General features: G+C 35.7%; 1 protein-coding gene and 1 long non-coding RNA gene across 2 annotated transcripts; both read left to right on the forward strand.

The window, feature by feature from the left end:
- Window positions 1–15,803: 15,803 nt before the first annotated feature.
- LOC111921410 (uncharacterized) lies at window positions 15,804–17,388 on the forward strand. The gene is made up of 2 exons (XR_002860169.2): window positions 15,804–16,179; window positions 17,198–17,388. It is a non-coding gene; the product is annotated as an uncharacterized LOC111921410 (long non-coding RNA).
- Window positions 17,389–33,236: 15,848 nt separating this feature from the next.
- Window positions 33,237–36,830, forward strand: LOC111921409 (ras-related protein RABH1b). The gene is made up of 6 exons (XM_023916990.3): window positions 33,237–33,573; window positions 34,716–34,786; window positions 34,903–34,991; window positions 35,205–35,316; window positions 35,710–35,800; window positions 36,419–36,830. The coding sequence occupies exons 1-6, from the start codon at window positions 33,457–33,459 to the stop codon at window positions 36,560–36,562; spliced, it is 624 nt and encodes a 207-aa protein (XP_023772758.1). The 5' UTR covers window positions 33,237–33,456; the 3' UTR covers window positions 36,563–36,830.
- The last annotated feature ends 35,259 nt before the right edge of the window (window positions 36,831–72,089 follow it).

Consider the following 72,089-nt stretch of genomic DNA (forward strand, 5'->3'; position numbering starts at 1 on the left):
TGTGTCGCTCACACTTAGCAAGTGATTCTTTAGAGCTTCGGGGGAGCTAGATTGCCCACTTGATGTAGAGATAGCGGATGATAGGATCGTTCGGATTGTGAGGGTACATTGAGGATGTACACTACAGTTGTTCGACGAGCAGTTCTCCGTGGATTTGGTCCCCATTCCCTTGTGAGGGAATAAGGTTATAGTGGGTATGGACTGGTTAATCCCCAATGGGGCAGTGATCGACTGCGAGTAGCAGCTAGTGAGAGTTCGGACTCCTAGTGGGCGAGGGTTAGTGATTCAGTGCGAGAGGCCGCAGCGTGGACTAACTTTATGTTCAACAGTGAGGGCGAGGCTCTACCTTCAGTAGAGTTGCGCATGGTATGTCGCCTATGTTATGGATACCCGGGACAAGGGTAAGATGATAATGAATGATGTACCGATCGTGCGAGAGTACCCGGATGTATACCCAGAGGATTTTCCTGGGATACCTCCGGAAAGGCAGGTTGAGTTCAGGATTGACCTAGTCCCTGGTGCGGCTCCAATAGCCAAGGCACCATATCGGTTGGCTCCTCCCGAGATGCAGGAGTTGTCTACGCTGCTGCAAGAACTGCTGGACAACGGATTTATCAGGCTAAGTAGTTCGCCATGGGGAGCCCCGATCCTGTTTGTGAAGAAGAAGAACGGGTCACATTGGATGTGCATAGACTACCGACAGCTGAATAAGGTAACGGTGAAGAACTGTTATCCCCTCCCGAGGATTGATTATTTGTTTAAACAACTATAGGGTGCATCTTGGTTCTCCAAGATTGATCTATGATCAGGTTATCACCAGATGCAAGTCAGAGACGAGGATGTGCAGAAGACATCTTTTAGGACTCGCTATGGTCACTATGAGTTTGCGGTGATGCCATTTGGGCTCACCAATGCTCCAACCGCGTTCATGGACCTCATGAACCACGTGTGCAGACCAATGTTGGACCAGTCTGTGTTAGTCTTCATTGATGACATATTGGTTTACTCCAAGATTCAGGAGCAGCATGAGGAGCACATGAGGGAGGTGTTGGAGACACTGAGGAGGGAGAGACTTTTCACAAAGTTCTTCAAGTGTGAGTTCTGGTTGTGTGAGGTGTAGTTTCTGGGGCACCTTATCAACCAGAAGGGTATTCTGGTCGACCCGGCCTGGATAGAGGTCATGATTTAGTGGGAGGTTCCGAGGTCTCCAACTGAGATTCGTAGTTTTCTTGGTCTAGCGGGTTATTACCAGAGATTCTTCTAGGATTTCTCAAAAATCGTTTTTCCTTTGACCCGACTGACCAATAAGTCAGTGAAATTCTGTTGGGGGCTTGAGCAACAGGCAGCCTTCGAGACTCTCAGATAGCGGTTATGCGAGCCATCGATTTTGACTTTGTCGGAGGGAGTCGATGACTTCATGGTTTACTGTGACGCTTCGAACACAGGCCAGTTGGCCTCGTTTGATTATGCGAGCCATCGATTTTGACTTTGTCGGATCATAGGCCAGGTGGCCTCGTTTCATTATGATAGTCGTGGGTCGTTGACCCTGCATGGAAGGGTGTGGTTTTCGTACTTGAGTGGGGTACGACAGGTTCTAATGGATGAGGCCCACAGTCGAGGTTCTCTATCCATCCCGAGGTGACGGAGATGTATTGGGATCTTCGTCGTGATTACTGGTGGCCCTGCAGGAAGGTCAAGGTTGAGTACCAGCGACCACACGACAAGATGCAGTCGTTAAATATTCATGTGTGGAAATGGGAAAATATCACTATGGATTTCATCACCAAACTTCCAAGGACCGCACATGGAGTAGATTTGATATGGGTCATCGTGGATTGGTTGACCAAGAGTGCTCATTTCATCCCGATCCAGGAGATTATATCGGCTGGGAAGCTAGTCGAGATCTACGTTCGTGAGGTGGTGGAACATAATGGAGTGCTCGTTTTGGTGGTGTCAGACCGAGATGTACGTTTCACTTCCAGATTTTGGAAGCGGTTTCATGACGAGATGATTACACGTCTCCACTTCAGCACCACTTTCCACCCTCAGATGGATACGCAGAGCGAGAGGACGATTCAAACTCTTGAGGACAAGTTGCGTGCATGTGTTTTGGATTTTGGTGGCAGTTGGGATACGTATCTTCCGTTAGTGGAATTTTCATATAACAACAGTTACCACGCCAGCATAGACCGACCTCCCTTCGAGATGCTCTATGGGAGGAAGTGTAGGACCCCAATCTGTTAGGGTGAGGTCGGTCAGAGGGTCATAGGGAGTATGGAGATAGTACACAAGACCACTGAGAGGATCCAGCAGGTTCGGAGTAGGCTCCAGACAGCTCAGAGTCGTCAGAAAAGCTATGTCGACAAGCATTGTTCAGACTTAGAGTTTCATGTGGGCGACATGGTTCTCCTAAAGGTGTCATCTGTTACAGGAAGCGGGGCAAGCTGGCCCCAGATACATCGGTCCGTTCAAGGTGTTGGCTTAGGTAGGCTGGGTTGCTTACCATTTGGATCTTCCAACAGAGCTTAGCCAGATCCACAACACTTTCCATGTTTCTCAGCTACGGAAGTGCTTAGTGGATGACTCATCGATTGTGCCTCTAGAGGATATTCAGGTTGATAACAGCCTGAACTATATCGAGAGACGAGTAGCTATTATTGACAAGAAGACGAAGGAGATAAGGAATAAAAGGGATGACTTGGTGAAGGTGCAGTTGCAATTGCAGCACCACAAGGGTTCAGAGTGGACTTGAGAGCCCGTGGAGGAAACGAGGGAGCACTACCCGGAGTTGTTTCCCGATGAAGCAGACTTCGAGGACGAACTCTAAGACAATTGGGGAAGAATTGTAATGTCTAGCTCCTGGTACGCATTTAATTATAATTTAGTCACTTTTATAGATCTACTCGACGAGTTGGGAGCCCCAAACTCGTTAAGTAGAAACCCAAATGGACGCTGGATTTTAAGTCACCTACTCGACGAGTTGAGAGCCTTGACTCGATGAGTAGGGATACCAAGATGAAACCCTAATTTTGGGGTTTTGCACCCTATTTAAGCATCCTAATCCCCACTTGCTGGCCTCATTTTCAGCCTCTAAGTCCCAAACTCTAGTTCATAAACCCTAATGTATTTGTGAGCTTGTGAGCCATTTTTGAGTGATCTTTGTGTGTCTTGAAGCTTATAGAAGAAGAAGAAGAAGTTTTTAGATAAGGTGTCTAAGTCCATAACTTATTTGGTATATACTTGACCCGACCCGGCATGGTCCATTTGGGTTGCACTTCACCCGAACTATTTATGGATAATTTTATGAGAGTTATACACATATGTTTATTAATATATTGTAAGTTATAATATATTAATATGAAGTTATTTAATTAGTCTTAGTCTTAAATTAATTATGAATTAATTTAGAGATTAAAAGGAAGACTAATTAAATTGTGGGCTATTGTTTTTATATGGTGTGGGCTAACACTCATTTGTTAATGGGTTAGGCTTATATAGAAGTCCATGGATGATCCATGGAGCTTTTAATCCATGGATCCTTGGAAAAGGAAAGGTCATGGGTTATTAGGGTTTCACCCTAACCATGCACACTATATAAGCATGCTTATGTTGCATGAAATAGGCCACTAGGTGTGTGTTTGTGTGTGGGCCGAATTTCTAAGTGTGTATACACTCTCTCGAAGTTTTCCAAGTGTTTGTGGTGATTTGTGATTTCCATTTGAGGCATTCACACTATTGGTGCTTGGCTCTCAAACTCCAAGGAATCAAACTCATCAAAAGGTATGTAATCTTATCTAATTCTTTTATGTTTAAAAGTACCCCATGCCATGTTAGATAGGTTAAGAACCTTGGAAAATTATTATTTTGCATGTATTTAGACAAACATAGATCCAAGGTTTATTAGGGTTGCATGCACACTTAGGAAGTGTTAGATTGCTCAAAACCCAACAGAAGCTAGAGGATTCAAGGAGAATATAGTAGATCCAGAGACTTCCTTTCATCCTCATCATTTCTGGTAATCAAGTCTCTAACTTGCTTAGTAGTTTCTTAGATCTCCTTATTTTCACTTTATTGGGTTGTGGTCCAAGGAGCTTGATATTTGGTATATGGACATCCCAAGTGAGTGAACCATTCGATTTGGAATCATTAAGGGTTGTTATGCTATAAAGGTGCAAACTTTATGCCATTGGAGCCCCCATGCAAGCTCTAAGATGTCATCTTGGCCTTTTGAGCCCCAAAAGGCCATGCATGGACGAAAAGGTAGAAGCTTTACGGGTTCAAATGATATCTAAGGCCTAGATGTCTGTTTGTATGCTTTAGTTTGGAGTATGGATGACTTGTGGACCAAGATCTAAGTTCTAGAGAGTTAGGGTTTGAGCCAAACCCGTCAAATGAGGGTATTAATGGGTAAAGTTCGAAACTTTACCCTCAAAAGGATGTTTCCAGTGTGTATGATAAACAAGAAGCTTAGATCTGAAGTGTAGGGGCTTAATCCGTTAGATGGCCCAAACAGACAGAGGAACTCGACGATTTGAGTCGGGTTGTCCCGATTCTGAATATGGTAGAACTCGACGAGTCTGAGGATGACTCGAAGAGTTGACTCGCTCAATCACGACTATGACTCGACGAGTCAGGGGGATGACTCAATGAGTTGGATGGCAATTTCAGGGTTTTTGAGTTATAGAACTGAGCGAGTTGATAGGTCAACTTGGCGAGTTGAGTCAACCAGAACGTTGACATTGACCAGAATGTTGACTTTGACCAGGGGTAAAATGGTCACTTTACCCTAAGAAGGATTTTAAGATTTTGACTAAGTGTTATTGTGATAATGATAGCCGGGGAGTCACTGGAGCAGCCGTCAGAGATTCCTCACATGAGATTTCACAGTTAGCTTACGAGGTGAGTTTTCCTCTAGTAGGAACGGGTCGAAGGCACCAAATTCGGCCCGTTTATGTATGTTAGTATGTTCTGGATTATGGTCCATTATCGAGCGGGGCCCGATGTAGGTTTATATGTGAAAAAAGTTGAAATTGTTGTTGTCTGGCTGATGAACTCGCTGAGTCCATGGGGGGACTCGCCGAGTTCATGTGTAAGTTCATCCTAGTCGGCGAGTAGGAGCCTCAGAATGCAGAATTTCGACTTTTGCTGCTGGAAATGGAGTAGAAACATTACCCTAAACTGTTTTGGTGTTTTAAAACTTGTTTTAGTTGGTGTAGTGGTTGTTCTAATCCATTTACAATAGCATATATCAAAACTTCATGCTTTGTATGTGTTCATATAATTCTTGAAACTTTGATAATCATGTTCATGTTCTTATGAATTTAGAAGATGATAGCAATTATTTGCGGAATTGTTTAGGATTAATTCTTGATCATTTATGTGTTCTAATTGAGTCCATAATTTGCCCTCAAGTTATGGATATCCAAAGGCCACTTTTTTTAAACACACATTTACAACACATAAGTTACATGAAAATGAAGAGTCTTCATTTTATGAACCTTTAATTCATAAGTTATGAAATGAAAAGTTTTGGATAGTTACAAAACTTGCCCTCAAGTTTTGGAATTTGTAAAGTTTCACACACTTTAATAAACTTTAATTCCATACCCTAGAAGTTTTAAAAGTTAAAATTCTACCCTTATACTATTATAAGATTAACGGTTAATAATTATATATATGTATAAGATTAAGTCGTTTTACCGTTAGTAGGCCTCATTCACGAAGCCGATCTATAAGGGGGGGATAAGGTTGTTGCCTATAAAATGGCAGCTTAATGGGTGTCCACTCTCACCCACTGCTTCCTTGATCGGTGGAGGGTCGTTAGCCGAACGGGTAGGACAATGACTTTAAATCCTTCATTAAAAGTATAATGATTATTATAAAGTAACTAAATATTTTTAATTCCCAATCTTAGTTACTTTAGGAAAAATGTGAACATGGTGCTAGCCCATGGAATTCACACTTTGTACCTTACCAAGTCGTTGGTGGAACGTGTGTGGTTAACCGGCACATTGATTAGGTGATAATATTAAGGGTACCAAGTGAATTAGAATGGTTATTCACACCTTGTTTTGTGATCCTCGGCATCCCAGTCACAAAATTTGAGAGGGCACACTCGAGATTGAAACATGCCATTGAAAAGTTCAATGAATCTCAAAAGATCTAGGAGTTTCAAATCCAATTAAAACCTAATAAATTTTTCATTTTTCATGGTGGAAATTGGTGAATCGTCATTCGCCTACCTTCAAATATTCTATAGCTTGGATTACAGCATCCCTCTTCCAAGTTATAAAATATTGTGTTGGATCCTAGCCTTAATATTTCATATTGGGTGTTATATTAATGATTTTGAATCAACTAACTTGTTTTTCTCCCATTGAAGATGTCTGGTTCAGATAACTATGATCTTCCCAAATCGCTTGGAACAAGCTTTTCTCTTAAAGATGATGTCCCTAAACATCATGCTTCTCTTCCTCCACCTCCTATATTTATTTTCCCTAACCCACAAGTTTAAGGTCACTTAAGCCCTATTGGCAAGCATAGTCTATGTGTGCTTACATCTTGGAGATAAAGTCACATATTGACAAGCCGGGAGAGTTGGGTGTCAAAGTCTTGTGAAAGTTGGATATTCAATCACTTTCTTAGTAACATAGTGAGTCCCTTTGGGACTACTATGAGATAGACTATGACATGACCCTTAATGATCTTATCTATTTGCTTGGTGCTGCGGAATCAGCAATGATTTGGAACACTAGTAAAGCAAATTTTGTTAGAAGATCAACTTCCCAAACTTTAAATGGACATTGACAATGGTAGCACTGGATATCTAGAAAAGGATTTGTCTTCCCAATGGAAAGGGATCGGCCATAGTCACCTCGGTTGACCAAATGGTAAAGAGAAAGGCTAAGTCTGAGATAGTCTCATGTGCCATTACCAAAGGGTCCATATGTTTTATTACCAAAGGGGGGGGACACTAATTGCAAAGCTGCCATATTTACCTGAAAGATCATAAGATTGATCAAGTCAAGAAGTTTGACTCTACTTCAGTTAAACTCCACTGACTAACCCTATTAAGTTCCTATTTGGAGATTCTTATTACATAATGTGAATGGGTCACATGTTGATGTTTCTAAGAATCAAAGAAAAGATAGGAAGCTTAAAGGAAGTATATGTTGATTCTGATTGCGAAGATGGGTTTCGATCGCATGGTTCGGTGATCAGAATTTTGAGCTGTTGCTTGAGAGTTATGATATATTACTTAGGAATAGATAACAACAAGGTTTTCATATGGATTGTAAGGATAAGTTTTTCCGCAAAGTTTAAAAAAAAAAGGATTTTAATTTTATTTATTTTAAAAATATCCTTACAATGGCATTTGTGAAAAATTGTTGCTTTATGTTTCCAGTAATAGCAATATTGGAAAGTGGATTTGATTCTTTCATTTGTGGTAGTGTCTGAATTTACCAAATGAGGAAAGGTTCTCATCACCCAAGTTTCAATTGGACCGAAACTTGGAATCATACAAGCTGTATCGTATGATGGATGAGAATTTTCATCTTTGGAAAATTAAGACTAATTCATTATGTGAACAAGGATAGGACTAAAGGGATCGAGTACACATGCTTGTGCACTGGTCAAGTCCGCCACAATGATTGATAAGACTATTCGTCATGATTTGCTAAAGCTTAGTAAATATGGTTATACTTACAAGTTTAAGTATAATTCTGAAGCATTGAAAAGTTTTCAATGTGTGACAGAACGAATGGGAAAGAATCAAATTAGGCAGAAAGATAAAAGTTTCTCAAATCTGAAAAGATGGGAGAGTACTTTAGTATCATGTTTTATGATCATCTTAATGATTAAGATACCATATCACAAATTCATACTCTAAGGACATCTTAGTGCATTGTTATGACTAAGAAGAGGGGTCATGAATTGTTGGAATGGTTAAAATCAAGAAGATGAATCATACTTCATTCCAAAACAACTCTTAGAGTCATACTCCAAGATTGTAACATTGAGTGACATAAAGTAAGGTTTAAAACACTTATCAAATGTAGTGTAAAATGTTTTCTACTCTTGTACATTTGAAATTGGTAAGTTGTGATGTCTTGGATGAGACAAAGACCAACTAAGACCAATTGTGTGAAGTGTTAGTCTTGATAAAGAATCCGCACTATCCCTTGAATATTTGTTTTGTCAAGGAATGGTCCTTGACTAGGGAAACTTATATGTCAAGAGGATAGTGGGAGTCTTAAAGATCCTGAAAGGATTTCAAGATTTAATCAAGAGTAAAACCTATAGTTCATCACTAGCACACGACTTAAGGTTTGCAACCTATCGTGTTGACATAATTCTTATTTCTGTGCCTACTTCAAATAAGTTGAATATGCATGTGAGTTATCAGAGTTCAACTTGGAAGCAATGGTGGGCTTTTGTGCTACCAAGTGGCAAGAAATTAAGATTGAACAAGTTCAATCCATATGAGTTTGAATTTGTCTCTAACCTTGTGATTATGGTTTTGACAAATTCACATGGATAGGAACTCATACACCATAAAATCTAAGTGTCATAATGTTTCTCTCCGATTCATGAGAATGATGATGAGGAAACGCTTTCACTAAGTAGATTTTAAGTAGATAGCAATTGTGATATTTGCATTTTCAAAAGTCGTTAGTGGAGCGTGTGTGGTTAACCGGCACACTAACATGGACTTGTGAGAAATGGCAAAGGACTAATCAATTGAGACTATGATTACGGCATCCCTTTTCATAGTTCTAGAAATTGTTTAGACACACAAGTGAGCTATCTACGGAAAGGTGTATGAATCTAAATTTTAGAAGTCCAACCGATTTCTGAATACATGTCAAAGCTAGTGGGAGCATAAGTGTTATGCTAATAATCATCATGTTAGTGGGAGCATGATAATTGTGATTACTATTATTGCAAGCTAGCAATGTTAATTATAGAAAAACAAAAGTTTCAATTCGTGAAGTTGCAAGGGTTGAAAAAGTCGTTTTGCTATAATTAAGGGAGAGGAAATTATACTTCATTTCAATTCTAGAAGCTTAGATTGAGATTTTAATCATCTTTAGTCAAGGACATATATATGAATTTTATGTCTGAATGGTTCGACTTAAGGAAATTTATATATGTATTGTGTTCTCAAAATTCAATTATGACTACGGCATCCCTCTTCATAATTAAATTTGAGAACATGGCAAATAAAAAATATTGTAGCAAGAGACTGGTCTAGTATCATGTCTTTATGTGAGACATCATGAATCGTGTCCCATATGCTTCGGATATAGGATCGATTTCAGGTGCTATAATATTCATCCTTTCTAAATTTTCCAAATGCTCAGGGCATTTAGAAGGGAAAAGTCTAGAACCGGATATGACTAAAGTGATTAAGCAATTGTTGAGGACAATCTGAGGTTTGCCAAAGATTGGTTGCTCAGGGACATTTGGAAGTATAGTGTTAATTTTGGCAGGACCATATTGACATTTTCTGAAAAGAGGCAACTCTTGTTCAGAAGTGATAGTCAAAATGGGACTATGGAAATGTCTCCATAGATGGAAGTTATTCAATCTGTGTAAGATTAGAAAACCTTAATGCAAGAAGGATGTTCAAAGCAATGTACTTTGAATATGAGACTTCGTTTCCATAGAACTGATCTTCTTTGGAATACTCTGTAATGACTGATGACAAGGTTTTGGTGACCTTGTGCATAATCATTATGAGAGGATCAGTGCATATAAGTTTAAAATCTAACAAATTTTTGGTAAATGGTAGGAATTAGGAATTCATACATTTACAATAAGAATTTGGGATTGTGAAATGAGTATCATTGGAATCATGTTCAATTGATCTATTTCACAAAGTAAAGATCATAGACAAACATAGTGTGCATACTAGGAGTATGGCATAACTATTGCTTAGAAAAAGAAAGTGTACATGCTAGGAGCATGGGATAACTATTGTTTTATTCAAGTATTAAGTTGATTATTTGAAACATTATACAATGAATAATGTGTAATCAATATGGTGATAAATAAAAGGTGGTTTTATTTATATTCAAAACGGTTCTGAGACCATATTGGATTCGATTATTATTGTGTTTCACTTTGCATGTTTTGACTTCCATAATAGCTAGGTTATTCTTTCGAATGACTAAGTTATTTAAACACTCCACAGTCGTTCATATGTTGGAAGTAGGTATGAATTAAGACTGTCATGAATCGAGGTTGTAGATGGCTAAATGGGTTTAGACATAGCAATGCTTGCTACAACATTCATGAGTGCTCATAAGTTATGAGTATTGGAATAAACCCACGCTCACTTGTATCACTTCATGGAATTTATCTTGAGTGATCGTGAGACGATAATATCATATAAGTCTTCAAACCTCGAGATATGAGTTGTTACCTATGAGTTGGTTGTGCATTGATTGCACGTAAACGTATCAGTAACTTGATGTTATAAAACGTGCCTTTGTGTACAATTCAACAAGTAGTAGAACAAGCATATGAGTCGAAGTTTATCTGTTCCTTCTAGAAATAGAAGCGATATATGGGCCCCTCGATGATTTTGTGTTGACCCATGTACCGGGCCCGGTCAGAACTAAATTGATGTGTTTAGTTAAGTTCTTTGTCAAACAAATCGGAAATCGAGAAACAACTGCCAGACAATAAGCAAGACATAGTTCCATGTGTTTGTCCGGCTGATATCATGAGAACAGAGGATTATATGATCACTTATCTAAAATGGCGCTTCATAGTTCAACAGAGTTTTCGAGAGCTACGATTGCTGGTTGGTTCCTGAAGTAATATAGGCAAATACAGTTATTAGACTTATCCAAGTGGGAGTCTGTTGGATAAGGTGTCTAAGTCCATAATTATTTGGTATATACTTGACCCGACCCGGCATGGTCCATTTGGGTTGCACTTCACCCGAACTATTTATGGATAATTTTATGAGAGTTATACACATATGTTTATTAATATATTGTAAGTTATAATATATTAATATGAAGTTATTTAATTAGTCTTAGTCTTAAATTAATTATGAATTAATTTAGAGATTAAAAGGAAGACTAATTAAATTGTGGGCTATTGTTTTTATATGGTGTGGGCTAACACTCATTTGTTAATGGGCTAGGCTTATATGGAAGTCCATGGATGATCCATGGAGCTTTTAATCCATGGATCCTTGGAAAAGGAAAGGTCATGGGTTATTAGGGTTTCACCCTAACCATGCACACTATATTAGCATGCTTATGTTGCATGAAATAGGCCACTAGGTGTGTGTTTGTGTGTGGGCCGAATTTCTAAGTGTGTATACACTCTCTCGAAGTTTTCCAAGTGTTTGTGGTGATTTGTGATTTCCATTTGAGGCATTCACACTATTGGTGCTTGGCTCTCAAACTCCAAGGAATCAAACTCATCAAAAGGTATGTAATCTTATCTAATTCTTTTATGTTTAAAAGTACCCCATGCCATGTTAGATAGGTTATGAACCTTGGAAAATTATTATTTTGCATGTATTTAGACAAACATAGATCCAAGGTTTATTAGGGTTGCATGCACACTTAGGAAGTGTTAGATTGCTCAAAACCCAACAGAAGCTAGAGGATTCAAGGAGAATATAGTAGATCCAGAGACTTCCTTTCATCCTCATCATTTCTGGTAATCAAGTCTCTAACTTGCTTAGTAGTTTCTTAGATCTCCTTATTTTCACTTTATTGGGTTTTGGTCCAAGGAGCTTGATATTTGGTATATGGACATCCCAAATGAGTGAACCATTCGATCTGGAATCATTAAGGGTTGTTATGCTATAAAGGTGCAAACTTTATGCCATTGGAGCCCCCATGCAAGCTCTAAGATGTCATCTTGGCCTTTTGAGCCCCAAAAGGTCATGCATGGACGAAAAGGCAGAAGCTTTACGGGTTCAAATGATATCTAAGGCCTAGATGTCTGTTTGTATGCTTTAGTTTGGAGTATGGATGACTTGTGGACCAAGATCTAAGTTCTAGAGAGTTAGGGTTTGAGCCAAACCCGTCAAATGAGGGTATTAATGGGTAAAGTTCGAAACATTACCCTCAAAAGGATGTTTCCAGTGTGTATGATAAACAAGAAGCTTAGATCTGAAGTGTAGGGGCTTAATCCGTTAAGATGGCCCAAACAGACAGAGGAACTTGACGAGTTGAGTCGGGTTGTCCCGATTCTGAATATGGTAGAACTCGACGAGTCTGAGGATGACTCGAAGAGTTGACTCGCTCAATCACGACTATGAGTAACCAGGGAACTCGACGAGTCAGGGGGATGACTCAATGAGTTGGATGGCAATTTCAGGGTTTTTGAGTTATAGAACTGAGCGAGTTGATAGGTCAACTTGGCGAGTTGAGTCAACCAGAACGTTGACATTGACCAGAATGTTGACTTTGACCAGGGGTAAAATGGTCACTTTACCCTAAGAAGGATTTTAAGATTTTGACTAAGTGTTATTGTGATAATGATAGCCGGGGAGTCACTGGAGCAGCCGTCAGAGATTCCTCACATGATATTTCACAGTTAGCTTACGAGGTGAGTTTTCCTCTAGTAGGAACGGGTCGAAGGCACCAAATTCGGCCCGTTTATGTATGTTAGTATGTTCTGGATTATGGTCCATTATCGACCGGGGCCCGATGTAGGTTTATATGTTTTCTAGGTTTCAATCCGATGTCGGGGCGGTACCCGAAGAATGTTAGTATTCTTGGTGTCTTTGTGATTCTTGCATGTGTTTGTATTTGTATGATTTCGGACTATGGTCCGATGCCGAGGCAGTTCCCACGGAATATATGTATGCTTTCAGATTTCGGTCTGATGCCAAGCGGGGCTCGAGGAAGGCTTATATGCCTATAGTTAAGTGATTATGCTCATCTTATATTGTTATGTGTATTAGTAGTTATGCTCGTATATATACCGAGATTTGCTCGATGTCGGACGAGGCCCGATGCCGGGCGGGGCCTGATGTCGGACAAGGCCGATGTCAGGCAGTGCCAGATGTAGCAGGGCGGAGCCTAATGTATGTTATATGTGTTTATGTGTATGGTATGATGTGGAGTTGGGGACACTCACTAAGCTTCATGCTTACAGTTTTCAGTTTTGGTTTCAGGTACTTCCGCTAGTAAGGGGAAGAGCTCAGGATAACTGCATTGCACACACCATAGCTTTTAGCCTGGGAGGATTCACTCTGATGTTTTGACATATGATTTTGATATACTGACAGATGTTATGATATTTTTGAGATACACGATTTATGACTTTCATATGATGAATGATACTTATGGTTTTTATTAATGATTTAAAATGAAATTTTTGGACTGTATTTTTGGGATGTTTCAGACTCCTCTTGAGTCAAATATTGTTTTTGATAATAACAATGATGTTTTATTAGAAAATATAATTGGTTTTCAGAAACTTGTTAGAAAACTTATTTACCTTAAATCGGTATATGCATAAACCCACTAAAGCTCATCTACAAGTTGCAATGAGGTTGTTAAGGTATCTAACACTCAGTCCTGGTAAAATGTATTAGTTATTTGAAGTCTTAATCTGATTCTCTTTTGTTAAAAGGCTATTCAAATGTTGATTAGGCTAAGGGACTTTTCTCTAGAAAGTTTGTTAGTGGTTATGTGGTTTATTTTGGTGATTCTCTTATTTTCTTGGAGAAGCAAGAAGTAGTCTACTGTATCTCCTTCGACCATAAAATCTGAATATCGGGCTTTGGGTTCATTGTCATGTGAACTAATTTGGGTTTTGAAAATTTTATATGATATTGGTTTTAAGAGTGCTGTTCCAGTAAATATATTTTGTGACAATGATTATGCCATTAAATTGGCTATGAATCTTGTTTTTCATGATAAACCAAACATTTTGAAATTGATCATAAGAGAAAAAATTGTTAAAGGAGTTGCTAAATTGATTAAGATTGGTTCTTCTAATCAGGTTGCAGATATGTTCACTAAGTCTCTTGTGTCTTCACAACATAAGATTCTTAGTGATAAACTGTGTTTGATTGATCATTTTTCTTCTAAATAATTGTTTTCAAAATGGTTAGCTTGAGGGGGACTGTTAAAATAAATAACATTTTACACTAACATTTTGGTATCTTTTAATATTTGGATATATTTTGTAGTACTTGTGGTTAAAAGGTGTTGCAGGTTTATTTATGAAGTGTTGAGTGGGTTGGATGTATATATCACAAGTTCACCCAGGTTTACACACGGATCTTAGGATCGGGTGTGACCCTGGTACTTAAGGCTTGGACGACTGAAGGTGGAGTCATAATTCACTCGATCAGTTTACCTTCACTCTCGTTCTCTCTCAGTTCACGTATACAGATTAGGGTTTGTTCTAGGGTTTGAAACAAGCTTTTGTTTGTTCTTATATATATATATATATATATATATATATATATATATGTTAGATTAGGTTAAGGGATTCATTTTGAGAGTAGTTTAGGATTGTTGTAGTGAGGTTTCTATGTAAATACGTAAAAACCACCTATCTATTAATCCTAAATTGATATAATAGATCGTGATGTTGGGAAATTGTGTTTTTACAAGTTTTTACAATCTCTTAGCTCATATGTAGTTTAGAAAGATTAAAACAACTTAGAAAAAAAAATCAATTTCATGAAAATAACTTCAAATATGGATTTCCACCCGTTTTAGGCTTTGGAAACTCTAAAATTACATTTATTTTCCCAATCAATTTATGAATGAAACTATAGAAGCAAACTAGCAACTTGAGAAGTAAGACTAAGCATAAAACATCAATCAAACACATATAATATGGTTTGATTTTTGGATTGGATGTCTTTAACTTTAATTCTAAGAGAAAATGGAGATGAATTATACCTCTTTAAGTTTCTAGCTGTGCTTTATACCAAAGCTTCAAATGTTACTTCAATTCTTCGTCTAGATTATGAAATCTACATTGATTCTCTCTCCTTTTCCAAATATCGTTTTGAACAAATGGGGATGAAAAGAGAGATGTCTAGCTTTTATCTTTTGCTACTTATCAACAATTACCCATAACTTCCTTTATTCTTAATTTAACAACAAATAAAAACATAAACAACTAGTTCTCCTTATATATACCTTTCTAATCCTTTCTCACAATATTTCTACCCATTTGGTTCATAATATGCTAGTTTCTCAAATACTACGTTTTTTCACAATTTACCAAATTAATCCTTAATTTATATATTTCTTAAATTAATTATGTAAATCTTATAAATTATAGATTTTCCATTCAAACTAGTAAATAAAATACATTGTTATTATTTATGTGTTTATTTCATCATTTGATTTGTTAGTTTATTTATTTATTTACTTAACAAAATTTAATTTTATCCCTAAAAAAAGATGTTACTATTTTAAGGTTAAAACAGATAGGATTATATTTTTAATAACTAAGGTTTCCTTGTTTATATGTTTTTTAAAATATTTTTTTATTTTTAATATAATTATTATTTTAATTTATAAGAATTATTATATAAGCAGTTATTTTTTATTTGTCACTTGTAATAGAAATGTAAAATATTCATTTATTTATATTCAATACAATTAATTTAGAGATAAAATAAAGATACATAAACCTTTTATATCCCCTGTTATAATAAAAGTGACTTTTTATTCTTACGTGGCGTCTTCTCCATCTATCAAAATTTCAAAGTAAAATACCTGATTTACCCTTCAGTTTTAAAAACAGTTTTACGTTATCTACTCATCTGTTTATTCCTTAAATCACACCTCTGTTTGCTCCAATTTTACATTCTTGATTTTGGAAACTAGATACCTATTCAAATTAAAATAAACATTCGATTCCTATCTACTTTTGTCCAAAAATCGCTGCTCATCGTTAGATGGTTTAAGCATCGGTTTTGATTTTCGGATTTTGGAACTCAACCGCTTCATTCCAAAAAGGTCTCTCCATACTTTTCTCTCGACAAGATTTTAGGGTTTTGGATGTTATTCATGGTTTCCATCAATCTCATCTTCTATTACTGGCGACATAACTCCCATCCATCAACAAAACCTTTTCATCTTTGTGGAGTTTTGGGTTCATCTTCTTTAAGATCCACTTAATGGTGGTTTGAGGGTATTTATTTGAAGTTGGGGCAGATATGAGGTATGAATCTGGATCTTCGACTCGATTTTGATTTTTATTTGTATGAATCATGATTTTTATTTGTATCTTTTACTGTTTAGAAACTATGTAATTGTATATATGCATTTTCAAGGTCTAAATGATAATAATGATTGAGATGGGAGCTTATCAGACTCGGAATTGGTTCAATTGATTTGTAGGGTTCTAGCTTGTCTAACAACTATTTTGGTGATCAAGAATACAGGGATGATTGGAGTGAGAAAGTGTATAAGATCAATTGAATTTTTAGAGAAGTCTTTCCTAGGATAAAGTATATGAGGGATTTTTTATGTTTATTAAAAAACTTACTAACAGATAGGCTCTTACTTGATGTTGATTATTTGACTTCTGTGACCAAAGGACCAATGGCCTAGCGGTATGGAGTGACCATCTCATATGAGAAGTCAGGGATTCAAGTCTCGATGGAGACATAGGTGGTTATTTAGGACTAGATCGATTAGTTAGTTTGCCATTTCAAAAAAAAATTGACTTCTGTGAGTTTGCATTTTACTCTTTGCAGTTGAGACTGCTTTGAAGAAGAGAAGATGAAAGAGATGTTTGTTAAATTGTTGTTTGGTGAAGTCATCTCTTAGAAGGACAAAGGGGGTGAATGTGTAACCATGTCTAGGTCTTCCCACAAATTTGACTCAGAATTGGGTCATATTCACTTTTATAATATCTTATTCCATCTATTATTAGTGACCAACACTTTTATTTTTCTTACTTTTTGTCATAAGTAGACAATTTTAATTTAAAGTTTGGTTATGTATACTATCATGCAGTTACTATTGAGTGTAGGTAGAGGAGTAGTGATGGAAACTCAATAAATACCTTATGTATCGATTTGGATTTTTCGTTATGTGACTCCTGTCAAGTATAGCAATGAGATTTTAGTGTTAATGAGTTCAAAAAATTTATGATTTTTGTTTTTATTTTGTTTTTCTTGTGGATGATGGGCTTGGTCATTATAATATTGACATGTCTTTGTTCTCATGTGCAGGTGAGTAGTGTGTAGTTCTTAGGTGGTTGGGGATTTGGGAAAAGAATGTGTAATTGGGAAGGATAAAAGTGCACAAAACTTGAGGTTTAATTGAAACATGTTTTATCTATTAAACATGTGATCTACTGTGTATTTCTTCAACACTATTAATGTGTTTAAACTTATATTATAAATTTGGATTTTCACTTTCATATTCAATTTTATATTTATTATACTATATTGTACAAAACATTGTAATTTTCATGATTTACTGCCTTTTTTATTTTTGCTATAAAGTTTTATAGTTCATTCTACAAAGTAAAACAATTTAATCATTAATCTATATATAAAAATGTCATTCATATCTTCTAATAATTTTACATAATAATTTAAATTAAGGGTTATACACTACCGGTCAAAACATATAGCTTTGTACAAAAATAAATGTTTGCGAATCTATAATTAATGATTATGTTTTTTAAAATTTTATTGTTGTTTTCCATTATTACCCGTATCTTCTCCCTCTGTCATCCCAAGGTGAAATGAAAGTCTTATAGGGTTTTTTTAACATCTCGGCATATTATGACTAAAGTTTCAGGATGAAAAAATAACGACAAAATTGCAAAAATGGTCCCTGTGGTATGCATTTTTTTGGGGTTTTGGTCCAAACCACGAGTTTTTGGGTTGGTGGTCCTTTTGACTATGTTTGCTTGTAGTTTTGGTCCATCGGAAAATTGAAAAGACTAAAATGCCCTTTCTGATATATTTTTTATATTTTTTCTATTTAATTTAAAGGAAAAAGAAAATAAATAACTAATTTGGGCCCACATCTCTCTCTCTCTCTCTCTCTCTCTCTCTCTCTCTCTCTTTGAAAGTCAATGAATAAAAAAAAGAAACTGCAAAATTTCTTTTCCCTCCTGATCAAACTTCCTAAACCCATTCACCATCTTCACCTCCATGTTTAGACCCACAAAAAAAAATTCCCACTACATTCTCATCATTAACACCACTACAACATCATCACCCTACACCACCATTACCCCGCCATAGACCCATCACAGGTGACCTTTGACCACCGTGAACCACCCTCAATCACCCACACTTCACGTTCTTTTTTTTCTTCTTCTATTCCTTTCCTTCTTACACTGTCAAGCACAACCACCACCAAGAAGGGGTGGTGATGTTGTTGTAGTTGTGCCATCGAGAACCACCATGAGCCACCAACAGCCTCCACAATTTGTTTTTCCCTTGGGCTGTCAACGCAAACCACCACCACCCACTACAATCGTTGCTGTCGGAAACACCTTCCCCGAACTCCCTCTCATCCACAACTCATAGTTTCTATAGAGCAGGAGCAAGAACGAAACGACAGGAGGTCGTCGGAGCTCCATTACCCGCCTGCAACGCTAGCCCACTCTACTGTCACCACCCGCTCCCACCTTGGTCGCTGCCACTATGAGGACTCCAACCACTGATACGATTCACAAAACAAAATCATAAAAGAATGGTGGTGCAAGGGAATTTACGGTGAAATGAGAGGCAGTAGGAGGTGGTCGGGCTCAACAACAACAAGGCGACAATGGTTGGTGCTGTGATGAATGATAATGGAAGGAGGCCGACAGCCTCCTCCTGTCGGTTTCTGTTGCTTTATGATGAAGACGAAGACAGAGGGGGATGGAGGGACCTCATAAGTAGCAGCATAACAACAATGGAGGGTGGTGGAGGGGCTGTTTTTGGTGGTGGCAATGGATGGCGACAAGGTGGCAGAGGGGTTCCGAGGGTGGCTTTTCCTTCGGTTCTTCTTCCTGATTTCAGTATGGAATCAAAGAGGGAGGGTTGGGCTGGTGGTAGTGTGTTGTGTGTGTGTTAGTGAGAGAGAGAGATAGAGAGAGAGAGAGAGAAGGGCCTGCTTTTATATTTATTATTAATAACAATTTTAAAAAGTAAAAGAAAAATGAAAACTAAATTCATTAAGGGTATAATAGTCATTTTAGTTTGGACAGGGACCAGAACTGCAAGCAAACTAGCTCAAAAGGACCACCAACCCAAAAAAACTCGTGGTTTGGACCAAAACCCCAAAAAATACATACCACAGGGACCATTTTTGTAATTTTGTCAAAAATAACTATCTAAAAATTGTATTTTATTTTTAGTATATGAAAATATTAAGATAATTAATTAGAAAAAAAATAGTATTTTTATGAAATAGCTCTTTATGTACCATAATTAACACAATTCCTAAAAGTCATTCTCAAAAGATATCCCAAACACCCAATAATTAACAAAATTTTATAAATATTTGATTTTTCAATATACTTTTAATTATCAATATTATTTTCTTTTTTTACCCGTAGTTTCTACGAATTGTAACCTAATTTTATTAATAAAAACATCATTATCAATTCATGCAATTTACCAATAGAGGATTTAGGGAGATTTATTTATTTATTTTGGGGGTTCCAATCACGTTAACAAGTGCACTATATGTTATTTTAAGGATTTTGAAAGCAAAATCCTACCAAATTCTCAATAACTATTAAAATAATAATAAAAATTAAAGTGAACATAAAATTTTGATTTTGATATTGGATTTTGTTATTTTAATTTTACATAAAATTTGATTTTGATATTGTGTTTTGCTTTTTTTTTTACCAATAAGTCACTAAGTTTATAATGTTATAGTAAGTTTAACCAATCGATCATTTTGTTTCATATGTTTTATATTTCTTACTTGTTGATTAGACAAAAAGTTGATGTAATTTCTACATATGATCATAATTGGCAAACATATAGGTTAAATTGAATCATTTCGTAGATCAGTACTCAATTTCTCTTATTTCTTTTTCTTTTCTTCTCTCAGAGCATCACGGTTTTGTGCACCGGCTTCCTAATGTCGGTCAATTGGTTCATCATCATAAAGTAAAGTAAGGCAAGGAAGATTTCCTTTAGGAGACGTTATTGTGGATAATTTTCATTGTCTTGCTTACACTACTTTGAGATGATAAATCATTTAGGCGATCTTGAAAAACCATTATACAAAATCGTGATGCTTTGAGAGAAGAAAAAAAAAATAATAAAGGACAATAAGTACAAATATATGTAAGGGTTTACACTAAGTTAAATATTTGTCAACTAAGATCATATATGGAAGCTACATAACTTTTTGTTTAGTCGGTAAATAAAAAACATAAACACATGAAACAAATCAATCGATTGGTTAAATTTGCAACAAAATTGTAAATTTAAGAATTTAATTGAGAAAAAACAAAACACAAATGTCAAAATTAAAAATTTTAATGTCTTTTATGTTTTTTCCCTGGTAATAATAATAAGAGGTGTTTCAAATTGCTTATTTAAATCAAATTATGCTTTTTCTTCTTGTAAGTATGTTCATTTGTTATTCTATCCAACCAAATGTTAGCTTATGTGATACCAAAACGCAATAAAAAAAAAATATTTTTTTAGTGTTTTGAAAATTATTTTTATAAATTGAAAAATAAAAGAAAAAGACAGACAAAATGGTGATTTGTATTCATGTTACTAGTGGTGGAAAAGAAAAACAAGAAAACGATCCATCTGGTATTTTAGGATTAAAATATGAAAAATATAAATTGTTTTTCATCTATAATAAACACTTTTAAATTCATTCGAATTAAACAATTTATTCAAAAAATTAGTTATTTAACTCAATAAATCTTTTTATTTTATTTAGTCAAACACCCTAAAACATATTTATCAAGTTGCATCAATTTATTAAATCACATTTAAACTAATAAGTATTTCAAATATACAACCCCAATCACCCCTATGTCATACATAAAAGGTATGTCTTTTTTATTTACATGTCACAAAAACGTATACGTTATTGGCACAACATGAATAGTATTTTGTTCTCCAACATTTGGTCGAGCAAAATAAATACTTGTTACCGATTCTTTAAACATAACTGACAACATAAAATTTTCTTAAATTCTTTCTTTCTTTGATATATTGATATGGTAACAGTTTTGCCTTTCATATTTTATTTCAAAATAAAATAACGAAAACTACTAAAATAGCTAGAAGAGTTTAAACTTATTGTTGTTTTCCGAAAATAGATGCCCACATAACATTACCTTAAGTTCTTATAATAAAAGGTTTCTAATATTATTACATGGTTCAATTTTCAAACGATTGGGCCAAAGGTTGGGTAGTCCAAGATTTGGGCCAACTATGTATTGTCTATTGGCTCTTATTACGTATGTTATATGAGCGATGAATCAAATTTGAGTTTTACATTTGATCTCACTCATTTAAACATGTTTGCATCCAAATATTGGGTTAATTTTGTGTTCAAACAAAAAAATAATTTAAAATATCCGTTTTGTTCTTTGATAACCTTTTAACTATTAAAATTAGGCAAATTCACGCATGTAAGTTTTGATAGAAATTGGAACTTATTTCCAATAGAGTTACTTGTAAGCAGGGACGATTCTATATATATTTTTAGCCGGATTAAAATAAAACATATCCGATATAAATAATATTCCAATGGCATTTTAAATACAATAAATAGTTAATAGTTGCATATTTGAATGGCTCTCTCATGGTTTCTGTTTGGGGACGTATAGTTAAATCCTTGAATGATATGAATTCTAAAGGGGTCAGTGGCGAACGCAGACCATTTTCGTAGGGGTGGTACTAAAAGAAAATTTCCAAATAAATCTATATTACTAGTGTCACTCGTTTTAAGCCGGTGCACCCAATAGAAAAAACATTAAAAAAAAATTTACACTACGTGCCGACGTCGGAGCAGTGGCTTGGGACCCCTGGGGCACCACTAAGGTCCGCCACTGAAAGGGGTCATCCCTCACTAGCTCTTGGTTAAAAAAGTGGGATGGAATATTAACTCGTCTTTGGAAATATGTTTGGGTGGGTGGTAAGTAGGGTTGTAAACGAATTGTTCATAAACCGTTCGGCGGGAAGTTCGTTTATGTTTGTTTATTTAATAAATGAACGAACACGAACATAGATTCTCCTTCGTTTAGTTAAACGAACAAACATAAACAATAGTCTCGTTCGTTCAATTATGTTCGTGAACATTTGTTTATGTCCGTTCATATAAGTTCATTTTACTTTCATATATGCTTAACCATGTTTGATTATATTACTATATTATATGTTCATTTGTGTTAATATATGGTTATATATGTTTCATTATGTTTTTTTTTATCTTTGTTCGTTTAACTTGTTCACAAACATAAACGAACAAATATGAACAATGTAATTTGTTATATGAACGAACATAAACAAGAAAACTCGTTCGTTTATCCATTCGTGGTCATTCATTTGTTCGACTAACTTAAAGGAACGAACATTAACAAACCCATCATGTTCGTTCGTTTCGTTTACAACCCTAATGGTAAGAACTTAAAAAGTTAGACGCCTCGAATTTTCTTGCAGGGCGAGTGTGGTAATGGAGAAGACAAGTTAGAGGTGTAGTTAAACATGATTAACTTGTTGAGTTGATGAATGTTAGCCTAATACTCAGTTCCCTGTCTTCACGTACATCCATCTCCGCCACACAACACCATCATCACCTTCACAACAACCAATCACAATCACCAAACCACCTTTATTTGATGTCATTGTCATCTATGTTCATCACTATCAAACATCATCACGAGACCATCATCCCACGATTGTTGGATTATCTTCTCTCTAACATCATAATCGACACCACCAACACCTAACCATCATCAACTTCATGATAAAGAGAAGCATACATCAAGACCCAAAATATTATTGGAAGAATAGCCTTTACAATAACCTTTACATTCAAACTTAAAGATCAAGTTGATTCTATGGATCATTTAAGAAGATCAAATTTATTTTGCCAAAAATTATACATTTGTAGAGACATGCTTCACAAATTAGTTTCACATTCTTATGATAATATAATTCATTCTTTTAAGGTTGTTTATTCTTCTCATATAGTTTAATAACTCGGTATTTTTGATCTGAACGAAATGTATATATAAATTATTGTTGCTTTGAATATAAATTATTGTTTGCATAAATGATTTTGTGTATATAGAAAAGTTGATTTTTTCAAGAATCTCATTATTGTATATACAGAATGTTATTCTTTTTATCTTAATTGTAGTTATGTTAAGTAACATTAATAATATAATATATAAAATATATGTGATTTATTAAAATAATTTTCGTAAATATTTTTAAATAATTACTAATTAAAATTTTTAAAAAGTTACTATCCTATGTTTTTTTTATTTATTCATTTTATAAATTATAATTCACTCAAATTGTAGCTGTATGTTGTAAAAGTCGAATAGTTTGTATTGTAATGATTCGCATTTTTATGTTATTTTACTAAGTCAATTTTGTATGCGAAGTGTAGAATGCGAAGCGTAAATGTTTAGACTTAGTATACTTTTTATATGTTCCCTATAAATAGGGACTTAGGCTTGAAGTAAAGTAACGATATCGAAACACAATATTTCTCTTCAGCTTACTTTGTAATCAGTCTTAATAAAACGAGATCTAATTAATATTTACTTCGTGTGTTCATCATCTTTCATCATTCAAATCTATTGTTTCTTTTCTTAATTCTCGATAACAATTCTCATCAATTGGTATCAGAGCAGGATTCAAACTGCTTAGATCTGATTTTCGTATAAGAATCATTTGCTTTTTGAGTTGCAAAATTAACTCAAAATTTTCCGCGCATTTTTTATTTTGAAAATCATTTTTGATCTTCAGATTTGAATCGATTCTGTATTTGAATTGTTAAGTCGAGTAATCGATTAGTGATTTTTGATCAATTCATTTGATCGAATTCTGAAATTCATCAAGTTTTCAAAGTCTTCAGATATTTTCTGTGTTCATCAATGGCGAACTTCAACATGAATACAATGACTTCTTTCTCTCACTTGCTTGGTTCCTCAACCAAAATTTCGATGTTGATTCCAGAATACTATGATCAGTGGGCTGATAGAATGGAAGATTACTTAAATGGAATTGATGAAGAACTTTGGAATTGTATCGATGGAACAGTACAAACTCCTGCTAATGTTCAACAACTTGGATCATCCACTGCATCTCCTGATGTTGAAGAACAACGAAAACGACTGAAGAATAATGAGAAGAGGTGCATGAGGGAACTAAGAGGTGTTCTACCTCCTGTGGTTTACAATTACATTCGTAGTTGTAAAACAGCAAAAGACATCTGGAATACTCTAAAAGAAAAGTATCAAGGTAGCGAAAAGACGAAGATCAATTCTGTGAAGCAATGTCTGGTTGAACTGAAGGAATTCAGACAAAAGGATGCAGAAACTCTCGAAAGTTACTATGATCGTCTGAATGAGCTTATGTTTCGCTGCAATAGGTATGGTATCACTAGATCTCTCATGGAATTCAATTTAACTTTCATTATGGGTCTTCGCAAGGAATGGCGAAGTGTGAGCATGATGATTAAGAATCAACAAAGTTTTGATACAACTACATTGAATGATCTCTACAATCAACTGAAAACACATGAATGTGAGGTCTCAGAAATGTATGAAGAATCAAAACTAGCGATTGGTGGTCCTTTGGCTCTTATTTCAAAGGTATCAGAAACTGATGAAAAAGATGGTTCAGATGAAGAAGGATTTTTGATGAACTCCGATGATGAAGCTGTAGCATTCTATTCAAACAACAGAGTTAAAAAGTTTTTCAAAAAGCCGTTTAATCCAAAAGGAAAGATGAATGATGCGAAAAATGTTGTCACAAAGACTGGAGGAGAAGAAAGGAAGAAAATGGAGAAAATTGATGAAAAACAGAAAAATGCGAATGAAGAGAAAAAGTTGAAAGGTGATTCAGGAATTTATTGTCATTATTGCAATGGTGCGAATCATTTCGCAGTTGACTGCATGTTGCGAAAGAAAGAGGAGAAGAAAGAAAAAGTTAAAGATGAAGCATACTACTCCGAGAAGATTGAAGAGTTACGTGCTAAGACCAAAGGAGTGTCATTGGTTGCGAAGGGAGAAACTGCTGAAGAAGAAAGTGGAACTTATCAGATCTGGTCTTCAGGATCTGATGATGAGGAAATGAGGCATCCCACACATGGTGCAATGTTCGCAAGTTTTGAGGATTGCAAAGAGAACATTTCAGGGAGATGCTTTGTGTCTAAATCCACTGACAAGTCACCCATGACAACCAAGGTACGTACAATTCTTGAATCTTTTAATATTCCTTTATCTGCTTATGATGCTGAAATTGTTTCATTTGATGATATTGTGGCTTATTTTGATTCTGTTATTGTGTCTGCTAGTAATGAAGCTAAGAAATTAAATGTGCAACTTAGTGAGATACGAAGAGATTTAGAAATAAAGAAGAGCAGAGTTGAGAAATTGGAATTGCAAGTCAAAAATATAGATTGTGATAGGAATAATCTTACTAACGATGTTAGGTTATTACTAGCATAAAGAAACATATATAGTAATTCTGCAAAAAGACTGTATGCAAAATTAGCAGCTTTACATCATTCTTCTGATATTAGCAAAGAACAACATAGGAAACTTTTGCCTTTTCTTGAGTATGAACGTGAAAAAGTTGATGTTGTTTCTTATGATTGCGAAAGCACAATGGCTCAATTTGACAAAATACCTGATGATAGATATACTTATGGTATTGTCAAAATTGATGAATTTCTGAATGCTGATGAGTTGGTTAACATTATCAATGAAAGTTTGAAAAAGAGTGAACAAGTGAAAATCATAAAGAAGACTGAAAATTCAACTCTTTCCTCACAGTTGAATTATGCTGATATTGATGAAAATTCTGATAATATAAGTGAAATCAGTGAGATAGAAGAGGAAGAAGAGGTTGATTGTTCTCAATTGTCAATCATTAATATCACATCTAAGATCAAAGGTAAAGAAATAATAGTTGATTCAATAATAGAGGATGAAATTGATAAACCTTCAACTTCGCAACATTGTAAGTTTGATAATGTAGAAGTTGAAAGCTAGAAATCTGATGACACAGATATAAATAAAGAAGAAAAGAAAATTTCAACAGAAACACCTCAAAGGGTTGTAGTTGATCAAGTGTTTGAAGATACAAAAGAATTTGACAAAATTTTAAATGATAAAGGCGCACATTATTTGGAAACTAACACTGTAGTATTTCCAAATTTTGTATGTACTGATAAAATCATTTTTCCAAATCAAGTTTTTGTCGCTACTGGAAATGCTGAGAAAGTTCATCCTGAGTTTAATAAAATGATTGAAAAAGATAACCAAAAGTCCACAACTGAAGGTTTTTTCGCAAATCAAAGTACAGAAGAAAACAATTTAACCCAAAATTCTTATGTGTTTCAAGAACAAAAATCAGCACAAAAATGGGTAGTTAAAGGTGAAAAATCAAACAAAATTTTTGAAAAAGTTGAAAACCCAAAGGTTGAAGTGAAACTAAATTCTCATGAATTCAAATTGATGGTTGGAAACTATTCAACAGAAAATAATGTTTCAAAAAGAAAAGCAAGAAAAGCAATATTCTGGAAAGTTGTGTCTAATGAAAAATCAAGAGATGAAAAAGAACAAATTTCAAAAACATCATCAAGTTTTCATAAACAAATAAACTCTGTTGACAAGGTTCCATATATTCGCAAATATGACAACAATCGAAAATTTGAGAATTCGCAAAAATTTGCAAATAATCAAAAGTTTCAAAATGTTGGCAAATTCACGAATAATTCATCAAGTTTGAAGAACTCAACTCAAGCCAAAAAGAATTTTTCACCAAAACAATCAAATTTTCCAAATCCTTCAATATCAAAACCAACCAAAGTTTCATACATAAAAGGAAAATCTGATGTAAGTACGATCAATCATTGGTTTGAAGGAAAAGGAAAGAAATATCAAAGTGGGAAGTTTTCAGAAGAACAAATCAAAAATGCATTTGATAAGTTCACAAATAATTCTTCAAGTGATAGTGCATCATCTCATAATTCGCAAGTTTCAGTTCAAAAATGGAAACCAGTTATCAAAAATGCGAATGTTGTGAAGGATAAGATTACAATTAATGGAAATTCAAAATTATTGAATGACTATATTTCCATATCTAGAACTGATGATGTTGATATAATGGATTCTATTACAAACAAAGTGAAAACATGGTTTTTAAATTCCAAAAGTTTGTTTCATTCTACTAATTATTTGTTCGAATTTTAGCAAGTTTGGGGATGATTAATGCGAATTCAATTTCATCAACACAAGAGTAACAGTTTTGTTCAGCAGATAAGAGTCAACATCATTCAGAGGTTATTGTTCATTCAGAGGCTTCGCATGGCTTCGCAACCACATCTTTTCGCATTTGAGACCATAATCACTACGGTAAGGTTTACGCATAATTTTTTTTAATTTTGAAAAATCAAAAATACAAAAAGATTTTATTTTGTTTGTTCTTTAATTTTGAAAAATCAAAAATACAAAAAGATTTTATTTGTTTTGTTCTTTCATTTTGAAAAATTCAAAAATCACAAAAATATTTTTTTCTTTAAACTGTGTGTTGAGAAATTAATACAGGGCAACAAATGCGAAGAGGTCATACATTTGTGTTTCTGTGGGAAGGTATTAAATTTCTTTTACAAACTAGTTAGGATGTCCCTAGAAGCATGCTGCTGTATGTAGACCAAAAGCCTAAACATGATTCTATGTGTGACAAGAAAGCCTTAATGAAATTTTCTCAAGAAAATTTCTTCCCAAAAAGGCTTATATTCGCATAAGTCAAAACGAGCTACCTTACTTTTCTTAAATGAGTTAAGAGTTTTCTGTTTTGTCCAAATATAACAGAGGTACACTTCGATTCTTAAACAATCTTTTTAAACCAAACTGTTCTTAAAATCCAAAAAAAAATTTAACAAAGATTTGTCCTTGAGGTTTTTGATCAAACCAATCAAAACCTAGACAGATCACAACTCTGTGTTAAAGATCTAACATCATGAGTCCGTGATGAAAGTGAAACCCGAAAATCATACACCTTAAGGAATTGACGGGGAACTTTGTTCCAGATTTTTACGAAACCTTTGTTTCAGTATCAAAAATTTCGAAACTTCAAATCATATTCAATTCGTATGCGTGGTCTTGATCAAATATTTACAACCAAGAATGTTTGTTACCCAACAAGATCCAAAACAAATTTTCTCTTGAATATGATTTCAGTGTAAGTTTCATTCGCAAATTCTTGTCATGATAAATATTTTCACAAGCCAACTTGTCACTGACTACACTGGTTAAACAAGTAATTTCATTTACAATTTCTCACCTTATGTTAAGGCTGATATGTAATGAAATTTCAAACCAACCCAAAATGACTTTTAAAAGAAGCCCTTTGATACTTCTTTACAAGTATTCGATTGTAATTCACGGGAAACTACACAAGCTGTTGATTATCTCTCTTGATAATTGACGAAGCAACCTTTGCCTGGGGTTTTTCTGCATTCATGTTAAATTAACTTTTTGACATCACAACATTTCAAAATTTCTTGATTCTTATCTTATTTCATTGACACATTGCACACACGAAATCCTTGAGGTTCTGAGTAAAACCAACTTAGACTGATGATTTCGCAAATCTGGCATATGACTTCACTTTAAATCCTAAAAGTGAAAGAGTCTTGCTTCCATGCGAAGGGTTTTACCGGTTCGAATTCTATAACGGATACTTGACAGGCTGTATACTCAAAATGGTTGGTATTCTATCCGGATTTTGAGGAGATGTGACAGTTACTTTTTGCAGCATAGTACTCTTTTACAGTAATGATCCGAGATTCAAGGTGCCACATCGGATAACATTAAATGCATCCCGCTTTAATTTCAAATCAATTTTTGAGTAACCTATAAAAGGGGGATGAAGAACACTGTGAACGGTTACGCAAACAACAATTCTCACAAAACTTCAAAGCTTTCATCTTGATCCAAACTTCCAATTTCTTTCAAAACCTAACAATGGCAGCCACAAATTCCAACACTTATGAGGTCCTTTCTCAATCACTTATGAAGATTCAAAGCACAAATTATCAAGTTGATCCCAACATTTCCGCATATCCAGAAGACTTGAAGATGCTTATCGTGGCTTTGAAACGATCACCGTTATCAACTGCCATGTTCCGATCATTCCCAGTTCCGATGGTGTGGTTATCTCGTGCTGCTTCCACGGCTTCATACAATCACACAGCGGATGTGATTACCTTCAATCTCATCAACAACAAAAGGGTTAAACTGTCCAAGAATTTGTTCGTGGAGTTCTTGCAGATTCCAAACAACCCTCCCTTTGTTAAACCTGTAAACTCCCAGATCATTCACATGTTCAATGAAATGGGACATCAACCGGAGTTGGAGAAGATCAGTGACTTCCGGAAGTCGGGATTACCATGCATCTAGAATTTTCTTTTTGGCATTTTCCTATGGTGTCTTACCGGAAGGTCAGTCGGCTTAGATAGAGGAAGAGTCGAAGTGTATGCCATGGTAATGGGTATCTACTATGACATCAATGTAGACTACGCAACACAGCTTTGGAAGGAATTTGTGAAAAGTCTGGAAAACACGAATTCGGAGAAGGGGATATCTTGTGCCAGATACTGGAGTTTGATCCTGGAGAAAGTATACGAGAAAGAAGCAATTCCAATCGTATCAGATATCGAAGTTGCTGAATTTTCGCTTTACCAATTTCCAAAAGTGATTGAAGATGATGAAGCAATATTTACAAGGGTGGCTCGCATTCCGGATGCGATGCTTCGCAAAGTTTCTCCCACTCACAAAGTGTTGGTGAGATATTTGCGAAACATCGATACAGCTGATCAGACAGGTGTATTACCCGACGTTGCTACTCCGTCGAAGAAGAAGAAGAAGGTGAGCAAGAAACCTGCGAAGGGTTCATCTTCACCAACTGTGCAAGATGAAATATCGAAGAAGGAAGTTTTACCTTCCAAGTCTGGAGTTTTAAAACAAATTCGCAAAGCAGAAGTGAGTAGTAAAGGAGTTACTATTCGTAGTATTCCTGCCCCAGTGTCTCCTGGAAAGAAACGCCAACGTGCTGAAGATGTTGCGAAAAACATGCAACGCACGCTGGGCAAGAAGAGGAAGATGGCGATTCGCAATGAATCATCAGATGAAGAAGTTGTCCCAGAAACTCCACCTGTTACAACAATGGTAAATGTTTCTTTACCAATTTCTCAAACTTCGCAAATTTCCACTACTATTTCACAAACCCAACCACTCGAAATAGTTCTTACCAAGTCAGTTACTGAGGAGGTACCTATTTCGGATATGGTTGTCAACGTATCTGATACGGGGGCACCTATCTCGAGTGTCGCATTTCCATTACCAACATCCTTACCTATTACCACTTTATCAACCACTTCCTCCATTTTTGATCATGCCCTTCAGAATCCATTCACCACACTTTTTCCATCCCAATCACCTGAAAATCCTCCACCTTCGCAACAAATGTCTGATTCTGAAATCGAAGGAGGTGCTTTTGGAGGAGTTCTAGATAACATTGCTTTTGATTCAGAAGAAGAAGACATTCCTGATCATATGCTGATGACAGGAAAGCAGTTTAAAACACTGAATCAAAAGTTGAAGACCATTATCCAATCGCAAGCCGATTTCGGGAGAATGTCTTCGATCTCAGCAATGGAGGTGGATGTCATGATTAAAGGAGCTGAGAAAAGAATCATGGAGAAAGTTGATCAGTCAGATAAAAACAATGAGCTGAGAGTGAAAGCACAAGGGAATAATTTTACGTCTGCAGTTCAAGATCTTAAAGCTGCTACAAAAGAACGACACATTCTTTTTGTACAAGACGTCAAGAAAGTTCGTGAGGATGTCAACTTCAAAATTCAGGAATTGAAGTCTAAACTTGCGAAGGATCTTCAAGATGTGCATACGAGACAAGAAGATCTTCAAAAGCAAATTGTGGAAATTTCGTCTCAACTCCACAAACTCAACAATATTCCTGTTATTGAAGATCAGAAAGCTGCTACAATGGAGAAGTTTGATCACTTGATCAAATTAGTCACTGAGCTCAAATCAGCAGTTTCGCATTCATCATCTTCGCAAATCCTTACACCTGAATTCTTGTCTCTAAAGATTAATACTTTAGAACAAGCTATTCAGAAAGCCCTAACTCCGCTTTCAAATTTCACTTCTGTACTTCCGAAGAGTGCTCCACCTGTTTTCACAGGGGCGCAAGGGGGAGAGAAAAGTCGAAGCAAAGAAGATGAGGCTAAAACAGTGGGCAAAGTGATTTCGACTCAACTGGTTGCAACTCTTCCAATTCCTACAAAATCGATTTCTTCAACAACAATAACCACAAAAACAATTTCCAAGGGAATTGTTATTGGAGGAAACGAAGGAGGTTCTAGTTCTCAACCTCAGAAAGATGTAACAGGAAAAGGAAAAGGCATCTTATATGAAAAGTCGAAGGAGGAGATAAAAGCTGATGCTGAGGCTGAATTAGAAAGAATGAGACAAGTTCAGAGCATCATGAGACAAAGAGCAAGTGATCCTCCCTCCATGAACAAAGGAGATCCTGCGAAACTTTACTTTTACGAAACTATAGAGTCTAAAGTTGTAGGAAGGGAGATGTATGAGTTCGAGAAGAAGCCTAAACGAAGTTACGATATTGCAAACTCAGATCACTGTCAGCTGGACTTCCCTATTAATGAAATGTTGTTCATTACGGCTCAATACAAGATCAGTGAGAAATTTGATAATCCGGATGACTACACTCATATGAAAATCAGGTTTCATGCTGTTCTTGGGAAGAATCCTGATGAAGTTTGGTCCCTGATGAAGATCAAGAAGGTGCTTACGATAAAGAAGGATGTTCTGTTTGAAGACATGCTTCAAAATTTTCGATATTTTGTCATCAGGGCTAACAACAAACAATACGACTTCACTGTTGCTAATTTTCCTTTGATGAACTGCAACGATCTCATTCAAGTAGCTCTTATTCTGAAGCACATGGAAGTAAACAAACTCAAAGGCTCAGAAACAGATGTGTTTAAAGTCGGATTTGCACATGTGAAGACTTATATCGACAACTATTTCGATTGTCTGGCACTTACTGATGAAGAGTTAGCAAATGTGCTAGGAAGAGAAGTTAAAGTTCCGTGGGAGGATACTTTGTCACAATTAGCTCTATCGAAGTATGTTGTGGGTGAGATATGCCTTAAACCATTTGGCATGGTGTTTTCGGGAAGAGACACTAAAGGCAACCGAAGAAGTTCTTATTCAAAGCTTCAGAGATTGAAAGATACAATTCTTCGCAATATACGCACTTCATTGTACGTATGAACAATTGCAAGAAAAATAACGAAGGTGATAAGAAGGACTTGAAGAAGGTGATCTCTTGGTATGGAGAGGTGCGAAGAACGATTCATTCTGCAATTCAAAAGCTTTTAAGTTGAATTGTATCGACTGTTTACAAAGGGGGAGAATGTAGATGTATGTTGTAAAAGTCGAATAGTTTGTATTGTAATGATTCGCATTTTTATGTTATTTTACTAAGTCAATTTTGTATGCGAAGTGTAGAATGCGAAGCGTAAATGTTTAGACTTAGTATACTTTTTATATGTTCCCTATAAATAGGGACTTAGGCTTGAAGTAGAGTAACGATATCGAAACACAATATTTCTCTTCAGCTTACTTTGTAATCAGTCTTAATAAAACGAGATCTGATTAATATTTACTTCGTGTGTTCATCATCTTTCATCATTCAAATCTATTGTTTCTTTTCTTAATTCTCGATAACAATTCTCATTACAAATACCTCTGTTAACCGCTGTTTTTTAGAAATTACAATTTATCTTATAATCTATTTAACATTGAAAAATACAATGAAATGTTATTAGAACATTTAATAAAAACTATTTATTTCAATAACAACAGCATCTTAAAACTAAATTAAACACTAAAAACCTAAAATAAAAAACTTTGAAAAGCTAAATAATTATATATTTTGACTAATTGTGTCCAAGTCGTTACTATTCAAACAAATGCCAAATGCAACAAACTCATTTTCCGTTAGCCGACACGGATTCAACTCTTAAACAAACCCTTTTCTCTCGCTCATATACCTCAGACTCTCAGAGTCCTAACATCTCTCGGCGTTGATCTCCAAGATTCTCCGGCGAGATCTCAGTCATACGCGTCGGAAAATCTTCATCCTTTGATCGCAACGTTGTCGTGGATATATCTGCTGCTATATCTTAATTAATTTCAAACAAAATGGCTCCGGTGTCGGCTCTTGCGAAGTACAAGCTGGTGTTCTTAGGAGATCAATCAGTCGGAAAAACGAGCATCATTACTCGATTCATGTACGATAAGTTTGACAACACTTATCAGGTAATCTAATTTGATCCAGCTTATTATTATGTAGCTGCTATCGGACCATGTTTTATGTGTAGCCTTTTGATTTGTGATATCTGTTGAGAGCTTTTTTGGATGTTTGATCTGATTTTGACTTGGACTTGATCTCGATTCGTTACTCCCTTAATTGTTGAAAAAAGCTTAGTTTTGTTTTCAAACAGATCCATTTTCAACTCCAAGAGAAATTGGATAATCGCATTGAACTTTGTTAGGGATATGGATAGAAACATCTCGCCTTCTCGTAGTTGAAGTTTTTGAGAGTTCCATGTGTTAAATCGTGACAGATTTGAAGGAACTAAGATAACACATTCACTGTTTTGGTCATTCCAGCTGAAGCTAATTAGGACCATGAGTGGTTCTGCTTGTGTCCCTATATGCATCCAGGCTACAGATTTGAATAATACTACTTGTATTGATTTTGCTAGATAAAGGTGCTTCTGATAATTCCCCTGCTAGAATATCTACCTATTGAATCTGACTATCTGAGAACAATTAAAATACCAATTTTTGTCTAATCTATCTATGATGTACAAAATCTTGATTTCTCAAGCAACCAAGAAGGATAAAACAATGAGTATATTGTATAAGAAAGCTGAAAATTTCCTAATCATCCTCATCAATTCATTCTAACTCCAAAAAAATGTTTCCAAGCAATCATTTAAGTCCATAGATTAACTGCATAGATAGTCATATAAAGGAGCTTCATTCTTTTATAGCATAGTTTTTCGCCTTTGGTAGTTGTTTACTAAATTTGCTACTCTTATTAAGGGAAAAACTAAGAAATCCCCTTTCATTTATTCAATAGATTGGTTTAGTTTAGTTGTGTGAAGTTTTCTTCATAATCCAGGAAATCATTTCCTTGGCAAAAATAAAAATTTAAAACAATAACTTATCAATACTTACAATTAATAGCAGTGCATACACCTTTTGATGAATTGCTAATTCGAATTCAGTCCTTTTGGTTTCCCTTGCAGTATAGAATGTCTACATTTTCCTCTCGTAGTTTATTACATTCCAATTTCTTATCAAACCTTTCATTTGTTATCTCAATCTTTTTCGTATTTCCTTTCCTACCCCCTCTCTAATGTGTATACTCTGAATTTATATCCACTCTCCAGGCTACAATTGGTATTGATTTTCTATCAAAAACTATGTATCTTGAAGATCGAACAGTTCGTTTGCAGCTTTGGTAAGATTATATATACATTACTTATTAGTATTGTTTAAGCTATAATATATATACTCAAAAAGTGATACATTATTCATTCTTTTGAAACTAATTCATTGATTTTTGGTATTAAAAAGGGACACAGCTGGACAAGAAAGATTCAGGAGTCTCATTCCAAGTTATATTAGAGACTCCTCTGTTGCTGTCATTGTTTTTGATGTTGCAAGTATGTTCTTTCTCTTCCCTTTTTGACTTCTTTTAGTCCCCTTTTTTTCAATAGTCTGTGTCTGTGTCTGTGTCTGACATACATTGGACTGAGACTCAAACTGATGACAAGAATTTGCTTTTGATCTCTTGTCTGTGCAAAAGACGTAAATACCCTTTATCGTTTTTTTTTTTTTACATTTCATAATCTCAACCACTTCTATGATGGTTTTAGGTCGCCAGTCATTTCTGAACACTGCAAAATGGATTGAGGAGGTTCGTACGGAGCGAGGTAGTGATGTCATCATTGTCCTAGTTGGCAATAAAACCGACCTTGTGGATAAGAGGTAAATAAATGGTGGTTATTTTTAGCTTACTTTATAAATATAATAATTAATACATTGATTGCATATTTGCATTTGTTCTTTCATTGTTTTATTGATTTAGCCACTTAACTATTTTCTATATTGATTAAACCATTATACTATTTTTGACCTTTCAAAAACCGTTTTTTTAGGTTACCAAGTTTTGGAAAAGGGCAAAATACAGAAAAAAATAATGTAGTTTCAATTTTTTATTGATTAACTATAGCTTAGTATATAATAAAATTTAGTAAATAGTAAATTTTTCATTTTTATAAAACAAGAAAGAAACAACAGAAATATCTAGTAAAGGGTAGTTTTGTCAAAAAAAATATTATAATGGTTTACATCCATTTCCTTTTGATGCATATTTTGTAGGCAAGTTTCAATAGAGGAAGGTGAAGCTAAAGCCCGTGAATATAACGTAATGTTTATTGAAACTAGTGCCAAGGCAGGCTTCAATATAAAGGTAAAATGACTATTTTGCCCCTATCTTCATCTTCCTCAATGCAATTAAGCAAACCCTAGAAGTATTCCTCGTCTCCTTCATCTTAAACCCTAAATCCAACCAAAACCCAAAAAATAAAAACTAAAACTAAAACAATAAGGGCAAATCCGTCATTATAAATATTTTCAAAACAAATTGGACCAAACTTGCAACAAAATGAAAAGTTTGGACCTCTGGTGCTAGTCCAAACCTTTTTGGACCAAAGTGGTAATTTTCGACAAACCATAGGGACCATTTTTGCAGTTTTGTCAAAACAAAATCAAAACTTAAAAAAAAAAATACAGAGTAGAAGTATTATTTAAGTTTTAGTTTTAGTTTAATTTTTTGGGTTTTGGTTGAATTTGAAAATTTGGACTGAATTTGCGATTTCTAGTAAAGCACAGGGACCAAATTTGTAATTACTCTAAAAAACGACTTCAAATTTTGGATGAACTTGCGATTTTTTAAAAAAGCACAGGGAGCAAATTGTAACGAAATGTGAACTTAAAGACCAACATTGAGATAATTTCAAATTTTGGACTGAACTTGCAATTTTGAGTAAAGTATAGGGACGAAATTTGTAATTCACTATTTTTACAGGCTTTGTTTCGAAAAATAGCATCTGCGTTACCAGGAATGGAAACTTTATCTACAACAAAGCAGGAAGACATGGTCGATGTAAATCTAAAGTCCAGCAATACAAGTGGGTCCCAGCATCCCCAATCTGGAGGCTGTGCATGCTGATTGATTCATATAATAAGATTCTTCAAATTACCAAATTAGTCCCTCATATTTTTTTTGAAGGTTTTAGTGGCTATATGGAAAAAAGGGTTTGTTATGTTTGACTTTAGTTGACTTAGCTTTTTAGTGCCATATTTTGTGCTTACTTTTTTTGAGAGTGTTCTTATATTGTTTTTTTTTCCTTCGAATCTTAAACTTGGAGGCTTGAGATAGTGCTTAACTTTGGTGATTAATTATCAATTTCCAATTAAATATCGTTCTTAATTTGTAACCAATATTATATTTAATATCGTTCTTATTTAATATGTTAAGTTAATCTTGATACTGATAAGGGTTCCTAAAATCCTAAAATATAACAAATTGCACACTAATTATCTTGAGTTCCATATATGCCTAAGAGTTGCACTTGTGATGTAATTGGTATTTTCACCGATCAATTGAGCTTATTATTTTATGTATGATCAAATTCAAATGATAACAAGTTTTAATGTGGATATTGGCCTTTATTAATGCATTTATAAAACTATGGTATTTAATATATAAAGGATTAATATTGACCAAGTGGTCTTGTTTTAATATTTTACAGTTGTAATTTTTCTCCAAGTATATATATCAGAAGTATTTTAATTTTCCATTTGAGATAATCTGGTTTTCAGGTTATGGCATTTCAGTTCATTAAGACCTCATGATGATATTCATATTTGATTTGTCATGCATAATAATGTTTCAAATGATAAGACTATATATGTATATATGTAATGCCAAAAGATTTAAACAAGAATAAAAAAAAATCATATCTATGACATTCACTTACGGGTTCTATAAACAAAAAATGCATCGAAAAACTCCAATCTAATGTAATTTTGGAATCAACAACAAACTCTGAGTCATTTGGTGTATGTGAGTCTTGTTTGAGTGGAAATATGATTAAGTCTCCTTTCATTGTCAAAGCGAAAGAGCCAAGTACCTACTAGAAGTAATTCATACATGATGTAAGTGGACCTTTCACAAGTATGTCAGGGAATAGTAAAAGCTACGTTGTTACCTTTGTTGGTGAGCTCAACCGATATGGTTATGTTTACTTGCTAAGATATATGCATGAAGCCGATCCAACCATTCAAAGCTTCCCAAAATGAAGTAAAAATTAGCTTGGTAAAACTATAAAAGTCATCCGATCTGATTGATTATGGATTTGCTATAGTTTCTTGTAGGGATAAGCATGAGACTGAACCGGTACCAATCCGAGAATCTTGAATATTGAAATGGCTGAAAAAACGATATTGAGTACCAAAGTGAACTAACATTAACGATACCAAGTACCGTGAATGGTACCGATACCGACGGTACCAAATCCTTAAATTCGTGATTTTTGAGAACCATGAGTATCGTCATGTATGTTTAAATTCCAAACTTTGTTGTCCTTCATGGATTATATATATATATATATATATATATATATATATATATATATATATATATATATATATATATATATATATATATATATATATATATATATATATATATATATATATATATTCATGGTTTCAAACAATTTATCATATTTTTTATCTGACGTGGCTTTTTGATAGCTAGGGGGATCATATGGATCCCCTAGCTCAGCTTCCTTAATAGACACGAGAAATCCATATCCCTCGAGATATTGAAAGATCCTACAAGATATGTAGATACCATGTGTTTCATGTTGTGCCTCTGCACAGGGGTGGACTTAGGGGTGGTCCATGGTGGCACCGACAACCCCTAATTTTTCTGACAGTAGTGGAAAAATTTTTAAAAATTTTATTTTTTCTACTACCGTGCAACTCCTAACTCTCCCGTGAAACCCTTACTATAAAATCATGTGTGTGCCCCCTGTCTCTGCAACAGAGTGCTCATGCTTACCATATTCGCTAATTCCTATAGATTGTGTTGTTTTTAGAATCTAGTAAGAATCTAAATATTTGTCAAAAATGTAAGACAATCATGACATTTAAGTCAAGTTCATTTGACACCCGTATGATTAGTTAAAAGCAATGTTTTAAAAACCGGTTTTTAGTTGAACCGGTATGGTGACCGGTTCCTGGTTCAACCGGTTTAACCGGTTCGACCGTCGGGTGAACCGGTTTCTATATTTTTCATGTATTTTTCTATTTTTCTACACATGCATACATATAGAAATTATGAATTTGATGTTTACACGTTCAAACATTAAAAATACATATAAAAATAAGTTGTAGATGAATCCAAATACATTAAAATCATACTTAACCATAAGTTTTAGTGTTTTATATCAATCCATATACGTTAAAAAGAAAATAAAGTATAATACCGAAACGAAATATAGTTTTTGATGAATACAAACACATCAAAAGAATTTATAACATTTACCATATGTTTTTATTTAGAGAAAACTAAATAGATTTGAAAAAAATTACCAAAGTTTATTATGTAAATGATTTTTTTTTTCATGTGTTTTTATCCGATTTAACCGGTTCAACCGGTTTATTTTGACCGGTTCAACCGGTTTTTTTTTAAAAACCAGTCGGTTCAATACGGTTCAGAAATCAATGTAAAACCGATGATAATTGAACCGCTCCCTTTCCCGGTTCCCGGTCCAACCGGTTCGACCGGCAGGTTCAAACCGGTTTTTAAAACATTGGTTAAAAGCAAAGCGTTTTGTAATCATAACCCTTACAAACACACAGAGGATAAGTACGATCATGGGAAGACTTGGTAAAAGTTTCATGTGGGAACATAATAATTTTTTTGGTTGTTCGACACTTACGCCTTGTTCTCGAGTTCCACTTAAGGAGAGAAATAAGAGGATACAGAGAGAAAGTGAGTGGTGTCAAAGAAAAATCATGTTCCCGAGTTTCATTAAGGGAAGGAAAGTAAGTGGAGGGGAAGAATTTTAGAGTCATATTTTCCTTTCAAATTGGACGGATTTGGGAAGAAAGTGAGGGGAAAGAAAATTTTAAGTTCCTCCTAACTCGGGAACACAAATACTAAAATTTTTCCTTTCCTTTCCTTTCATTTCCTTCAAACTCGGGAACACAGAATAATTAATATTTTCCTTCACCTCCATTTCTTTCTGTCAAAATTTTCCTTCCCTTTCCTTTAATTAATTTACATAAAAACTCGAAACAAGGCGTTAGGGAGTGGAGGTATTTTATGAAAAAAAAAAAAAAAAAAACTTAAAAATATCTATATATAACATTAAAGAGATAATTTGAATAAATGTCTACCATCAATCAATATTGGTATTGATTGAATTAATTTGTTGTGAAACCAATTAACAAAAAGAAAAATCTTATAAATCTTTATTTTTATTTTTCGGGGGAAGACGTCGACATTACAATGTCCCAATTTGGGGTTTCCCCCTTCATGAGGATGATCATGGCCAATAATGACTAAAAGCACAAAGAATATTTTTGACGTTTGCCACGAAACTAAATCATTTTACTCAGTCCGATTTTTGGATTATACATATTAAATAATTAATTCTAACTTTTTTTTCAGAACAAATAATGAGGTTTACAACTACACCTCTTGGTACTGAGTACAGAAAGACCACATATATCTGTTATAGAATACTTGATATAAAATTATAATTATGTTTCATTAAAAACAAGCCTTTACTCGGAGCGGAAGCTCATAAAAGAAAGAAAAAAAATAATAGATTCCCAAACAATTCGAAGTGGCCTCATCTTTGTGTCTTTTCTCTCCTAGTGCACATTAGACCCCATGAAGACCCAATTTCTTAACAGAATTTCATTTAGTGGAAGATTTTTTTTAAAGAATTGACTTCATGAATATGACAGGGATATATAGAAAACATTTAAAAAAAATATTCTTAGTTAGGTTTCATTTGAACCAATATATATATATATATATATATATATATATATATATATATATATATATATATATATATATATATATATATATATATATATATATATATAGGTTTAGGTTCTATGGAAAACAAAAAAACCCTAAAAAACCGTAAAAATCATAAAAATGCATAAAAAAAATACTTAGAAATCACAAATTTTTTTTAAGAATTTTTTTTATAAAAAATCACAGGTTTTTGTTAAAATTCGCTGTAAAAATAAAAAATCAATTTTTTTTTGTAAATTTTTTTTTCAAAATTTTTTTCACCGATTTTGTATAAAAAGCTGCGATTTTTTCAAAATGTTTCCAACAAGTATTGTATGCATGTATGGACCAATGAGAATTTAGCAATAATTTAATAATTAAATAAATTAATAAGGGTAAATTAGTAAATCATGACTCTAAACTTATGGTAATTGAGATAAATGAGGGATTTGATTTAAAATCACCAAAATAAATATGTTGACCTAATAATCAAACCTTCAGATTTCTTCCAATTCGTTCATCCTTTAGAAGCCTTCTTCCCCCTGATTAACCCTCCAACGATCGAAGAAGAGAGGAGGGTCGGACCTCATCCATAACCCTCCTGCGATTGAAAAAGAGAGGACACCGGAGTTGGAATTCTTTATCGGCAGTCGATTCTCTTCCCATCATAGGTTGCATCACCATCGATCAATACCATTACCGCCTCCATATTTTTTCTTGTCACCGATTATCAAACTATTGTTATTAGTGGGTTGAAGATGATGATTTGCATTCGTTCTTGCCTACCATTCTCGATTTCCATGTCTTGGTTTTTTGGAGATATTTCACACATAAGTATTTTTTTTTTCTAAGTCTCAGTATTGAAAAACTAATTTCTCTAAAGAATTTATGGTCTTTTTATTTTGCTTCAGACGACACTAAGCCTTTCACAAAATTTTGGCTTGTTTGATGATAATGCCTAACAAGTGTTTGTTGAAATGTCTGAAAGAGAATCTAAAGAATTTAACCTTATGGTATGCATTTTGTAAGTCCTTTATACCTCTCTCTCCTTTTGCAATTTTGATTCTTATGATTGGATAATTACCATAAATTTTTGATTATGGGTGTATCCTCATAAATATCAAGCACCAAAGGAATAATCTTCAATTAGTAGCAGTAGAAAAATCGTGTTGGTATCTAATATGATGAGGGTAATTCTGTCAGAATGGAATCTCGAATTCCAATTCAGTTAGAATGAAATATTGGATTTCAATGCTTAAGTTCCAATTCAACCTAAGAATTGAATTTTGTGTGAGCTATCATGTCTAAAACTTGTTATTTTTTCTGCACTTACTCATTGGTTTGTGCATTTTCTTCAATTTTTACATATGGTGTTGGTGCAATTCACAACTTTAATTCAATGAGAATATAAATATTACATAAAACATGTGTTGCTAATAATTCTGACATAATACATTTATACATGCTTTATAATGTTTATGCATATAGAAGAGAACACTATGATTTAAGTGCATTCTGTAATGTATTATGTTAGAATTTATTTATATAAATACATTCTGTTAGAATGTATTTGAGAATGTTTGTTAACAACAAGTATATTTGTTTAACTGGTAATACTAACGAGTAATGTATCTTATTCTTTCAGAATTGCATGGAGAAGAAATTTAATATTGATCATAAAAGAGAAATATTTGGAATCGAGTTCAACAACATATATATATATATATATATATATATATATATATATATATATATATATATATATATATATATATATATATATATATGAAGATCAAGTTGATTATATGGACCATTGAAGAGAATCATGTGTATTTGTTCAATAATTGTATATTCAAAAATATTATTTTTTTAAGAATTTTGTTCACTTTTTATGACATTCTGTTAGAATATGTATAACTATATTAAAATGTATAAGGATATTAGTCTGTATGAATTTGTAAATTTCGGATGTATATTAAGAATAAAATCATAGACCCAAGTTGGATGTATATGAATAATATATCAGGTCAATTATCAAATATTAATGCATTGGAAACGTATTCTGCAAGAATAGAATTGAAAATATTCTGTCATTCTGATAGAATAAAATCTCATTTATAAATTTGAATTAATTTAAAATATTCGGATTTTTAAGAATAAAGGAATTAATTATCCCTTAAAATCCTGAAAATTCCTTTTTTTAATATAGGTAAATTGACCAAAATACCCTTCTGCTGAAAATTATGTGATTATATGGTGTATGTTACCCTATTGTAATATCATAGACTCTTAGATCATGACCTCTAATTCTATTCCATCCGGTGCTCCAGACTTGTGCATTTAGTAAAAACAAAATAACCTAAATATATATATATATATATATATATATATATATATATATATATATATATATATATATATACAGAGAGAGAGAGAGACATAGATAGAGAGAGAGAGGGAGGGAGTCGGGTGAACCATTTTAAACCTTGGAACCAATGAACCAATCTTTTCTCAAATTTTAGAGCAAATTTTTCATTACAAAAAAAAAAAACAAAACAAAAAATTTAGATATTCATAATTTTTTATCCTCGGTCCATTGATATCAAATTTGATAAAAAAAAATGATCTGTTCAGACACACACTGTAAATTTGTTTAGATTCACATTGTGAATCTGTACAAATTCACCCTGTGAAATCTATACAGATTCACTCTGTGAGTTTGTGTAGATTTACACCGTGAATTTCTGCAGATTTATACCGTGAATTTATAAAAAATTAGTGACTTATAGTGCAGATTCACAATGTGAATCTGAAGAGATAAAAAAGTTAAAAAAAAAATTATCAAATTTGATATCAATGGAAAGAAGATAGAAAGTTATGAATTTCTACATTTTTAGAATTTTTCGGTAAATATTAAGATCTAAAACTTGAAACATAATGGTTCCTTGGTTCTATGGTTTAAAATGGTTCATTGTTTAACTTATATATATATATATATATATATATATATATATATATATATATATATATATATATATATATATATATATATATATAATAGTCCAAAATCAATCCTACATGCACATAACAGATAGTAAAAACATTTGAACCTAACTCTCTCTCTCTCTCTCTATATATATATATATATATATATATATATATATATATATATATATATATATATATATATATATATATATATATATATATATATATTAGGTTCCGTTGAGATTTCGAAAAAATAGATATCTTGAGATTCAACCTTAGCTATATATTTCTTATTTGTCGCTCTAGCGTTCCAGCGTACCAGCATGACAGAAAAGTTATCATCATAAATTATAATTTAGCACTTTCCATTCCTTTTCCCCTCGTCACCTTCCCAACAACCACCACATTTGCCATCAATCGACCCCACCACTGTCACCTAACTCATCTATACCAACGCCACCTCTATTACCAGTACCTTCTCTGCCACCAACCATATATGATTACTCAATATGTGAACAAACATATATGTATAGTAATTTATGAGTAGGCATATATGTATAAACATGTATAATCATATATGATTATACCTCTCTGCCATATAATCATTTATTATTATACCTCTCTGCCATATAATCATTTATGACTAGACATACTCTATTGTTGTCGGTACGCTACAACATTAGAGCGATAAATGAAAAATATGTGACTGATGTTGAATTTTAAGATCTTTATTTATTTAGAATATCAAGTGATCTGTCATATATATATATATATATATATATATATATATATATATATATATATATATATATAGGGTCCGGTTCCTGTGAGTACTTATTTTAAAGTGAAGGCTCGTAATGACACCTAAAAAAATTGAAAAAAAAATCTAAAAAAAATACAAATAATAAAATCGAACATAGATCTATGTTTGGGAGGAAAATAATTGGAAAAAAAATTGCATCATTAAAATTCATCTATGATTCAATTTTAATTTTTTTATTTTCTTTGATTCAATTTTAATAATCCAAATTTTTTTTTTCCAATTTTTTTTTTCTCCTGAACATAGATCTTTGCTCGATTTTATGATTTATATTTTTGTTAGATTTATTTTTTAATTTTTTTAAGGTATCCTAACGAGTCCTCACTTTAAAATGAATCATTACCTAATCATGTTAGTGTATATATATATATATATATATATATATATATATATATATATATTACCAAATAAATTATTCTCTTAGTAATTCTCCCAAAATAACACTATCTATACAAGGTATAGTGTGCACATTAGATGTTCATCAACATATGAAACTCAATATATATATATATATATATATATATATATATATATATATATATATATATATATATATATATATATATATATATATATATATATATATATATATATATATATATATATAACTTGTGAAAGTTGCACTTCTTGAAATTGTCGTAGATGATATACAATTTGGAAAAATAGCTACATAAGTATTATTTATATTTATTTATCGGCATGGTTTCATGAAGTATTATATGTGAGGGGTTTTAGATCTAGTGTGTATATATATATATATATATATATATATATATATATATATATATATATATATATATATATATATATATATATATATATATATATATATATATATATATATAAATTAATAGCTTTAATTTATTTTTGGTAAGTGTCACTTAAATACAACATCTTATTAATATTATGACATGTGTCATGTAGATATGTTAGACAACTCATTTCAAAATTCAAAGTTATATTTTCTAATTATATGTTAAATTTGAAGTTATAATAACTCTAAAAATTTGATATATCTTTTAATTAATAATTTATTAAAAATAATTAATCAATAATTTTAAATTTTTATTATAAAAGTTTAATTAATTTTCTAACCATGATTTCTACGGGTTATAAACTAGTATATATATAAACTTGTTTGGAAGTCCAAGCTCAAAGTTTCCATTTTAAAGACAAACCTTCTAATCTAAAAGCTAGTTTGAATGGTTTTGAGAGCTTTTAAGAGCTTTTATTTTTTATGTTTTTTTATCATTCAGAACTTTAATAACCTTACAACAATTTTGTCAATTATTTATATACAAATAAAAATATAGCTTCCAACTAGATGTTATGAAAGTTTGATGAAATTTATGAACTCTAACAATGGTATATCATCCTTGATCTATCAAAATTCAAGTTTGTTTTACAAATTTAGCACTCTCTAATTATTTGTAAATTAATTATTACGTTGAAAACTTCAAATTATTTGAGAGATTTCAATTTAATAGTTGTATCTTAAGATTTGAAGTTCTATTTGGAATAAGGTGAATATCAAGTTTTAATTGAACAAAGCCTTGAACTATACTATCATAAGTCATACGAGTTGGGACTAGAGGTGTTCATTTAGATAATTAACGAAAGGTCATAAAAGTTGGAACTAGACGTGTTGGAACTCGGTTAAATAAATCGCAGAAGCTTAATTGAGGTTTTAACTTGTAATGTGTTATAAGGTCATTCCAATCGACCCCGCGGAATCATATAACAAATTACACTCGACCGAGTATAACTTTGTTTTCCACATGAAAACATTTTTGATCGAATTCCAGTTTTGCTGATTCCATTACCTTCTATAAGCTTAGAAATGACGGAAAATGTGTGTTTTAGGTTTATATACTTTGGATTAAGTATCTAGATTTAAATTAGCAATTAATTACTTGGTTTATTTGGTTTTTACCAATCCTTAAACATGTAATCATCACTAGATGCGAAGTAGTGCATCTACACCAAGTTGAGGTGCGATTATTATGAGTTCACTAAATGGCGCGGACAATGTTTGAAAACTCAAAACTTGAATTAACTTAATATCAATGATTGCTTGTAATAAGGTTCCAGTCAAGTCTGGTAAATTAGTCTAGTCTTGAAAATAATTAACTCAACAAAGTGCTCAATATGAAGTATGAACAATGTAAGGCAACTAAGAACAAGAAGAATATAAGAGAGAATGATTGATTGGATGATTCTTTGATTTGATAGAGATGAAAAAGATGCCATACTTTTTACCATTACAAAGGTTGACAACTCCTTATATAGTCAAGGAGTTACTAAAAGTCAAATACATAAAAGGTGTGCATAGATTGAGAGAGGACTGGAGATTAATAGTCTAACACAGCCGTTGTTGTTGATCTTATCTCCTGCACTATACTACAAGACACATTGAAGAATATAAAATAGTACTTAACACCTTAAATGCATTTCAGAATCAAATACTTCTAAATGCAAGATCTTGGAAAGGGCTTCTCTTTGGTATGTCTTTACTTTGGAAACTCATTTGATCTCAGACTCTATGACATCTCAGAATTGCACATGATCTCGGATTGACATAGCATCTCAGATTGATGAAGGGGCACGTAATGCACTAACAATATCCCCCTAAGTGTCCTTAGCAATCCTCAGAAAACTACTTTGTTTCTACAAAATAAAATAGATAAGCTTTTTGCATCCAGCTTCGAACTTCAATGTACCACATGAGTTGTTCAAAAAACTCCTTCTTGATTTATTTGGAAGCTTTGATCTTGTTTTTTTAGAAATGAGTTTTTGAAGAATCATTGTAGGAACCAGATGTTTGTCTCGGACTCTGAGGAATTCTTTCTTGCCTTCACTTTTCTTCAAGTAAACGAATCCGAGTTCAGGTTCTTTGATGGGCCCTTCATCAAGGATATCAACTCCTTCAAGATCAGTGGAGATAGATGCGATAATCTTCTATGTTTTGAATAAGTGAGAAAAATCTATATTTGATCTTCCGAATTCAGCTACAAAATCTTTTAAATAATTAAGAGCCGAGTTGTATGCTCTGGTGCTAAACTGAGAGGTTTGTCTTTCTTTGAGATGTGCTGCAATGACAAGAATATCATTGGGATTTATGTATGGGAAATCAATGTCCAAGATTTTGATCTTCACTTGAGAGTTCCGAAAGGCATAGTAGTAGTAGAGAATGCAATCTTGACCAAACTTTCTAAGGATTTTTGTTCCCAAGCAACTAAACTTGGTGATTTTGTACTTTGACAAAGTTTTCTCCTGAGGAAGAGCGTTAGTGGTGTAGAACGTGTTGAGTCTTTCTCTATCGGTTCAAACTAGAGTATCTTTATCATTCGAGGGGTGAAGAGGATCAAACTTGACATATAATCTTCCATGAGGAGAGATAGGAAGATGTATTTTCTCAAAATCATTTGAAGGAAGAGAATAAATTTGATGAGGCACAAATTTATCATTGTAAATCATCCCTTAAGGATAGTATGGAGAAATGTCTGTGAGAGGATTCAGATTGTCCTTCAATGCTTGAATTTGGAGGCTTTCCTCTATTTCTTGGTTCATTTCATCCAAATATCATCCTTCATTCTTGCTCAACTTCTTCACCGGACTGACTCATCCAAAGGAGATTCATTTTCCTTTGTCTTTAATAGGATCATCCGTATTAGAGATGGACGAGATGGTTTGTTGATCGGCTTTAGTGATGATGAGCTCCGAGGTAAGATGAATCAAATGATCTTCAGGTAGTTCACCAGGTTTCTTGATGGGAGAATTTTCATCAACTAGAACAATCCTCGGAGTAGGAATTAGAGGAGGCATGGATTGGGTAGCTCAGAAAGCATCAACTGTTAGCTTAGTCTTTATCTTAGAAATTTCTCGACTCCGTTTAAAAGTTTCGGCTAGATTAGATGGCCAACAAACAGAGGACCATTTATTCTTTTCTTCTTCCGAGAGGATTTTGGTGATGGAAGGTTTTTCCTTGATGGCTTGAAGACCTAGATTTGCATTGCTCACAAGATCATTTTCATCAAATTAATCTTCAGTTTCAAAGGCTTCAATTTCAACTATTTCCTCATCAATTGTTTCATCTTGGAGCTGAAATCAGAGATCGGGTTCCATTGAACTAGTCGTTACTTTTCTACCCATCTTACATAGGAAGGCCTAACCTGTGATGCAAGCAAAGCATCTGTTTTTAAGTCTTCTGACCGTTCAAACGCCCGTTTGAAGTAGTTGTTGATTTTCTTTGAAAGCTTATCATAGGCATCTGCAGTTGGAGCTTGGGCTTTGAGACAATCGAAGGTTTCCTCCATGATTAGCAGAAGTTCATCAAACTTTTGGTTCGAAGTATCCACAAAGTGTTGAGCAGATCGGATGACCTTGATGAGAACTTCCTACATAATCATATTCATGTTATCTTTAGGCTTGATCTCATTCTCCAATCATTGGATTTGTTTCTTACAACGAACATAAATCTTCTTGATGAGCTCATTGGTAGCAGAAATCAGGTCATCATGGATATGCAATATTGTAGAAGTGGTGGAGAGGTGATGATCGATATTTGCTTTTTAATGCTCCTCAACTTCTTCTAAGGTGTGCTTCAAACAAAGAGATGTGAGTTGATCTAATTGGTAGGCTCGATCAAGTTCTAAAGGAACAACAACTTTGATCTCGAAGAGAGATTTGATCACTAAATCGAGCTTTGAATCAAGTGATGCATCTTGTCGGTGACCGTGTCGACTTTAAAATTGGCTTTGGAAACGTTATCTCAAAGTTCCAGGAGAGCAAATAGATCAGGTATGCTTTCATCTGACGATCCGGTGTCTGAAGTGGAGCTTTCGGACCTCTTGTCATCGTCTTCATCCTCACTAGAGTCTTCATAACCCTTGGTATCATCGTTTTGATCACCTTAAACTGGATCTTCTTGATCACCATCTATTTTTGTTTCAAGATAGGGAGAGGTATTATTATTTCCATCTTGATCATCTTTTCCTTCCATTTCATCCGAGGATGAAGAGAGACCAAAATCAAAATGAGCTTTGGAAGAGGAGGGCTTTTGCAGCATGTTAAAGGTAGAAGGAATTGGGATGACACCAACAGTTTTGTTATCTTCTTCAAACATGATCTCTTTGAAGTGATCTTCTTCATCATCTAGCTTTGGATCATCTAAGATAGGAGTGGAGACAGGGACATCTTTTGCAACATCATTCTTCAACGGAGGTTTATATGATGCAAATGTTGTATTGGGAACTTCTCCTACAACAACATATTCATTCCGAGGAGGATCATCCATTGTAAAGTTAGAAGTGGGAACATCTACAATCAGTTTCATCTTAAAAGCATCAATGGACGGCTGAAACACTTGATCGGTCTCTTCATCTGATGGAAAAGTGAAGTGAATACGACTTCGGATGGCACGTTGACGCATGGATACCAAAATCACCTTGACACATGAGTTTGTCCCAGGGGGCTCCAAGGTACTTTATTCAATACCAAAATCACCTTTTTTAGAAGGTGTGGGTAGATCATGTGCAGACTCCCCGCAAGTGTGTATAGAGTGTGTTTTGAGCACTCAGAAGGGTACTTCGAAAGAGTAGATATGTAGGGTACGCAATGACCTAGAGTCAGATCGAGATCTGATTTGCGAGTCATTTAGAGATGATCCACCGGCTTTGGTTCTCTTTTTGTCCTTAGGTTTTGAAGGGGGTGCCTTTCTATTTTGAGCGATTTGTTTCTTACGACCTTCCGAGGTGGCTGGTCTATTCTCTTCCGAGGCTAAATCATCCGAGACTCGGGTAGGTTACATTGGATCAAACACAAACAAAGTCTCAAGATGGTGTTTCAGGTGAGGAGAGTTAGAAGGAATAGTGCTCAACATGTGTTGAGGAAGACATTGGATAGCTCCGAACACATCTTGATTGGGTAACATGTAAGTTTTAATGGTTTTGAAGGAACAATATACCTCATGAATGTCCGAGTTTAGTGGAATTGGTTCGTTGTGCTTAGAATACAGTTGTTGCAGATTCAAAGCTTAAATTCTCGGACTCGAAATCTCATTCGTCTTCCTTTTCTTGGTAAACTTCCTGAAGTCTTGCCAAAGGACCTCTGGTATACCAACGCCATTTGATTGGCCGGTGAAGATGCTGCAAATGACATGGAGCCAATCTTTGCTCCATTCCAACGTGTTTTCCGGACAAACCTCTGAGAATTAGGTGCATCAAAATGGTCCATATGCCGAGAACCGCCAGCTTCTTGAACTCTTTGGCTTTGAATTCCCCATTGTACCCGATCTAAATGAGGAAGGATCGGAATCCATCTGTTGTGGGTTCCTACACTTGAAAACCTTGGGGGTTTTCTGCAACTCCAATGGCACAATGGAAGGTTGCTTTATGAACAAGTACAATTTGATCATCAGTGATCTTAAATTCGAGTACTCCATCTTCAAACATAACTTGTTTAAAGGATTTATGCAAGAACCTAAGAGGGAAGTTAGGGTTTGGGATTTTGGTGAGAGGAATAAAGATGGGGGGGGGGATATAGATGAACTCGATCATGATTCTGACATACCCATCATAGTCTATAGGATCAAGGGAAAAGAGTTGGGTTATTTCCTTAAGGTTAGGTTTAGTCGAAGATGATGAAGCAGATCCTTTAGGGGAGTTCTTCTTGGTTGCAGGTTTGGTGATTTTCGATGCTATTGATGAAGTTTTTAAGAACACCGAAGAAAAAAGAGAGTACGGTTGAATCTTCTAAGAAGATGATAGCCAAAATGAGGAAAGTAGGAACAGTTAGGATTCAAAATCCATTTATAGATGCATGTTTCCGGGTCGGGTGGAAGAGTAAGAATGATGACACCCAAATGAGGAAACGGGTTGCAATATGTAACATCCTGTTTTCAGGTTGTTTTCTTTTTGGAATGGTGATCAAGGATTAGGTATCAACAGGGTTAGAAGCCTTGAAGAAGTTAGTCTTGGGCTCATTCGGAGGTGGATGCTATATTGGATGATTGTGGTATTCGGTTGGTATTTGGAGCAAAAAGGGGTATTTCGGTAATTTGTCTATTTGGGATTTTATGGAAAATGGATTTTAGTTTAGGATATTTTATGGAGAGTGTGAAGTGATGATAGTGTTGAGCGTCTTGATGCATTTCTATGGATATATGGATGGTTGAAATCGGATTTGTATCGAGTGAGTTATGACCTTCGGAAGATTTAGGGTTTGGGAGAAAACCCTAGTATGTGGGGCATACCAGGGAGGTACGCATGCTGCACTGATGCGAAGCCAGTTACACGAGGCGTAGCAAAGAGAACTCGTAGCATTGTGTTAATGATGAGTCGGTGTACAAAACCTTGTACGCGGAGCATACGAGAAGGTACGCTGGGCGTACGAGGGACAGGTTGAAAACCCTAATTTTTAGGGTTGTACCTTATATAAGCATAATGTTGGTCCTTTTTTTTCATTCCCAATCCAGCCTTCATGCCCTAGAAACCCTAAATCGACCTTGTTGCCTCTTGAGGTTGCTCTTGAGTTCTTGGAAGGATTTGGTGTTCTTTTATGCTTTTGGAAAGGAAAGAAGAGTAGTTTGAAGTTGCTTGGCTTGATGGAGTTACCTTAGATCTAGAGACTGATGGCTTTGAGCCATAAGAACATTCTTATGTGCACATACAAACCCTAATGCTTGGATCTAGGTTTCTCTAATGAACATGCTTTTCATCCAAGACCTGCAAACCCTAGATCTATGATATACAATTCGAAATTGACAAGACAAAATAGATCTAGATGATTACCTCTTTCTTGGAAGCTTGAATCTTGTTATCCTTGGAGCTTAGAGTCACAATTGTCACTCCTCTAATGGATTACAAACACCAAGAAGCAAGAGGATGATATAGAGAGGTTGAGGGCACAAAATCGGCTCTAGGAACTCCTTAGGGTTTCTGGTCGTCGATTTCTATAGCCCCTGGGTCCTTTAAATACATGAGCTGCTAGGGTTACAACCTGAAACCCTAATTGGATTACTTAGGTCTTAAGCAGTCAAAGGATCCTTCTAGATTAGGGCTTGGACGATTTCAAGGTGCACATGCACCTTATTTTCGTCCACCCCATGATCCATAAGGATCCACAACCCAAAACCAACTATCACACAATTGACAATTCTAGTCCCCTTTATTTAATTAATCTCTTTTAGCCACAAAATTAATTCTTAATTAATTCTTGTCTAATATTAATTAAACTATATGATTTCTCCTTTAATATATATTAATAAATCATAATAACATTTTTATTCATAAATCATCCTGTCATGTTGCTCTGGTGAAGGCAACCCAAAAGGACCATGCACAACCGGGTCAATAGCTTACCAAATATAGTTACGGGCTTAGACACTAATCCAACAGTCTCCCACCTGGATAAGTCTAGTAACTATAATGTAAGTATATTCCGATTCGCAATCGTAGCTCTCAAAGACGCTGTCGAAATCTGATCTTATCAGTAACCTGTCCTTTAGATAAGGGATCGTACAGTCCTCTATTCTATATATCGTGCGGACAATCACATGGAACATAGTCATACTTATTGTCCAACAGTTTTTTTTCTCGATCTCACATTCATTTGACATAGAACTTAATTGAACACATCAATTCAGTCCTGACTGGGCCCGACACATAAGTCAAATCAAATCATCGAGCGGCCCTGATATCACTTTTACCCTCTTAGGATAAAAGGAACAGATAAACTTCGACTTATATGCATTTACTATTCACTAATCAAATCATACATAACAATGCGTTTTATAACATCAAGTTACTGATGCGTTTTCGCATTATCAATGTACAACTAATCAGTCAACAATAAACCATATATCTAGGTTTTAAGACCATATGATATTATCGTCTTGCGATCACTCGTGATAAACTCCATGAAGTGATTCTAGCAAGCACGGGTTTATTCCAATGCTCAAAACTTGTTCATAAGCACTCATGAACGTTGTAGCAAACCTTTGCTATGTGTAATACCTTTTATACAATCTACACACCTATTCATGACAATCTTCATTCATACCTACTTCCAACATATGAACGAATTTGGACTGTTCGAATAATTCAATTATTCTTAATAAATTAATTATCCAGGAAGTCAAAACATGCAAAGTGAAACAATAGTTAAACAATTCACATAAGACAATAGCTTTACTTATAAATAATACTCCTTTATTTAATCATCAAATGTCAATTACATTTATGTATTACACGTTTCTAAACTATCTAATCTAAACTAATATCGTCCTTTAGCCCAATGCTCCTAGCATGCTGCAAGTGCTTGACCCTACTCAGTCCCTTTGTAAGCGGATCTGCTGGGTTATCCTCTGACGATACCCTCTTTACTACGAGGAGTCCTTCTTCTACCCGATGTCGAATAAAGTGATATTTTCTGTCGATATGTCGAGATCTACCATGATCCCTTGGTTCCTTGGTCAAGGCAACCGCTCCTTCATTATCATAGAAAATTTCCACAGGATCCTTTATGGCAGGTGCAACTCCAAGGTCTCCAATGAAGTTCTTCAACCATATTGCCTCCTTTGACGCTTCGCTCGCTGAAATGTACTCTAATTCGCACGTTGAATCAGCTACAATTTCTTGCTTGGAACTTTTCCAAGTCACTGCTCCTCCATTAAAGATAAAGACCCAGCCCGACTGTGAACGGTAGTTGTCTCTACCAGTCTGAAATATGGCGTCACTATACCCTCTCACCTTTAAGTCATCACTCCCTCCGAGGACTAGAAACCATTCCTTGGTCCTCCGAAGGTACTTAAGAATGTGCTTGACTGCGGTCCAATGCGCTCTGCCAGGGTTCCCTTGATATCTACTGACCATGCTCAAAGCAAAGGCTACATCAGGGCGAGTACAAGTCATAGTATACATAATCGAGCCAACTGCAGAAGCGTATGGTACTCGCCTCATTTCTACTATCTCGACTTCGGTACTCGGGCATTGAGTCTTACTCAACTTGGCATTACTTTGGATTGTTAACTCTCCCTTCTTTGAGTTTTCCATACTTGTAACATCCCGAAATATCAAGAGTAGAGTTGAAGGGCTAAAAGAGTAAATTGGGAAAGAGCGACTCGGCGAGTCCATGAGTGGACTCGGCGAGTAGAGTCGCGACTTGGTCGCATGTTAAGTGGCCGACTCGGTGAGTCAGTAAGATGGACTCGGCGAGTAGGCGCTGAGTGGAGAAAACCCTAATTCTCGGGGTTGAGCCCTATATAAAGAACATAACATCCATTTCCTCAGCCTCCTTACTCATCCTCAAGTCCAGAAACCCTAACCTTCGTGTGTGAATGGATCAAGTGCATTTGGAAGCTTGGAGAAGCAATTGTTGAGGAAATCTTGAAGGGTAAGAGGCTTGGAGCAAGGGGCTTTGCTTGGATTCGAGTTTCATTGCAGTTGGGGCGTTCTTTTGAGGTAATATCTCGTTTTTGAGCTGCTATTTCTTAGATGCATCATTTTGGGGTTTGTGGGGAGCTTATCTTGGGATGTTTTGGGGTTTGGAGGTTAGATCTGAGGTTGCTACCTCAGATCTGGAAGGGAGAAGGTCTAGAGTGCATGAAAGTCCCTATTTGTGAGTGGTTGATGGAGCCATCTTGTCCCAAACCCAAACCCTAGAGTGAAAATGCATAGATCTCTTTGGATTCACGTAAAGTTTGCCACTTTACGTGATGGATGGGTTGTAGGAGGCTAGATCTATGTTTTGGATCAATTGCATGGCCTGGAGTGCTTCTGAATGGATTCAGACCAGTGGTACTCGGCGAGTCACATGGGTAGACTCGACGAGTTGCTTGAAGATAAGCTGGAACTCGACGAGTTGATGAACAACTCGGCGAGTTGGATGAAGATGGCCTGGAACTCGGCGAGTTGTATGAACAACTCGGCGAGTAGGTTGAAGATCGGCTTAGACTCGGCGAGTCTGTTCTTGGACTCGGCGAGTCTTGTCGAAGAGTCCCAATATTTTCTGGTTGAGACGAGAATCGGAGAGTCAAGGGATGACTCGGTGAGTTGTGTGCGAGTGGACTCAGAGTTGTGGGACTCGGCGAGTCTCGGGGTGACTTGGCAAGTTGAGTCGCGGATTGGGGAAGTTCTGAGCATGGGGACTCGACGAGTCGACGGGTTGACTCGGCGAGCAGGGTCAACCAGGAGGGTTGACTTTGACTGAGGGTTTGACTTTGACCAAGAGTTGACCAGTTCACTTCCAGGAGTAATTTGGTTGTTATTGGTAATTATTGGTTTCGGTGATTCAGTGGTGGAATTCGCGACGATGGTCAGAGCAGCGTGGACTGTTCTTCAGTCGGCAGTAGCAGGTGACTCTTCTCACTATACTTTACCTTGGGTAGGTAACCAGAATTATGTGACAGAGTATTTGTATGCTATGTATGTTATGTGTTGTACTGCATTATTTCTATGTGATTTATGCTGTGCATGTTTACAGAGTTGGAACCGGAGGGTTCCCAGAGTTAGAACCTGAAGGTTCACAGAGTTAGAACCAGAGGGTTCATAGAGCAGGGTCTACAGACCCACAGAGCTATAGCCTCGAGTGGCTAATATGTGTTATGTGTGGTATTTTGGGGGACTCACTAAGCTTCGTGCTTACAGTGTTTTGTGTTATGTGTTTCAGGTTTCTCGTAGGATCACGGGACGGCACCGGCTCGATTGTACACACCAGAGAAAGAATCATGTTTTGTGGATCCTGGTTTATTGAGCAAGTGAATATGGAGTTATGTTTTTGTAATTCGATTATTACTGTAATTTTAAGAAAAGTGTTTTTCAGAATTAACGATTATTTTTAAATGAAAAATTGTTTTGAAATTTACGGTGTTACAATACTAAAACGTTTTAGTACTTTCTCCAAGTAAGTATTTTGACTAAGTCCTATTAGTCTCTTACTTCGGTCTCTCACTATCCTTATTCCTAGAATATAGGAAGCCTCTCTGAGGTCCTTCACAGCGAAGCACTTCCCGAGCCAGGACTTAACTTCCTGCAGTGTCGGGACGCCGTTTCCTATAAGCAGTATGTCATCGATATACAATACGAGGAAGCTACCTATACTCCCACTGGCTTTGACATATACACATGATTCATCTTTGCTTCGTACAAACCCAAACTCTTTGACTTTCTCATCGAAGTAAAGATTCCATCTGCAAAACGCTTGCTTAAGTCCATAAATGGACTTCTCAAGCTTGCACACCCTAGTGGGATGCTTCGCATTGACAAAATCCTCTGGCTGATCCATGTAAACATCCTCAACCAACTTCCCATTAAGGAAAGCGGTTTTGACATCCATTTTCCATATTTCATAATCATGAAATGCAGCAATGGCCAGCATCACCCTAATAGACTTTATTTTGCAACTGGTGAGAAGGTCTCATCATAGTCAACTCCAGGAGCTTGAGTAAAGCCCTTCACAACCAATTGCGCCTTATATGTGTGCACCTTCCCATCCATGTCGGTCTTATTCTTGAAGATCCACTTGCACCCAACCGTGTTACGTCCGGACACATGCTAAACCAAATTCCAAACTTGGTTGTCGTATATGGACTGAATCTCGCTGTCCGTCGCCTCTTTCCATTTTGCAGACTACGGGCCTGCCACGGCTTCGTTATAGCTGTTAGGTTCATCTAAATTTATTAGTGTACTATCACTAATATATGTGTCCCCTTCTGTAGTAACATGAAAACCATATAACTGGGGTTGAACTCTAACTCTTTCGAAACGTCTAAGAGGTAAGGACTCGTCAATCGGTTCAACCGAAGTTTCCTCCTCGGGTTGAGTACCAGCGTTAGAGGTTCCTTCATCGCTCGACTTTTGAATCTCTTCAAGATCGATTTTCCTCCAAATGTCCCCTTGGCTTATGAGTTCTTGCTCTCGGAAAACCCCTCTCCTCGCAACGAAGACAACATTGTCACTCGGTCTATAGAAGAGATATCCAAAGGATTTCTGCGGGTAGCCGATGAAAATACACCTCTCACTACGAGGTTCAAGCTTGTTGTGAGTCTCTTGTCTTACGAAAGCCTCGCAACCCCAAACCTTGATATGTGCCAATGAGGGAGCTTTCCCTGTCCACATCTCGTGAGGTGTTTCGGCAACCTTCTTTATAGGGACTAAGTTAAGGATATGGGCGGCAGTCTCTAAGGCATACCCCCAGAATGAGATTGGTAGTGAAGCACGAATCATCATGGAACGAACCATGTCCAACAAGGTTCGATTATGCCTCTCAGCCACACCATTCAATTGTGATGTCCTAGGTGGCGTCAATTGCGAAACTATTCCGCATTCCTTGAGGTAGTCATGGAATTCAAGACTTAGGTATTCTCCTCCTCGATTGGATCGAAGCATCTTGATTTTCCTGCCCAATTGATTCTCCACTTCTTGTTTAAACTCTTTGAACTTTTCAAAGGTTTCTGACTTGTGCTTGATTAAATAGATATACCCATATCTACTATATTCATCGGTGAAAGTCACATAGAAGCGGTTTGCATCCCTTGTGGTGGATCTAAAGGGCCCACACACATCGGTGTGTATGAGATCCAATAGACCCTCACCCCTAGCACATGTTCCAGTGAAGGGTGACTTGGTTATCTTTCCAAGTAAACAGGACTCGCACACATCATCATCCCTAAGGTCGAATGACTGCAACACTCCATCCTTTTGGAGTTGGGCTATGTGTTTCTTGTTGACATGTCCAAGACGACAATGCCATAAGCATGCTTTATCCATACTATTGGAAGAATCCACACACAATACATCATTTCCTAGGTTATCTACAACCATAACAGTTTCATAAATTCCATTACAAGGCAATGCTTCAAAATATAAAACACCATTTAGATAAGCATAAATTGAACCTTTCTCATTATCAAACGAATATCTAAATCCTTGTCTAAACAAACCATGAAATGAAATGATGTTTCTTGCCATATCTGGCGAATAGCAACAATTATTTAAATCTAAACCTAATCCATTACTAAGCGCTAAAGAATACACTCCAATCTTGGTGACAGGCGACGATCTTCTGTTCCCCATGATTAGATTTATTCTTCCACGCTCCACATCCCTATCTCTTCTTAGTCCCTGCAAATCAGAACATATGTGAAAACCACATCCTGTATCAAGAACCCAAGAAATAGCATGTGATGAATCATTAGATTTAATTGTGTAAATACCTGCGAAAGACGGCTTGATCTTCCCATCCTTGATGGCTTGCAGATATTTCGGGCAGCTTCTTTTCCAATGCCCTATTTTGTAGCAGTGGTGGCACTCTGCCTCATTTGGGTTAGAGTTGGGCTTAGCAGAACCAACTTTGGTTCCACTAGAAGAGGTACCATCTTGGGATTTACCCTTATGGTGGCTCTTGGAGGGAGCCTTCCTCTTCTTGGCCCTCCCTTGCTGTAACATACACATTTTGAAATCGTGTTTTAAGTAAATAATATTATGAAATATTATGTGAATTTGAATGTTGAGTTCTAACAGCTAGTTTTTACTAGAATTGAAGTAAAACTATGCTTAGAATCATTCAGAAAGTATTGGAAGTCTTATGAGATTCCAACAAATGTCAAATAGTGAAATTTAACAAAAATATAAAATTGGGAATAGGTAAAATTTTATTATTGAAAGTTGTAGATGATCTCGTTAGAAACATTTAGGCGAAAACCTCATCGAAATCCGAGTTATAACGAAGAAGTTTTGACCAATCGAAGATTCGCGACAAAACTGGCACAGCGCCGAATGACGTAAAAAGTGAGTTTTTGATAAACTACTTTTTAGACTTAGTAATCTATATGAAAGTCGTAGTATTCGTTAAACCCAGAAGTTTGATAAAAAGAACGCCAAAATCTGACTTCGTATGAGAAAGTTATGATTTTTCGAAGTTTCAGCTTAACAGTAGACAACTAAAAACTCGAATTTTAGATCGAGTGGTTTTTAGCCGACACAACCTAAACGATAATTGAAGGTCTCGTCATTGGTAGTACAACGGTAAAAAGTCTGACGAAAACGGAGGTCGGATGAAGAAGTTATGAATTTTTAACGGATTTTCCTGTCTTGGTCTATTAAAAATAATAATATAAAATATAAATTCAAAATTAGCCGATGAAGTCTAAACGAAAGTTGTAGGGCGTAATTTTACCTATGCGTGCATATAAAGAACGTCAAAAACGGAGCCCGTATGTGAAAGTTATGAATTTTAGAAGATTTTGGCACAATTTTCGAGGAAATTCGCATGGATTGGAGCTGGTCACGTGATCCTGGCATGCTTGCCTCGTGCCCGACTCGCATGTTGCATGCTGATTCGACCGAGGGTGCGGTCCAATGAACTTCCAACGTGCCTCGCAGCTGTTGCTCCGTGTCCAATGTGTTGGCCCAATCCGAAGCCGACACATAGCCTCCTCGCATCTGAACCTCGCCGAAGCAGCCAGCTGGTCCAAGCCTCGCAGCCACCTGCTCTCTTCTCATTGCCTCTGATCCGAGCCTTCGGACCTCCTCCCCTATAAATAGCAGCCTGCGAGCCTTCCCGGGTAGTTTGAGAAATTTGCCACTTTCACTCCCCCTTTTTGATATTTTTACTATCTTGACATCCCCCGAAGCCCCAATATCATTTTTAGCACCCGAAACACGCCCCGAGACTCCCGAGAAGCCCAAAAATTTTAAATTTTCGGTTTTGAAGCTCTACCTTCAGAGAGCCCGGTTTTCAACGAAGAAAGTGATATTTAGAGCCGAAGTGCTGCCCAAATTAATATTTTAGCCCCGGTTATTTCACAGTGAGTTTAATATATAGAAATAATTATATGTTATGTGTTATATGTGCTACATGCTTTTCAGTGTTATTATTCCGGGTTATTTTCCCGTGTTATTTTTATTCGCTATTTTAATAGCAAAGCAATACCTTTGACAATGTGATCAGTGAAAGGACTTAGATTCACGTTGCTACTGGTATGTAGCCTCTGGCCATGTAGAACATGTCTTTGTAAGAGAATAATTTCTATTCTATGGTATTGGCAGAAGGTTAGACAGGGCTATAAGCCTGAAATCTACCAAAATGTTAAATCCGAAGTTGTATGTTTTTTTGTGCCATTTGGGCCAAAGCTTTATTGATGTATATCAACTATGGAAATTGTTATGTCTCATTGATTGTATATCTTTGAATCAAATCAATGATTATTATGGAAAGTTTGTCACATGATTCACATATGCTCTTGTTGTTCCTTGTTCCTTTTTGCTTCTGCCATATTGAAGTATATATATGTCATAACATTATATTGTATCTATTATTGAACCCACTAAGCGTCACCGCTTACCCTCTCAATGCTTAACAAATTGCAGGAGATAAGCATCCAGTATAGTTATATACTGGTAGAAGATTTTTGAATAGTTTGAAACTATTGTATCGATAGAAGCTTATGAATAGTTTGAAACTATTGTATTTTGCACTCCCATATGTATAAAACTATAGAATCCTGGGAAGTTATGTAATATATAACACTTTAAAATCGTTGGTTTGTATCCAATAGTTTGTAATCAATGTAAAATATTGTTTTTATGAATATGCAAGTAGCATGTTTTGGAGTAACTATATTGTCAAGTATGAAAGTTTGGGTATTTCAGAAATACGAAAGTGAGGGTCTTTCAACCATGGTATCAGAGTAGTAGTTTGAGTGAACTAAATTCCACAGATTGGTATTTAGACTTAAACTATTGGAAGTTCAATATATGAACTTAATCATTGTAAGTATAGGGATACAAACTATAGGAAATATATAAGTAAAAGTATTAGGTAATAATAAACCCTAATATTCTAAAATACAATGTTACTCCGTATTGCAGAGCAATGGCTGAACAGGTTAGTAGCCATACCCCTGAGGTTGGTGGAGGTCCTCAACCCGAGGAAGTGAATACTCCAGTATCTCCTCGTGAGGAGCAACTCTTGGGTAAACTTACCGATGTTATTCGACAGACTCTCAAAGAACACAAAAAGAATTGTGATAAAGGAAAAGAGAAAGTCACTGGAGAATCTTCAAAAGGAGAGGTGAAGCGTCCCTTGTTCAAAGATTTCAAGAGTAGTGGTGCTATAGAGTTTTTCGGTGTTCTCAATCCCATTATTGTTCTTACTTGGATCCAGAACACAGAGAAAGTGTTTCGAATTTCTCATGTGGATAATGAAGACAAGGCTAATTATGCTTCCGCATCATCGGAGAAGCCTTGGTCTGGTGGGAAGCAATATATGAAGCTCTCAACAGGTTTGATCAGGAGAATTTAGCCTGGGAAATGTTTAAAACTCGTTTGCTAGAGAAGTATTGTCCTCTAGACATGAGGAGGAGATTGGAGAAGGAATTCTCGAGCTTAAACAAGGAGGAATGACTGTGAATGAGTATGAAACTCAATTTAATCAAAGAGAAAGGTTTGCTACAAAGTATATTCCAACTGAAGACGATAAAATTCAATTATTCATTGAGGAACTATGACACGAAATCCACCATTTCATTACCAATCGAGAAGTTTTGTCATTCGATAAAGCCATTGAGTATGCTCGAAGACGTGAGCATAACTTAGAAATACGTGGTGCCACTTTTACTGCTCCGAAGCATCTGCGTACTGAAAGAACTGTTCCTGTTCCTTCTTTTCTACCAGCTCAATCCATTCGGACTGAACCTGGTAATCAAGTTCAAACTCAAATTGCCTCTCGTGGACACGGTAGATCACAATCTTTATCTATGCAATCGCCTTCATGTCGTATTTGTGGAAGGAATCATCCGGGCCAATGCAAAATAGACAAGGAATCCATTGTCTGTTATGGATGTGGAGAAAAGGGTCATATAAATCCAGCTTGCCCAAGAAAGGATGTTACTTGCTATGCATGTGGCATTACTGGCCACAAGAAGTGTTTTTGCCCTACTCTTACTAGTCAGATGACGGGAAGTCAAGCTTCTGTTCAACAACCGGCGTGAAGTCAAGTCCATGTTCAACAATTAAAGGGTACTCCAACTAAAAAGGAGGAGGTGCCAAAAGCCAAGGGTCGTGCATTCCAAATTACCTCAGAGGAGGCACGTAGGGATCTGAATGTTGTGACGGGTACATTTCTTGTCAACTCTAGACCTACTCACATCTTATTTGATTCTGGCGCCTCAGATTCTTTTGTGTCTTATGAATTTGCGCATTCCTTTCAAATTGCTTGCTTTGTACTCGTGCAACCATTTCAAGTAGATACTACGGGAAGTATATCATTACTTGCTGATAAAATCTATAGGGATTGTGTTATAGAAATTGAAGGCTATACTTTTCTTGCTAACCTGATCCCTATCTCCTTTCCCAACTTTGATATTATTCTCGGTATGGATTGGTTATCGAAGAACCACACATAACTATTGTGCTATGAAAAGATAGTACACATTCTTATTGAAGGGGAGAATCCTATCTATGTCTACGGTGAACAAAGACTCTTAAAAATAATCTCTTTCCTTAAAGCTCGTAAATTCATATCAAAAGGGTGTTCTATCTATCCGGCCTACACAGTTGATGTCTCAAAAGAGGAGAAGAAAATTGTTAATGAGGTTCTCGTTGTTAACAAATATTCTGATGTTTTCCCCGATGACTTGCCTGGCCTTCCTCTGGATAGGCAAGTAGAATTTCGAATTAACCTTGTGCCTGGTGCTGCTCCAATTCCAAAGACTCCTTATCGTCTTGCGCCAGCTGAGATGAAAGAAATGATGATCCAACTATAGGAACTACTTGGCAAGGGTTTCATTCGACCGAGTACCTCTCCCTGGGGTGCTTTGGTACTTTTTGTCAAGAAGAAAGATGGATCGATGCGAATGTGCATTGATTATCATGAGCTGAATAAGGTGACTATCAAGAACAAGTACCCACTAACTCGCATCGACGATTTATTCAATCAACTTCAGGGTGTTAGCTATTCTCAAAGATTGATTTAAGATCTGGCTATCATCAGTTGATAGTTCACGAGCTGGATGTACCGAAGACTGCTTTTCGTACTCGATATGGGCATTATGAATTCCTTGTTATGTCGTTTGGTTTAACAAATGCTCCTGCTGTATTCATGGATATGATGAATCGGGTATGCCGCCCAATGCTCGATAAATCAGTCATCATATTCATTGATGATATTCTAATCTATTCCAAGTCTGAAGCTGATCATGCCATTCATATTCGTGCGGTATTGGAACTTCTTCGAAAGGAGAAACTATATGCTAAATTCTCGAAATATGAATTTTGGCTTTGCCAAGTTCAATTTCTCGGCCATGTTATTTCTAGTGACGGTGTATTCATAGATCCTATCAAAATCAAAGCCATTCAAAATTGGCAAGTGCCCCGTAATGCTTCCGAAATTCATAGTTTCTTGGGTCTCGCGGGATATTACTGGAGATTCATTAAAGACTTTTCTCATATAGCCGTACCTCTCACGAGTCTTACATGGAAGGAAGTGAAGTTCGAATGGGGTGAAGCCCAAGAAAAAGCTTTCTTAACTCTAAAAGATCTTTTGACTCATGCTCCAATCTTATCACTCCCAGAAGGTGATGATGATTTCTCCGTGTATAGCGATGCTTCAAGATTGGGACTCGGTTGTGTGTTGATGCAACGTGGCAAAGTGATAGCCTATGCCTCAAGACAACTGAAAGATTATGAAACAAATTATCCCACTCATGATCTCGAACTCGCTGCAGTGGTATTTGCCCTAAAACTTTGGAGGCATTATCTTTTTGGTATAAAATGCCAATTATTTACCGACCACAAAAGTCTCAAGTACATATTCAGTCAGCAAACTGTGAATATGAGACAACAACGAGCCATGGAGCTGATCAAAGATTATGATTGTGAAATCCTATATCATCCTGGAAAAGCCAACATAGTTGCCGATGCACTTAGCAGAAAGGTTTATCGCAATAGTATGTGTTATGCTATTACTCATACTACAGTAAAATTCACTATTTTAGATGAATTAGAGAAATGGAAAGAAGAGGCCCTAAAGCCAGAAAATGTGAAGAAAGAAGGGATGATACATTATAATGATGCTTTACTTGATGATCCGCGAGGATTAAAAGCATTCAAGAATCGGCTGTGGATTCCAAAGATTGGTGGATTGAGACGGAAGATTTTAGATGAAGCCCATAAATCTAAACTGTCAATCCATCCTGGTACAAGTAAAGTGTACTATGATGTAAGAGCTGATTATTGGTGGCCTGGATTAAAGAGTGACATTGGAAGATATGTACAGGAATGCTTAGTATGCATACAAGTCAAAGCAGAGCACCAAAAGCCTTATGGAACCCCAGAAAGTCTTAGTGTTCCTATATGGAAATGGAAAGAACTATCCATGGATTTTATTACCAAATTGCCAAAGACTGCTAGACAACATGATAGCATTTCGGTAATTGTCGACCACCTGACTAAAAGCGCTTATTTTCTTGCCATGCGTGAAACGGCTCCAATGGAGAAATACACACAAGTATACTGGGATGAAATTGTTGCAAGACACGGTGTGCCACTAAAGGTCATTTCCGATCGTGATACTCGCTTCACTTCTCACTTTTGGGCGAGTATGCAACGTGAATTAGGATCTCGAGTTGCTCTCAGCACAACTTATCATCCCCAGATAGATGGTCAGACGGAGAGAACAATCCAAACAGTAGAAGATATGCTTCGTGCATGTGTCTTGGAGTTCGGTGGTAACTGGGATAAATACTTACCTCTTGTCGAATTCTCGTATAATAACAGTTACCACGCTTCAATCAAAATGCCACCATGTGAGGCATTATATGGTCGCAAGTGTCGTACTCCATTATGTTGGCGAGACATAGAACAAAAGATCCTTGGAGTCCCTGAAATGATTCAAGACACCACTGACAAGATTCAAATCGTACGAGAAAGAATGAAAGCGGCCTAGGATCGATAGAAGTCCTATACAGAAAAGAGGAGACGACCCATAGAATTCCAGGTGGGTGATTTCGTAATGCTAAAAGTATCCCCGTGGAAAGGCATTATGCGCTTTGGGAAGAAAGGAAAACTAAGCCCTAGATTTGTTGTTCCTTTCAAAATCATCCAGAGAATTGGAAAGCAAGCATGATGTGTTTCATGTGAGCTATCTGCGCAAATGCTTGAGCATCAATGATGAGACAGTTCCATTATCCGAGGTGAAATTGGAGAATAATTTAAGATATGTAGAAGAGCCGGAAGAGATCGTGAATGAAAGAACAACTAATCTACGTAATAAAGAAGTAGAGTTGGTGCTTGTCAAGTGGAAACACCATCGAGGCCCAAATTATACTTGGGAAAATAAGAATAAGATAAGAGCAAAATATCCCCATTTATTTTAATCGATGTAATTTCGGGGACGAAATCCTCAAAAGGAGGAGGTATTTGTAACATACATGTTTTGAAATCGTGTTTTAAGTAAATAATATTATGTGAATTTGAATGTTGAGTTCTAACAGATAGTTTTTACTATAATTGAAGTAAAACTATGCTTAGAATCATTCATAAAGTATTGGAAGTCTTATTGAAAGTTGTAGATAATCTCGTTAGAAACATTTAGGCGAAAACCTCATCGAAATCCGAGTTATAACGAAGAAGTTATGACCAATCGAAGATTCGCGACAAAACTGACACGACGTTGAATGACGTAAAAAGTAAGTTTTTGATAAACTACTTTTTAGCCTTAGTAATCTAAATGAAAGTCATAGTATTCGTTAAACCGAGAAGTTCGATAAAAAGAACGCCAAAATCTGACTTTGTATGAGAAAGTTATGATTTTTCGAAGTTTCAGCTTAGCAGTAGACAACTAAAAACTCGAATTTTAGATCAAGTGGTTTTTAGCCGACACAACCTAAACGATAGTTGAAGGTCTCGTCATTGGTAGTACAACGGTAAAAAGTCTGACAAAAACGGAGGTCGGATGAAGAAGTTATGAAATTTTAACGGATTTTCTTGTCCCGGTCTGTTAAAAATAATAATATAAAAATAAAGTCAAAATTAGCCGACGAAGTCTAAACGAAAGTTGTAGAGCGTAATTTTACCTACGCGTGCATATAAAGAACGTCAAAAACAGAGCCCGTATGTGAAATTTATGAATTTTAGAAGATTTTGGCACAATTACGAGGAAATTCGCATGGATTGGAGCTGGTCACGTGATCCTCGCATGCCTGCCTCGTGCCCGACTCGTGTGTCGCATGCTGATTCGACCGAGGGTGCGGTCCAATGAACATCCAACGTGCCTCACAACTGTTGCTCCGTGTCCGAGGTGCTGGCCCAATCTGAAGCCGACACGTAGCTTCCTCGCATCCGAACATCGCCGAAGCAGCTAGTTGGTCCTAGCCTCGCAGCCACCTGCCCTCTTCTCATTGCCTCGGATCTGAGCCTTCGGACCTCCTCCTCTATAAATAGCAGCCATGCGAGCCTTCCCGGGTAGTTTGAGAAATTTGCCACTTTCACCCCCCTTTTTGATATTTTTACTATCTCGACATCCCCCGAAGCCCGAATATCATTTTTAGCACCCGAAACACGCCCCGAGACTCCTGAGAAGCCCAGAAATTTTATCTTTTCGGTTTTGAAGCTCTACCTTCGCAGAGCCCGGTTATCAAGAAAACTCCCGGTTTTCATCGAAGAAAGTGATATTTAGAGCCGAAGTGCTGCCCAAATTAATATTTTAGCCCCAGTTATTTCACGGTGAGTTTAATATATATAAATAATTATATGTTATGTGTTATATGTGCTACATGCTTTTCAGTGTTATTAATCCAGGTTATTTTCCCGTGTTATTTTTATTCGCTATTTTAATAGCAAAGCAATACCTTTGACCATGTGATCGGTGAAAGGACTTAGATTCACGTTGGTACTGGTATGTAGCCTCTGGCCATGTAGAACATATCTCCGTAAGAGAATGATTTCTATTCTATGGTATTGGCAGAAGATTAGACAGGGCTATAAGCCTGAAATCTACCAAAATGTTAAATCCGAAGTTGTATGTTTTTTTGTGCCATTTGGGCCAAAGCTTTATTGATGTATATCAAGTATGGAAATTGTTATGTCTTATTGATTGTATATCTTTGAATCAAATCAATGATTGTTATGGAATGTTTGTCACATGATTCACATATGCCCTTGTTGTTCCTTGTTCCTTTTTGCTTCTGTCATATTGAAGTATATATATGGCATAACGTTATATTGTATCTATTATTGAACTCACTAACCATCACCGCTTACCCTCTTAATGTTTAACAAATTGCAGGAGATAAGCACCCAGTATAGTTATATACTGGTAGAAGATTTTTGAATAGTTTGAAACTATTGTATCGATAGAAGCTTATGAATAGTTTGAAACTATTGTATTTTGCACTCCCATATGTATAAAACTATAGAATCCTGGGAAGTTATGTAATATATAACACTTTAAAATAGTTGGTTTGTGTCCAGTAGTTTGCAACCTCTTTATCAATGTAAAATATTGTTTTTATGAATATGCAAGTAGCATGTTTTGGAGTAACTATATTGTCAAGTATGAAAGTTTGGGTCTTTCAGAAATACGAAAGTGAGGGTCTTTCACTTGCCCTATGGCCAAAACAGGAGCAGCTTTTGGAGTGGGAGTTGATGCAACAGACTTGTCTTTGAGATTGCTCTCAACAATTCTCAGCAATCCTTGAAGCTTGCTCAAGGTGACCTCTTCCTTATTCATGTGATAGGTCATGCGGAACTGGTTGTAGCAGGGAGGCAATGAGTGAAGGATAACGTCAATTGCCTGCTCTTCATCGAAGTTAACATTCAACTTCAGCAGACGATCGACATATCTCTGCATCTTTTGCAGATGAGCGGTAAGGGACTCTCCACTGCCCATTTTGGTAGTGATCATCGAAGTGATAATCTCATACCTCTCTTGCCTCGCACTTTGATGGTAACGGTCCACCAAGTCTTGATGCATCTCATAGGGATAATAGTCCTCATAGGACTTTTGATGTTCAGCAGTCATGGTCTTCAGCATGATGCAATGGACTTTCGTAGCATCACGCTCATGGGCCCAAAGGCGGCGATCTCTTCGGGAGTAGCAGTGTTGATGTTCACCTCCTTCAAATCCTTATCGAGGACACACTCTTTGTCCTCCTAATGATTGACCATTCGGATGTTACGAATCCAATCATTGAAATTGGACCCATCGAATATCACTCTCCCACACAAATTCATGAGTGAGAACGAGCCGGAAGAGTTCGAGCCGGAAGCATTGTATTTGTTTAAGTTCGACATTTGAAATAGAAAAGAACAAAGTTTGATTAGAAATGAATCCCTAATTAAACACCCAAAAGAGAAACTAGGGCTAGGACCCAATAACATTATTTACACATTAGAAAAGGGATGTCGTAATCTAACATGCAAATAATTTGAAGGTAAGTGAATGACGATTCACTAATTCTCCACCATGAAAACAAAACAAAAATTAAGTTTTAAATGTGTTGAAAAACTCCTAGATTCCTTTGAGATTCATTGAACTTTTCAATGGCATGTTTAAATCTCGATATGCCCCTCAAGTTTGTGATTGGGATGCCGAGGATCACCAAGCAGGTGTGAATAACCATGCAAATGTACATGGTGCCCTCATTGTTACAGTCACCTATTCGATGTGCTGGTTAACCACACACGCTCCATCGAACTATGACAAGCAATGAGTCACCCTTTTCCACCTTTGCTTAGAACCAATTAGTGTGCTGGTTAACCACACACGCTCCACTAACTTCTTAGCAAGGGTACAAAGTGTAATTTCATGGGATTGCATCAATTCACTTTGCCTAAAGTAACTAAGATTGAGAATTTTACAAAAACGTTTAGTTACTTTATATAGAATCATTATACTTATTAATGAGCAGAGGATTGCCCTATCCTACCCGTTCGGCTAACGACCCTCCACCAGTCAAGCAAGCGGTGGGTGTGAGTGTACACCCATTAAGCGCCATTTTATAGGCATCAACCTTATACCCACCTTATAGACCGGTTTCGTGAATGAGTCCTACTAACGCTAAGACTAGCATTTTAAATTATACACACACACACACACACACACACATATATATATATATATATATATATATATATATATATATATATATATATTAAGCTTGTAATAATATAATAGTATAGGGTTGAATTTTAAACTTGTAAAATTCTAGGGATTGAAATTTAAATTATTCAAAATTAAACTTTTAATCACAAAATTTAAATTTCAAAACTTGAGGGCAAGTTTTGATATTTTCAAAACACAAGGGATCAAATAACAAATAATTTAAATTAAACAATTAATTTCATAATTATCTATATTTGACCTAGTCAATATTTCTTACAAGATAATTCAACAATTAATTCAAATAATTAAGTATTATTAAATAAGGAAATTATCATTTAAACAATTGGTAATTATCTTTTGTTTTGATGAGGATATTGATAAAAAGGTAATAAAATTTGGATTTTATTAGACTAACACACTTTAAGTAATTATCGTTAAGCAAAACAGCAAGAAATCCCGAAATTGCCTCTGTCTGACGCTCCTACTCGCCGAGTCCCCATATGGACTCGTCGAGTTCATCCTACTCATCGAGTCCACAATGGGACTCGCCGATTTTATCAGTCAGAGAGCAAGAAAAGTCGATTTTCAGCAAGAATCAAAACACAAAGCATCAAATTCAAGAGAAGCCAATCAAGTCTCTGATACCACTGATGGGTTTGAGCCATAAGAACATTCCTATATGCACATGCAAAACCTAATGCTTGGATCTAGGTTTCTCTAATGAACATGCTTTTCATCCAAGACTTGCAAACCCTAGATCCATGATATACAATTCGAAATTGACAAGACAAAGCAGATCTAGATGATTACCTCTTTCTTGGAAGCTTAAATCTTGTTATCGTTGGAGCTTAGAGTCACAATTGTCACTCCTCTAAAGGCTTACAAACACCAAGAAGCAAGAGGATGATATAGAGAGGTTGAGGGCACAAAATCAGCTCTAGGAACTCCTTAGGGTTTCTGGTCGCTGATTTCTATAGCCCCTGGGTCCTTTAAATACATGAGTTGCTAGGGTTACAACCTAAAACTCTAATTGGATTACTTAGGCTTTAAGCAGTCCAAAGATCCTTCTAGATTAGGGCTTGGACGATTTCAAGGAGCCCATGCACCTTATTTCATCCACCCCATGATCCATAAGGATCCACTGCCCAAAACCAACTATCACACAATTGACAGTTTTAGTCCCCTTTATTTAATTAATCTTTTTTAGCCACAAAATTAATTCTTGTCTAATATTAATATAACTATATGATTTCTCCTTAAATGTATATTAATCATATAATATATTAATAAATCATAATAACCTCTTTATTCATAAATCATTCTATCATGTTGCTCTGGTGAAGGCAACCCAAAAGGACCATGCACAACCAGGTCAATAGCTTACCGAATATAGTTACGTGCTTAGACACTAATCCAACAGAGACATCATCTTGTGGAGAAGCCATTTGAGGTATCAAGTCAATCTTGTCTTGTGTATGATTAGATCTCCTCATGGCTAAATTATTGTGATTTTGGCCTTCTTTTTTAGACAATAGATAAGTTAAGTTGTTTAAAGGTTCATCCTTTCAGATCTAAGGGTGTCCTTGTACCTTTGAGCATAAATGTACAAGCTTTATGTGTATTATGAGTTCATGCATGTATTAAGCTATCCATTAAATACAGTTCTAGCCTAAGAGTTTCATTTAGCCATTTATGGATGTAAAGATGGCAACTTTACGTAGTATTTCAACTCAAGGAGGTCAAATCTATGGTTTGAGAAGTTTTGTCTTAATGGATTAAGTGGTATTGAGGATCGGGCTAGATAAGGCAATTATGTTGGGCGTACAAGCAGGTACGCACATCGTACAAGCCTCCAAGCGAGTACGCCGCACATACTTGCTTGTATGCCTTACGTACTACGTCTGAGTGGGTTTGCGTAATTGGGATTCGGTTTGAGCTATCTTCTTGGGCCTAGTTACTTGGTGCTTTGTTGATCCATCTAAGAAAGTGTGTTTTGGATTAGGGTTAAGTTGTGGGCTTTAGGGTAAGGCCCAAGTAAAGGTTTGGGGCACAATTTGTAAAATTGGGCCATTAGTGGACCTTTTTCGTATTGGGCCTTGGTGGGCCCAATAAGTTGGGTCAATAGTGGGCTTGGTTAGTTGGGCCATCTTTGGGCTTAGTTTTGGGGTTTATCCTTGTTTAGCTATTGATTATGGTGTTGGGTTGTTTGGCTCAATTTGGGAACCAGTTCGCGATAGTGTAGGATTACTCGTGTAGCGGTTGAGGTGAGTCTTCTCCTAGTGTTCGTGAGTCGAAGGCACCAATGTCGGGTCACTAAATTATTTATGTGTTATATTTACCTGAGTGGTAATGCATGAGTGACCGGAGGGTCTTAATTGTGTTATTGACCGGAGGGTCATATTTATGTTATTGGTAGGAGGGTCTTATTTATATTTTTGACCAGAGGGTCTTATTTGTATTACTGACCGGAGGGCCCTATCTGATTTATGTGTTATTATGCATTTTGTCTTTGTGACTTATGTTGTTATATTATTTTGTATGACTGGAGGGTCCATACCGAGCTGTGAGACCTGAGTGTTTTCACTAAGACACATGACCAGAGGGTCGATACTGAGATATTGCCATGAGTGGCTTATTATTTGTGCATGTGGTATCTTGGGGAAATCACTAAGCTTCGTGCTTACCATGTTGAGTTAAATGTGTTTCAGGTACTTCTATAGATTCTGGGAGGGCGGAGGCATG

Source organism: Lactuca sativa, chromosome 1 (genome assembly GCF_002870075.4).
Source record: "Lactuca sativa cultivar Salinas chromosome 1, Lsat_Salinas_v11, whole genome shotgun sequence".
NCBI classification, from domain to species: domain Eukaryota; kingdom Viridiplantae; phylum Streptophyta; class Magnoliopsida; order Asterales; family Asteraceae; genus Lactuca; species Lactuca sativa.

What these genes read in the sequence shown, in the direction of transcription:
- LOC111921409 (XM_023916990.3), top strand. Translation starts at nt 33,457, where the DNA reads ATGGCTCCGGTGTCGGCTCTTGCGAAGTACAAGCTGGTGTTCTTAGGA. An exon ending in AGTTTGACAACACTTATCAG is followed by an intron (nt 33,574 to 34,715) that starts GTAATCTAATTT and finishes TCCACTCTCCAG; the next exon opens with GCTACAATTGGTATTGATTT. An exon ending in CATTGTTTTTGATGTTGCAA is followed by an intron (nt 34,992 to 35,204) that starts GTATGTTCTTTC and finishes TGATGGTTTTAG; the next exon opens with GTCGCCAGTCATTTCTGAAC.